This window comes from Chrysemys picta, chromosome 2 (assembly GCF_011386835.1).
Source record: "Chrysemys picta bellii isolate R12L10 chromosome 2, ASM1138683v2, whole genome shotgun sequence".
Taxonomy (NCBI): domain Eukaryota; kingdom Metazoa; phylum Chordata; order Testudines; family Emydidae; genus Chrysemys; species Chrysemys picta.
The window spans coordinates 138,028,929-138,101,017 of record NC_088792.1 but is presented as its reverse complement, the minus strand read 5'-3'; the positions used below and the strand labels follow the sequence as shown (position 1 = coordinate 138,101,017).

The window sequence follows — 72,089 nt, the reverse complement described above, 5'->3', positions numbered from 1 at the left end:
CCTGCTAAATAAACAGCTTTTGCAGCATGCCCACAAGGTCCAGTCTATTCTGGACCAAGGGGTTGTAATTGCTGAACTGAGCCGCTTAAAATACTTTACCATTGTGTAGTAGTGGTGCATTCTTCTCTGGATGTGCGCGTAACGCCCAGTGTGAGTGTGCACTAGGGAAGAGACGGTATGTCAAAGTTTAGTATTCCCTCCTGCTCCTATTCTTTATTTTAAAGTCCATTTATATTTTACCGTCTTATTTAGATTTATGATAGCAAATTCTGCATTTATACCCATCATAAAAATTAAGCTTATTGTTACTCTTAACCTAACCCTAAATCCAAGCCAACAAAAATAGAACAAAAAGCTTTTGAAAAGAGGAACCCTAGTCTCATATTAACCAAATACATAAAAAATTTAGTCCAATCTGAAATGTAAGGAGGTTTTGGTGATCAAGAGAAATTATATAAAGAAAAAAATGTGATTCTTGGTCAAATTTGTGTCATGTAACCTTTATTAGTTTCCAAACCTTCAGGGTCCTCTTTAGGTCAAGTGTGATGCAAGGACACTAACTATCTTGTACAATAATTATCTTGACCTCCCTTCCTTTTCTGTCTGTGGAAAATAAATGATCACCAATAGCTAACCATGGAAAAGACTACTTTCCCATGGTATGAGCACCTGACTTTGTGGTAGCTAGCTATGGGGCTTGGAAAGGGAAAGTAAATGCCTTTTGATAATGCAAGCACTAGAATGAATAGCAACTTCAGTTCAAAGATAATAAACCACTTAGAACACATATGCCTACAACATAACACAGAGTGTATATATGGTGGGTTCAGCCAACATTTTCTCTCTTTTCACTAGTTGGTAAGTAGGTACCATTTTGAGCAGTTGTTCCCTACATTTATATTGGGGAAAAACCACTCGAACTAGTAATATCTTTCCTACTAGAAATAAGGTAAAATAAAAAAAACTTTTAGGTGAACAGAGTCAGGACAACTCTTACTAAAATCCAGCAAGCTAAAATAGCTTGTAGAGCCCACCATGCTACCTGGACCAAGTATTATCAAAAGCCACTGGGGAAAGAAGGTTTGAAAGTAGAGTAAAAAGTTTAAACATTCAGAAAAGAAAAAGAAAAAAAATATATAGGGGAAGAGGGAATTTTGAAAAAGTGGGGAGCGGATTAAAAAATTGAATTAATGTGAAGCTAAATTGTTGAAAAAGTAGATAAAGTTTAAAAAAAAGTGAAGGGCAGGGTGTGGGGAGGCCAAGGAGTGTGAATCTAGAATCTTTGATCATGAAATTAACCTAGCAGATGGAAGGTTGTATACCAAGTCGCTTTCTTTTCCAATGCAATACTGCCTAGAGGTGCTTTGTCCAAATATGGGTTATTCATAGGACAGTGCCGAGAACCTTGCACTGCACATACTGTTCCTGTTCTGTTAATAATAAAACAAATTTTAGAACACAGAGCTGTCAATCCAGCACCTTCCACGAACTCTGAATTCACTCATATCTTTTGTTAAGATGACCATATACAAACATTCCCACTGAGTTAGAAAACTATTTACTGAAGCATCATGAAGTAGTTAAAATTTCCCCCTCTGCTACGCTGGGCACACCACACACACCCACACCTACCCTAGATATTTTCTGTCTCAGCTACAATGTGTGTCATGACACTGTGGTAGCCCCAGCTGCAAGCAGTAATGAAAATGATGGATACATTATACTGCTGGTATCTGTTACCCTTGGAAATTACAGTGCATCAACTTGCCTCACTTCATTATTTCTAAAATGTTTAACATAGTTTCTTCACCGTTGTGAGTTGATTGGGAACCATAGACTATCAGGGTTGGGACGGACCTCAGGAGATCATCTAGTCCAACCCCCTGCTCAAAGCAGGACCAATCCCCAGACAGATTCTTGCCCCAGATGGCCCCCTCAAGGATTGAGCTCACAACCCTGGGTTTAGTAGACCAATGCTCAAACCACTGAGCTATCCCTCCCCGCAATGGGTGCATTTTCTCAGACTTTGAGAGGAGAAGAGAATCATCTGCTGCTATCTGTTTTATTAAGCAAGTGTTTGGTTAGCACTTCACCAGAAAATACTGTTTTTTTCCCAAAGCCATGGCACATTCTAATATTTCTGTGGTCTAGAATTCAGTAATACCTTTGCTCCTTTACCATGCAAAGCCAGGTCTATCTCTCAAAACATGAGGTGGTTAAGAACTAGTGTTTGTGAATCAAACATTTTTGCTATGCAGGGAAGACCACTTCAGCGTTCCTCTTGGCATTGCTTAGTGTGTGTTTTTGGGATAGAGCGTGCAAAATGGACTTTTTCTAATCAGAAACATACTGCAGCAACTGTGGTTCTAAGTGCTTGATATTTTTAAGCAGTCTACTTAGTGACAAAGCAATCACCTCTCAGTTACTCATCTGCCATGGGGCTCAATGGAGATCAGATGTGCAAATCATTTCATGTTCCAGAAAGCTATATGCAGCAGGGCCTGAAAGGGAAGAGAATTCACTCCGCTGGTAAGCAGGGTTCTCAGTGGATTAAGACCTATTCTTTCTCTTAAAGGATGAATAGGTATCTAAATCCCAAGGAATCAATAAAATATTTATATAGTTTTAGTGCAGCAGAGCAGACGTGGGCCAATTCTGGGATTTTTACTGTTTGCCTTCTGCAGAAACTTGCATGAACTCTGAAACATTCCTCTTTTACAAGCTCTTTTGTTACATATGGATGTTTGTTAAATTTGTGATGGTATCGTCTGGCAAATATCTGTAATTAAAATCTCTTCTTTTTGATATATGAAGAGAGCCATCCCATTGCCTCTTATTCTGAACAAAACAACTTGCACCTCCAAGAAATCTGAGCCAATAGATACAGCTTTCATGTTGGAGCAAGAGTCAGAAATGGGAAGCAGAGTATAGTTTTGCATACTGAGGAACGATGAAAATGTAAGAAAGCTGAGGTGAAGTCCAAGACTATAAGAAGGTTCCAAAAAGAACTAGGTAAGTTCATGGAGGATAGGTCCATCAATGGCTATTAGCCAGGATGAGCAGGGATGGTGTCCCTAGCCTCTGTTTGCCAGGAGCTGGGAATGAGCATCAGGGAATGGATCATTTAATGATTACCCCTGTTCTGTTCATTCCCTCTGGGGCACCTGGCACTGGCCACTGTTTGAAGACAGGATACTGGGCTAGATGGACCTTTGGTCTGACCCAGTATGGCCATTCTTATGTGGTAAGAGACCCACTTTATCTCTCACTATTCCACATGGAAATATTAGAGTGCAGGGTCATCTAACTGCAGGGGGTGATGGGTTTTTGTATTTTAAATATTCTGCATTAGTAAGTTATTTTTATTTCATGCCTCTTTTTTTGTCAGAGAAATTCACATATGACGAAACCCCCCAAATGTATTCATTTCATGAAGAAGGATTGCCAGAGCTCAGATGATTCACTGTGAGCAATTTTGATAATTCAGATTCACATTCACATCATCCCCTCTGCTTTCAGGCTTGAAGGGGATAAATATGTTATTTTGGTAGGCTCATTATTGACTCCAGAAATCTGCCAAAGAAGCCAACAGGAAGTTGTCCGCAGTTCATGCCTTCAATTCTTTGGAAATCCCTCCACATGAGCATTGCATCTTGTGGGCATAACAATTTATGGGTGTGTATATGGCTGGGATGGAAAGTAGCCAGGGTAAAACTGCTCTTTTCTGAGCATATTGTGCTGCCCTTTCAAAGGTTTCCTCCAACACATACGGTTTGTACCATCTGATGAGAAACAGATCTCCTGTAAGTCTGATGCCTCTCACACTGTTTTCCCCATTAGTAGAAGTCAATGCCTGTCCGGATGTTTTTCTAAGATATTCTCTAGTTTAAACAGGAATTAATTCAGGGAAATTCTATGGCCTGCATTATGCAGGAGGTCACACTAGATGATCACAGAGGTCCCTTCTGGCCTTAGAATCCATGAATCTAGGTTATTAGATGAGGGACTTGAGAAGTTATGTTTCAGTGGGGTTGGCTGTTGAATTATTCCTCATTAGTTATTATTTGTGTTAAGGCTCACGATCCCTACTACAGTGAGGTTACAGTTTAAGGGACAATCTCAGTGCAACTGCACACCTGCATGGACCACATTGACTTTAATGATGTACAGTGACGGGCAGAACTGGGGCCCAGCTTAGGAGTTTACATCAATCATAGAACCATAGAAGATTAGGATTGGAAGAGACCTCAGGAGGTCATCTAGGCCAAACCCTGCTGAAAGCAGGACCAATCCCAACTAAATCATCCCAGCCAAAGCTTTGTCAAGCCGGGCCTTAAAAACCTCTATGGATGGAGATTCCACCCCATCCCTACATAACCCATTCCAGGGCTTCACCACCCTCCTAGTGAAATAGTTTTTCCTAATATCCAACCTAGACTTCCCCCATTGCAATTTAAGACCATTGCTCCTTGTTCTGTCATCTGCCACCACTGAGAACAGTCTAGCTCCATCCTTTTTGGAACCCCCCTTCATGTAGGTGAAGGCTGCTATCAAATCCCTCCTCACTCTTCTTTTCTGCAGACTAAATAAGCCCAGTTCCCTCAGCCTCTCCTCATAAGTCATGTGCCACAGCCCCCTAATCATTGTCGTTGCCCTCTGCTAGACTCTCTCCAATTTGTCCACAACCTTTCTGTAGTGGTGGGGGGCCAAAACTGGATGCAATACTCCAGATGTGGCCTTACCAGTGCTGAATAAAGGGGAATAATCACTTCCCTCGATTTGCTGGCAATGCTCCTACTAATGCAACCCAATATGCCATTAGCCTTCTTGGCAACAAGTGCACACTGTTGACTCATATCCAGCTTCTCACCCACTGTAATCTCCAGGTCCTTTTCTGCAGAACTGCCACTTAGTCAGTCGGTCCCCAGCGTGTAGTGGTGCATGGAATTCTTCTGTCCTAAGTGCAGGACTCTGCACTTTTCCTTGTTGAACCGCATCAGAACCCATTTCTTTTGGCCCAATCCTCCAATTTGTCTACGTCACTCTGGACCCTATCCCTACCCTCCAGTGTATCTACTTCTCCCCATTCATTAGTGCCATCCATGAACTTGCTGAGGGTGCAATCCATCCCATCATCCAGATCATTAATGAAGTTATTGAACAAAACCGACCCCAGGACCGACCCCTGGAGCACTCCGCTTGATACCGGCTGCCAACTAGTCATCCAGCCATTGATCACTACCCATTGAGCCCGACAATTTAGCCAACTTTTTATCCACTTTATAGTCCATTCATCCAATCCATTATTTTTTAACTTGCTGGCAAGAATATTGTGGGAGACCGTAACAAAAGCTTTGCTAAAGTCAAGGTATATCATGTCCACCACCTTCCCCATATCCACAGAGCCAGTTATCTCATCATAGAAGGCAATCAGGTTGGTCAGGCATGACTTGCCCCAGTCAGTAGTGGGCCCCTGAAGGAGAGGAGAGCAGTGTTTTGCTCTTCCTAGCTTCCCCAGTGGAGCAGAGCTGTTGGGTTGAGAGGAGAAGCATGCTTATGAGTTCTCTCTCTCTCTCTCACTGGAAGTGCAGAGCTGGCAGGGGAAATAGGAAGCTGCAGAGGGAGAAGTACATCAGCAGCTCCTACCACTCCCTAAGCCCCTGGGGGAACTCATCTTCTTCCTCCTCACCTTTGAGCAGTTTGGTTATCTGGGCTCAGTAGTCACTTCTTTAACCCAGCTATGGCAAGCAAGAGGCTGCTGGACATACATGCCTAACCTCAGGGTTTTTAATTTCCCATTGCTGGTAAGTACATGACTGCAGCTCTTGTAGATGAGGAGGAGAAAGATATGTTTCTCTTCCACCAGCTCTGTAGGGAGCTGGTATGGGCCTGTTGCTGGAGGGCCTGGATAACAAAGGGGTGAAGCATTGCTATGACTACAAGAATGGTTTCTCCATATGTTCAACTACTTCCAGATCAATGCGGGATTGAAATGGCTCTGCTGCTATCGAGGGCAATAACCCATTGCCACAGTGAGTGGGGTAGAGACTGAGCATCTAAGACAGACCAAAAGTTTTTCTACCTGTAGTTTTGAGCAGTACAGAAGAAGAAGCAGGCTACACTGTAATGGGTGGGTGGTTATGCATGCATACACACTAGGATTACTCTCTAATGATGGTTAATGGAGAAGATATAGATCTGTTACTGCTGTCAATTAAAAGGATCTTTTCCTTCACTCAAATAGTAGAGCGCTTATGTTTTTGGAGTAGAAGTACCAGGCAACTAGTCTTGGCTTCATGTGTATCTGTGAAAGGAAAGAAATGTATGGTAATTGTGTCGGGAGCTCATAGATTTGGATTACTTACACTACTTTATAGGAGCAGCATGGAGCTAGATTTTTTTTTCTTACTATTTGCATCCTCTCTGCTTCTGTGGTTTAAGAGAAAGGAGGGAATTTATATATATTCACTGACTTCTGACAAAGCACTGCCAGGTATAATATCCTGGGGAGCCAATAAGCCAGAGCTGAACAGGTTTCCCATGAATCCAGTCTTCCAACAGACACCACGCTATTAACTCTATTCAACAGATCTGGGAAGAGCCGCTTATTCACGTGTGAGAGAAGGTACCAGATCCCCCAGGATTTTTAATTTTCTGGAGACGGCCATCTTGAATCTTCAAAGAAAGTGAGGCAGCTGCTGTAGAGAGACACTGAGTATGTATTCTGTTCTTGAGGATTCCTTTACGAGGATGATTCCTTTACCTGGCGCTAAGTGTGCCAAGTTACAGTACCATGGGAATGAGCATCTCAAATATTTGCAGTAGTATTTAATGAAAATAATGCCTGTAGAACGTGCCCTCTTAGCCATTCTGATTGCACAGCCTCTGGGTTATAATATCATCTCAAATTCAAACTAAGCAGAGTAGGGCTCAGTCAGTACTTAGATAGGGGACTTGAGGTAAAACCCAGGTTTTGCTAGCACCCACCCTTGCCCATTTTTCAAGGCCATAGATGAGAACTGCCTAGAGGCTCCAACATCCTCCCAACCCCTGAACTCCCCCAAGATCCAATTCATTCAAATCAAATTAAGCAAATGCATGACATATGGCACAAATAAGTTCAAGAAGATGCAGCTATGACTAAAAAGGCCTTACATTTTACAGGACTCTTCTCAGCTTTTGGGAGTGGGGTTGGTAGGTGGTAACCTTCCTTCCAAGGTCAGCATTGTCCAGTGGCCAGACATGGAGATTCCACCTTCCCAATGAGATATAAAACCTCATTGTAGAGGCCTGGACCTCTTGTGGCTATTAAGAGGTCCCATAACACTTTTTGTATGGCTAAGGTGTTAAACCTGATGTCCTGGATAAATTCTGGTTTGGTATTTACATTTTGCACTTCCTGCTCTAAAAGGTGGTTTACACTTTTTGCTGTGGGCTGTGATCCAAGCACCCCTGAAGTCAATAGAAGGCTCTAAAAATCACTCTAGATCCAACACCATGCAGGAGCTGTGAGGATGAAAAATAGTGACTTTGTTATGTAAAATTATCCTTCCTCTGATGTCTGTTTTAGTTGTTATAGGGCCTATTCCTTCCATTGTCTGGTATCACCATTAACAGGAATTTTATCTAAGGTACATATCTGGCCCCCATTTCTGTAGTCTGAGCACCTAACAATCTTGAAATGTGTTTATCCTCACAACAGCCCTGTGAGGTAGGGAAGTGCTATTATCCCCTTTTTACAGAGATGGAACTGAGGCAGTCAACATACAGAACCCCCTAGCAGCTTATTGAAAAGATACTGCTCATGGCCTGAAATCCTACCATGCTGGCTTGGGCCACCAATTTGCACTTAATTTGAAGATAAGACTTCAGTGGCTTCCATGGAAGCTTTACAAGACCCACTTTGATTTTTTAATGAAAGCACTATCCATTAAAGTGCTCAAGTGATTCCCAAAGAGAGAAAATGGAACGTATGCTCCTAAATCCCACTTACTCACGGGGTAACCATGTATGTGGAAGAAAATCCTATGCAGATGAGTGGCACCAGTGTAAATTGTGACTTCCAACAGCACAGCTTTCAAAACAGGGTTACGCTGCAGCAGTGCATGTCACAGTTTATGCCAGTACAGAGCATCTGCACTAGGCTTTTGCATCAGCATAGATACACCAGTGGCTAAAATCCCAATGTCCACAGCCTTTGTCAAGTTTGCGGAGCCTCACCAGCCATACATGCAGGAAAAGTGGTTCTTGTCGAGATTGGCATTAAAAAGGATCATAAATCTATTCTGACTTGCTGACTGGAATTGTAAGATGCTGCTGCTGCTCCGTCTGCCTTGGCAAAGCAGATTTTAGAGGGGAGAAAGGGAAACAGCAGTAGAATTCAGGAAGACCTCACTGTTTCAGGATCTTTTGTTTTTCAATTAAATGTTTTACAGCAAGCTCCCTGCCAAAGCCTGAAAGATTAGTCAAAGTTGACTTCCATGGCAATGGTCTGTGTGACCTCTCTCTGATCACAGGAAGCAGGACCATCAGTTCAGATTTACCTCAAACTGAAAGTGGATAGGATTATTGCCTGCTATTAATGATGTAAAGAAATTAATTTTTAAGTGAAGTGAGGTGGAAGTTTGGACTGGCTGAATAGAACACCCTTGGCCCCTGCAAATTGACCTTTTATGGGCAATTTCCTCTAATGCAAACTTATTGCTGATGTTTATTGTGTGGTTTGTTTTTTTTACCTCCACAGGTTTCACACACAGAAGGTGAGGTAGCATCTTGTGTTATGGTGCAAAGACCATCAACTTATTCTCTGAGAGGCAAATATGACTTGTCAGTCAAGCTGTGTCAATACTTGAGTTAGGCAACAACCAGGGAAATTTTTGGTCTTGGGAAAGTATGAGGCTCTGACAGCTCCTTCTGCTCCTATGCAAGTTATGGGTCAAATGGCCTTTGAAGTGAAAGAGTAGCATCTCTTAAACTTCTAAATATTCTATACTCTGGCGAACGTCATACTTTTGCCTTCTTCATCCATATGATGACTGGACTCAAAGGCCCTAATTCTGCAATTGGCCCTGTGTGCAGGACTAGATTAATGCAGGGGCTTTAGGGGCTGCAGCCCAGGGCTCCAGGCTAAAGGGGGCCCCAGCGTAGCAGTGCTCAGGCAGGCTGCCTGCACGCCGTGGCCCCACACTGCTCCCAGAAGCAGCTGGCTGCTGGCACGTCTCTGTGGCCCCTGGCAGATGCAGTGCTGGTGGGCATGGGCAGCACATGGAGACACACTGTTCCCCTCCTCCTAGGGATGCGCAGAGATGTGCCAACAGCCGGCTGCTTCCGGGAGCGGCGTGGGGCCATGGCATGCAGCCTGCCTAAGCCCTGCTGCGCCGCTGGCTGGGAGCCACCTGTGGTAAGCACCTTCCGGTCACAGCCTGCACCTCGCACCCCCCCGACACCCCAAGCCCTGCCCCAGGTCAGAATCCCATCCTGCACCAAACTCCCTCCCAGAGCCCACGCCCCTCAACCTCTCCTGCACTCCAACAGTCTGCCCCAGCCCGGAGACCCCTCCTGCACCCAAACTCCCTCCCAGAAAGAAACTAATACAACAGCTGTTCTAAGGTAAGAAGTAGGCTAGTTTGAATTAACTTATATTCTACATGTTTTAAGACTGAAATGTAACCACAGAATGGCTTTATGTTAATTAAAAGGCAAGTTTAGTATAGCATTAATAGCCTCAATGCTATAATTGTGATCATTTTGTTTTAAATTAGGAAAAAGACTTGTATACAGTGGCCCCACAAAATCTAATAGCCCCGGGCCCACAGGAGAGTTAATCCAGCCCTGCCTGTGTGAGTGGACCCCCTAAACCCACACAGAGCTGTTGTGATAATTGGGCCTACAAATTTACTCAAAGTGTGAGCTCAACAGTAAAAAGTATGTGAAAGTTCATAAAATGTCACAATAACCCATAACAAACATTGAAGGAAAAAAGTTATGAAAGGGAGACAGACTGAATTAGTCTGAACAGAAAGGCCTACTAATAGAATCATAGGACTGGAAGGGACGTCAAGAGGTCAGCTAGTCCAGTCCCCTGCACTCATTGCAGGACTAATTATTATCTAGACCATCCCTGACAGGTGTTTGTCCAACCTGCTCTTAAAAATCTCCAGTGATGGAGATTTCACAACCTCCCCAGGTAATTTATTCTCTCCCCGCCATCATTGAGTAATGGGCCTACCCAGTCTTTGGTCTTCCTTTTCCTTCTAATGTATTTGTAGAATGTTTTCTTTTTACCCTTTATGTCTCTAGCTAGTTTGATCTTGTTTTGTGTCTTGGCCTTTCTAATTTTGTCCCTACATACTTGTGTTATTTGTTTATATTCATCCTTTGTAATTTGACCTAGTTTTCACTTTTTGTAGGACTCTTCTTTGATTTTTAGATCACTGAAGATCTCCTGGTTAAGCCAGGATGGTCTCTTCCCATACGTCCTATCTTTCCTACGCAGTGGGATAGTTTGCTCTTGTGCCCTTAATAATGTCTCTTTGAAAAACTGCCAACTGCCTTCAATTGTTTTCCTCCCTTAGACTTGCTTCCCATGGGATCTTACCTACCAACTCCCTGAGTTTGCTAAAGTGCCCTGAGATGAGATGGCCTAACATCCTGCAGGACACCTTTCTATAGTCCCACATCAGTGTCCAGTTCTCAGAGAGCAAACACTTCCTTGAGAATTTACTGTAATCAGAGCCAAAGGCAGAAAGCAAACTCTAGCTACTTTCATGGCTAAATGGGCTCTACACAAAACCTTGCAACAACACAGCACGTCGTCCCAATAGTCAAAACTTTCTCACACTAAGAAAAAGAACTTGGGAAACTATTTGTAGCAGTGCCACCTGGTGACACTTGCCCTAGCAATATACATATGTTGAATAGTTATCTATTTTTATGATTAAATGGTTAACAGAGTTCTGGTTTATAAATCTTAGGTCATCCAATCAGGCAAGAGAAGTGATACCATGTGACGTAGGCAACCAATCACAGAGCAAGAACAGCTAAAAAAAACCCCAAGCAGTTATAGCAATGATTCTATGAATAATCTTAAAATAAAGTTTGTTTGCACAAACTATTTTTTGAACAATTATGAATATCAAACCAATCAGCTTGAACATAATTCATGAATTAAGAAGTGTTTTATCAGAGTAATTTTAAAATAGTTCTATTCACAGCGTACTTCAAGTGATTCTGCAGAGGTAGAATATAACAAAGCTGTGATTGGCTTCAAAGGGCCAGATTCTTCTGCACACTGAGTATCCCTGAAATAGGTAGAACCCAATTCTATTCCCCTTGAAGTCACAGGCAATGGGAGCAGTATTGCACTAATAGACTCCAGTTCAGCACTGCCCTGCATCTTGTTTAGTCATTTACCACAATGCAAAGTGAGTATAAAACACTACCAGTCTGATCATGCGGGAGGTCAGACTGTCATGCGGGAGGTCAGACTAGATGATCATAATGGTCCCTTCTGACCTTAAAGTCTAAGAGTCTATGATCTGGATATACTTTATACCCACTTTGCATAGGTACAAATGGCTATGCAAGAAGCAGGGAACTGGAGAATTCGGCCCATAGACTCCACGCTTCCTTTCTACTTATGTCCCAAAAAAGACTGATTGTCATACCTTCTTCCATTTGCTGATCTTTTTGTGAATATAAACGGGGATACTGCATAGCTAGAAACTGCCTCTATTAGCGATCTCACTCATGATGAGGAAGCCATTAAACTATTTTAGGAGAGGTCATCCAGAATTTTAACAACCAAATAAAATTAAATGTTAAAAAAGCTATTACTTGCAGATGATTCATATTAAAGTAATGCTCTTTTAATATTCTAGTTTTAAAAATATTAACAGTTCTGGATTAAATCATTATACTTCTCTCCAGAGGTCTTCCACTTTCATATCCCTACAAATGCCAAAATAATAAAATAATAATAATAATAAAAAAATAGACCTTATAGTGATGCAGGAGAATAATTTCAAGTGTGGCCTTTTCTTTGTCTGTCTCAGCATTTTCCTCTCTTTTGTCACAAAGATTCCCTCATGGGCCTAAGTCTGCCCCAAACAGTGTTTGGAGGTGCATGAGTCCACCTAATCCTGCAGAAGCTACTACAATCTCTTTGGGGCAAGAGGGGGAGAGGGGAAAAAAAAGTAATGCTCCAAGGATTGCCTCTCTGATATTCCTAACTGACCTTCAAGATGGTTACACTACGGTTATGTAAAAGCTTTATAAAGAGAATGTTGTTTCCACACAGGCTGCTAGTTTAAGGACCAGAAGGTAAGATAATGGCTACAATTAATAATAATCACTCTTCAAATTCATACTTGGGAAATGCAAATTCATTAAAGATCTGAACTGTACCTAAGCTACTCTTTTTTAATGACTGTGTGACTTACTAAGACAAATGACTGATAGGGATTTACCTGGCAGGGCTGGCTCCAGGCACCAGCAAAACAAGCAGGTGCTTGGGACAGCACATTTCTAGGGGCGGCATTCTGGCATCGGCCATCATAGGCACCGACTCCAGGGCATGAGGAAAAAGTGCCCCCGCCGCCCCAGCTTGCCTCCGCCTGCTCCCCTGAGCGCGCCGCCGCCACTCCGCTTCTCCCCCCTCCCTCCCAGGCTTGCCGCACACGAAACAGCTGTTTCGTGCAGCAAGGCTGGGAGGGAGGAGAAGCCAAGCGGCGGGGCGCTCGGGGGAGGCGGCAGAGGTGAGCTGGAGCAGGGAGCAGTTCCTCTACCCCCCGTTACTTCCTGCGCCCCCCCACCCTAGCTCACCTCTGCTTTGCCTGCTCCCCTGATCGCGCCACTGCTCCGTTCCCGGGGGGGAGGGGAGAGGGTGGCAGGCAGAGCGGAGGTGAGCTAGGGCAGGAGGTCGCGGGGGGCCCACAGGAAGCAATGGCGGGGGGGGGAAATGCGGCATGCCCGAGGGAGGAGGCGGGGCTGGGGATTTGGGGAAGGGGTTCAGAAGGGGTGGAGTTGGGGCAGATGGCACGAAAAAAAAGGGGGGGGGGCAAAAACTTTTTTGCGTGGGGCGGCAAAAATCCTAGAGACGGCCCTGTTACCTGGTCTGGTGTAGAGAGCTGGCCACCGCTTCTGTATTTCCATGCTCTTGAGTAGCAGGTGACTGGACATGTGGCAGTCGAACCCTCTGACCAAACAAATGAGATCCTCCCAATCTGGGAGGAAATATATAGATTCATAGATTCTAGGACTGGAAGGGACCTCGAGAGGTCATCGAGTCCTGTCCCCTGCCCGCATGGCAGGACCAAATACCATCTAGACCATCCCTGATAGACATTTATCTAACCTACTCTTAAATATCTCAAGAGATGGAGATTCCACAACCTCCCTAGGCAATTTATTCCAGTGTTTAACCACCCTGACAGTTAGGAACTTTTTCCTAATGTCCAACCTAGACCTCCCTTGCTGCAGTTTAAACCCATTGCTTCTGGTTCTATCCTTAGAGTAAACAAGTTTTCTCCCTCCTCCTTATGACACCCTTTTAAATACCTGAAAACTGCTATCATGTCCCCTCTCAGTCTTCTCTTTTCCAAACTAAACAAACCCAATTCTTTTAGCCTTCCTTCATAGGTCATGTTCTCAAGACCTTTAATCATTCTTTAATCATATGTCCAAAGCCAGGTCCAAATGATATGAAAAGCACAGTACTTCCCTTCTAGCCAGCCTTTGCTGTGTCATTGCCACCCACTTAACTCTTATTTGTCTTGTCCGCTCTCCAGAATGGAACAACCCTTGCTTCCCCCAGATCTCCTTCACATGCTTCTCCTTAGTTCCAGGGTTTGCTTCCCACCATCATGGGAGGGGGCGGGGGAACCATAGGGCAGTCACAGACCTCCCCCTCTCAGGGGCTGTCGACACAGTTGACTAAAGCCACTCCCTGCGCTACGTTGCTTGCCATCCTCCTAGACCTTCTCCCCAGCCCTCACTCAGCATCTGGTCACAGTACTACACTCTCAGACCAGGCTGAAACAGGAGCATTTTATTGAATCAAACAAACAGTCCACACAACCCCCTGCTACAATGCTTGCAAGAAGCCCAAACTTCTTCTGCAGCCACACCCTGCTCAGCAAAGCTGTGGACTGCTGACCTGTTAACAGAGTCCACACCTTAAAGCAACAGAGCAATGGAAGTGCATTCCAACCAGTTCTGTATAACACTCACACTTCACCCCCACAAAAAGTACTATATTGACACTAAAGTGCATTTTATTTCTTTTGTAGTGCTACAGCAGTCTATCTCCCAGGTTCCTTTCCCAGCTTCATCCCTGACCCACCACAAAGATTCCTTGATCCTCACAGTGCTCTGAGCCTACAGCAGCTCTTCTTTTCATAGCTTGACCCATTCCCTCAGCAGGCATTGCATCCAGGCTGCAGTCATGTGACCTTGTAAAGATTACAGGTCCCAAAACACCTGGGTTCAAAGGGACAGAACTTGAAGCAAAGACAGGCTGACATAAAGCCTGCTTATGAAGGGACAAAAGGACTGTCCTGTGGCTATGTCTACAGTCCATGTCACTGGTGGCAGCTTCTCGTGTACAGGTAACTACATGCCACAGGGAAAAGCAGGCTATGTCCACAGTGCAGTGAGTAGCTTGAAAGGCTCTGACAAGGGGAAGGCTGCAAGGAAAGGCTCAGCCTCTCCCTTCCCCCACTATCTCCCGCTGCCAGCAGCTTTCCCCACTGCCAGAGTCTTTTCTTGCAGCAGGGAAAGGCTCCAGCAGTGGGGAGATAGATAAACATAAGCACGGCTTGGTCAAGTAGAGAGCTGTGTAGGAGGTGCTTAATTTGTTCCAGGGCTGAGCCCCAGCACCTCTGGGCTTGGCAGCTCATAGCCCCAGCACCTCTGGGCTCGCTGCGTCAGTTATTAAAGTAAAAAAGCTGCCTGAGTCCCAGCACCTCTTTCATTACAAATTAAATACTGTAGGGTATGTACTTGGGCACATACCTGCAAGGTGTGGGTATGTCTTTACTCTACGTGCCTAATCCTCACAGTTTACACTGCTATTTACACCTGTGCTGTGGGACTACACATGTGTGGACACTACACACCACCAAAAGAAGCGTGCAGTGTAGACATACCCTGTGACACTCTCCCTCTACTTTTTCTACAGTGTCACTTACTGTTGATTGAAGCGTCTGTTCTACAATGAAATTCTGGATTATACTAATAAGAATAGCATTTCTTTTACACAGATTCAAAGTAATGCCAATAAAGACAACAGGAGCCTTTTTAAGTACCTCTTGAAAAATGTGACCTGGATAAATAGTATACTGTTTTGAACTGGATAAAACTTTGTTATAGGTTGAGTTAAAATTAATGTGTGAAAGCACTGTTCATTTAATATAGCTGTAAGACACGGCTAAGGGGCCACACCAAAAAACAAGGCCTAAGAGTCTGCCCAGAAACTAGACCATGTGGGCAGAGCGTTCCACTGAGTATTTGTTCTGGACAGGTGGAGGTGTGGTGTGAAAGACAAGTTGGTGTGCAAACACAGAAACAGAGCGTGGCTGAAAGCAGGAAAGCCAAGCAGCAGCCTGCAAGCAAGGTTTATGACTTTGGAAAAAGCTAGAGAAAACTTTTTGGGTCAGGTATTGACTAAAGGGGCTTGGGATTGTAAACTAAGAAACTATTCTTTGGTTTTGGTTCCTTCTGCATTTGGAGAAGCAAGCCTGTACACAGGCTTATAAACAGGACTGTATCAAATAGACCAACAGACTCCAGCATTAATTTCTACCTCTCACAAATAGAACATCCCCAAGGCAATGAAATTTCATTAGCCACTTGGGTCAAAAAGGGGCAACAGAATTAGAGTATTTGAATCATAGAATCATAGAAGATTAGGGTTGGAAGAGATCTCAGGAGGTCATCTAGTCCAACCCCCTGCTCAAAGCAGGACCAACCCCAACTAAATCATCCCAGCCAGGGCTTTGTCAAGCTGGGCCTTAAAAACCTCTAAGGATGGAGATTCCACCACCTCCCTAGGTAACCCATTCCAGTGCTTCACCACCCTCCTAGTGAAATAGTTTTTCCTAATATCCAATCTAGACCTTCTCCACTGCAACTTGAGACCGTTGCTTCTTGTTCTGTCATCTACCATCACTGAAAACAGCCGAGCTCCATCCTCTTTGGAACCCCCCTTCAGCTAGTTGAAGGCTGCTCTCAAATCCCCCCCTCACTCTTCTCTTCTGCAGACTAAATAAGCCCAGTTCCCTCCGCCTCTCCTCATAGGTCAGCCCCGTAATCATTCGTTGCCCTCCACTGGACTCTCTCCAATTTGTCCACATCCTTTCTGTAGTGGAGGCCCAAAACTGGATGCAATACTCCAGATTTAAAGTGTGATTCTGTTTGAAAAGTGACTGTTCAGAAACTGTATCACAGGAAATAAAAGTTAAGTGGAGTCCTTTTCCTGCATATCACAGTAATAAACCTGCTGTGCTCCAAATTCTTTCCTCACTGATTCTTTACAATCCCATTGCCTTCACTAGGATGCATAACTGTAAATGACTGGTCCAACCACTGGGGTTTAAGAAAACAATCTCACTGATGGTGCACATAAAATAAAATAAAATAATTCCATTCCCTCGCTCAAAGAGCCTGTTTAAACTTGGAAAAAAATTTGAAAATTTTCATTTGACTGATCACATCAATGTAGTGAGGCCCATGCAAATCCCTAACTTAGACAGTGCTGCTGGTGTAAGGTAGGGTTTACCCCAGTGTGATATAACCTGGAAAATTACTAGAGTAAAATACACCAACATAAGCTTTTATCTCCTCAATATATGTTCCATTCTATGCATCTGAAGAAGTGGGCTGTAGCCCACGAAAGCTTATGCTCAAATAAATGTGTTAGTCTCTAAGGTTCCACAAGTACTCCTGTTCTTTTTAAGGACAAACCAGAGTCTAGGGTCTAGTGCATGCAGAGGCTGGAACAGAGACAAGCAGGCAGTTTGCATTGTTGCTAAAACAGCTTCCCATCCTGGCTTCCTGGTTTAAGTACTAGTACCAGCTAATCAGTGGGCTGTAAGGAGCTGCCACTCAGGTCCTGCTGGGGGTACTTCCTGCCAAGCCCAGCCTGACAGGGTCCTCCTATGGGAGCCCAGTCGAAGCCTTCAGTAGCAGTGTGGCGAGGTCAGCAGTACAGAACCTCCCAGATTCCAGCCCTGCAGGTTCTTACAGCTGTCTCTTCCTGAGGCACAGAAATGTTCAATGTAATCCAAGCAAGCATGTGGATTTTAGTATACTTAGAAAAATATCAGCTGCTAAGCTGAATAAGCTCATTTCAGCCTTAATTATAGTGCAGTTACTGCCTCACTATCTATCTTTTGCAGCCTTTCCCCCTAATCCTTCCCTGCATACTCTTACAAAACCTCCCATTTCCCCCAGGATGAGATGAGTCTTCCCTGGATTTGCGCTTGCTACCCCAAATCATCTGCTAAAACTTCTTTTTAGAAGAGATCAACCTCCCTCATAGCATCTAAACCAGCAGCTCTCTACCTAATGCTCTCTGAGGAAAGAAAGGGCTGTTGATTTTTCTGCTCCGGCTGCAGAGTAAAGTAATCATCATTTCCATCTCATCCATTGCTTACTTGACCAGATGTTGCTTCTCAGAGAAGTGATGATGTTTCTTCCTATTTCCAGGACATGAGGTTTCACTTTGGATTGACTTGAAACAAAGAAGGGACTCGTTCCCACTCAAGTGGTTCAGTATGGCAATTAGAGAGTTGCTTCCCTTCCTCCAGCACATGGCTATTGAACACATTTATGGAATGACCCCAAGCCTTGGTATGCTCACTTACACAGACTGCACATTCATTCGGTGATGGTTGTGAATAGACTACGAATCACTTATTTCAGAGCCTGCATCAATGCAAATATTTTTGGCCCAGGGGAAACATTTCCTTTAGAAACACTTCCCTCTCATCTCAACCCCCCAGAGCTGGCACAAGATAATGAGATAGAGTATTTAAGAAGCAGAGTTAGGACACTGCATAGCCTATTGTCTTCACCAGATGTATATACGTATAGCTTCTCTTCATGTGTCTAGGAGTCCTGGCCTGATATTTACAGCTACTCTGCACTTCTGAAATTCAGGCCACATGTGTGACAGACATGGAACAGAGAGATATTTATGTTTGGGTTTGGGTTTTTTTTGAGGGACGATGGAGATACAAACTCTGCTGGTTTGGGTGAATCTGAAATATACTGTAGATTAATTTGAATAAAGTACAAATTCAGTTTCCTCTTTTTCCTTCCAGCCCCTCAAAAATAGCATGCTGATAGATATTTTAGATTAGTAATACTGTGTCCATCAGTTTTTCTGGTTTAGAAAAAGTGAGCCAAATAACCAAAGCCAAAAAACCCATTGTTTCCAACCTTATTGGAACAACCAACCATTGTTATAAACAGTCAGAAAAATAAACTTCTCGCTATCATTTTATGTGGCACAATAGTGGCATCCAGCGGCCACTTAATTTAATCCTCTGTGACTATATTCCATGGGGATAATTATATATAGATATGAGAAACACTTAGTGTACTTTTCTATAAAGGTTTTATTGTATCAAGTTTGAGACAGCTACATTAGACACGGGGTAGAGTGAGTTACACAAATGATTCCAAGTAAGTGCTCAGAAAACCACTAAACCACACCATATATTCTATATGTGCCAAAAGTGCTACAGAGAAGCTATTTTAGCAATGTTTTAGAGAGTTTTAAACATTTTTATGGGAGCTATTTTTTCCCCCTTCACCTAGTAGAACATTTTTTTTTTATTTTTTTTTTTGCTCCAGACATATTGTCACACACAAAACAAACAGACCTTCATGGTATGCTTCTTCTATCTAAAGTAAAGATGGAAACAATGTGGCTATTTTTAACTTCTTGTACTTCCCAAGTTCAACCAGCAGGAAGATCGATGTGTTATAGCTATAGCTATTACACACAAACAACTAAGTTAAAATAATATTAAGATTGCAAAGTCAAGCACTCACATAAAAACCATATTAAATGCCAGAATTAAGGTTGCCTGTGAAATTTTAATTGGGCCTCTTATGGGTATCCATTATGATACAGTCTTTAATGACATAATCACAAACAGAAGCACAGAGATTAAGATCAAAAGTCTATTAATTTGGGTGCCAAAGCCGAGATGCCTAGGACCTAATTTTTCAGAGTACTTAGCATTATATTCCACTTGATATGTTCAAAGCCCAGTTCCCACTGAGTTCAGTTGCAGCTGTGAGTGCTCAGCAGTTCTGAAAAATCAGGCCCAAGAATCTGAAGTCAGGGACCCAGAAAATGAGGAACACACAATTAATGACCACCTCTAAAAAGATTGCTTTAAGTGATTTGCCCAGCATCACAGAAACTCTGGCAGAGATAAGGATAGAATCAACATTAATCAGCCCCTCAAGACATCTCAGGAGATGCACCAAGGATGGGCAGTTTAAACCTGGTGCTCTAGCCAATAACGATGATACTGTAAAGGCTCTGAAGGGATCTTCTCATGCTGCCTAAAAGGAAGGAACAACAAGACTGCAGAGGTTAGCTGTGTGAAAGGAAGTAATAGCTGTAGAGATTGTGAATGAAGACACTATGAAGCTTTGTTACTTCTGGTGGTCGTCAAACAAACACACACTGCTATATGGGACACAGTATTGTTACAGAATGGACTGTTATTTCCATTCCACTCTTGGCCCATCTATAACCGCTTTCCTTATTAAATCTTTCCAACAGAATACCAAAACCAAACAGAAGCAGATCATTGTATGCTTGGCTACTTCACTTAGAATGGTTAAACAGAGGTTCACATGGAAATATTCTTATGACAGTGCTGAGTTCCATGCCAGGCCAAATTGTGAATGCTGGAGGGTTGCTGCACGCGGCCAGCTGGTCACACTTGACATGAGTAGGTCTCCTGCTTTTTGCCCTACGCTTGGAGATATATTTGACATACTATTTTTGGTTTGTTCTTCTGTAGTTGGTTTTTAGTTTGCTTATGCAAGTGTCTATTCTATTGTGGCCTCTGCCTACAGTTAAAACACCACTGGGATTGCTGTAGTTCTGAATGTTAGCATTAAATACCCATTTATGAACGTAATTTAGCCCAACTTTGCCATTCCAGATTTACATGTGGATGCAACATAGGTTCCGCTATTGAAAATGTATCTTTCAATATCCATTGTTCTCCAGAGGGTGGGTATTGTATATTGGTAGGCCATTGTATTGTAAAGGCAGGCCATAGCAGACTCCATTTAGGCAGTCTGTGATGGATTGAACAATTATTCTGGACCAGAAATGGGCCCCAGATCAGCATCCCAGATCTCAAATTCCTGCTCTCAGCTTCTGTAAAAGTTTACCGCTTGGGCCAATCTCTCTCCTGAGTTTTACTATGCATACTCATTGCTTTAATAGCTTCACGACTAAATGAACTAGATGATTTTTAGCACATTTAACCCTTACATTAAATAGATACAACAGCATTCCAGATGATTAAAGGCACTGATTTATCATTATCTTGCAGATAAATAATTTAACTATTCTTAGGAGTCCGTAGGTAAAATATAATTACTCAAAATAGTTATTTGGTCAAGAAACCAGAGTTAACACTAATTCTTACAAAATGTACCATAAGATCTCTAGAATAATCACACATGGTCAGGAACTCAGTTATACATCTTGCCCAATAGACAGCAACTGTCAACATTCAAATACTCTTTAACACCATGCTAGTTCCCCCTAGTGAATGACTAACACCATCTCACAACGGGTACACGCTTTTTTGGAAATCTCCCATCCATGTAGTGAATACACCCATATCTGCTTAGTTTGCAGAGCATGACAGGATTACAAAACTGGTAAAGTTACAGGGATAGCTTCAAAAACAAAAATGACTTTCAGGTTGCCTGTCACAATGATCCACACAAATATCGTTAGAGAAGAGGATTTAACCAAACTTTAACTAGAGAGTGAAAAGCAAATTCAGATCCTTTACCCAGATACCCGTGACATGAGAGGTAGGGCCAGGAGTGACTTCCCAGCTCTTAACAAGTTCCAAAAAGAAGGTTGATCGGGGACTCAATCCCCTGAGTTCCACATAGTCTCATCTGATGGATCTGCTCTTTAGGGGAAAAAAATGCAACTTTTCTCCCAAGGAAATTCTTCACAAATGCGTCATTACGTTGTGGTTGTTGTTTTTTTGGTTTCATCTAGAGCGGCTGCCATGGGGCCTCTCTTTTAAAGCATGTGTCAGTTTAACTTTGTGTGACATGTGAGACCCTTTTTTATTACTGCAAACAAAATATTTGCATAATGGATAGAGCAGTAGCTCTGCTGTTTGAAGTCGTTTGAGTGGTGTTGAGTAACTTGGCTACAAATAAGATTGTGCTATGGCATTAATTAAATATTTGCTTCCAGCCTGGGTGTTTATTGGCATTTGGAAAGTGTTTATAACCTCGTACAATCACCACTAATTATTGCTAATATATGCTCTGGGTATTGTGAAAACAATCACACTTCCTTTACTAAGCAGCCATATAAATGTTTCTTATGTACATGTATGTACAAACACACACACCAATTACTAACGCACATATTCTGGTGCCTGGACAACATAGAACTATTACCAAAGGACACATTCAAACTAAATAAAACACTTAGATTAGGCTAAAATCTCCTATGTTATGCCAAGAAGCAGGAAGAGTTTTAGGACCACCTGCATGCTGATGGCTGTAGGCAGTAGGAGACTATCAGGGCAGGTGCTGCTTACCTTCTTGAGTCAGCACCCAGTGAGAGCTTTACCTGCAGCAGCAGAGTGGTTTTGAGCACACTGTGCCCTCTGCATGTCAACTGTGCCTATCCACCTTCAGATTTCATCATGAGAGAGTGGTCCGTTAAAGTGTTCATTTTCTTGTCTGAGAAGAAGCCTTCAAAGAAATGCATAGCACAGAGGGGTTCTGGCCATCTTGGTTTGTTTAGGGATCTCTGAAACCACAATTATTGGAAGGGGGTGGAAATGAAGGAAGGATGAGAACACCACTACTTCCCCATCCAGGAGTGTTTGTTCCGCCCTGAATCTTTAGTTCTTACTTAGTTCAAAGAACTGTTCTGCTTGCTTTTCAGTTGGTGTAGCACTCCACAATTCCAGCCTTCCTGAGCAAGAAGTAAGCAGTTTTAATTATTTCCCCTATTTTAATGGTTACCTGGGTAACGGAGTGATGGATGGTCATAGTGTAAGGGCTGACATCTTGGCTGTCACTGAGGATTGAGCTAGGGACCTCCAGAGATTAAAAACACGAGTTATCTACAACTTCAGCTAGAGAAGCCCGTCAACTCAAAGCTGTGAACAGACTCATTGGGTAGAAAGGGAGAGACAGCTCACCTTGACTGATGCGTTACAACTGAAGCTTGGCTAACGTTCAGAAGAGAGACTATGGTCTCTATACGATATGGGGAGGAAGAGGGAAAATCAGATTTTCCTAACAAATTACAAAACAAGTAACTTATTTTCTTGTGGTAGATAGAAAGAGAAAAAGGTCTTCACTGTTTCTTAGTCACATCTCTTTCCATGGCTCTTCCGGAAGAAGGATCAATGTGGGACTGCTGCCTCAGTCTGTGTAGAATACGTGTTTCATTAGTAGAGTCCTAGGCATCTAGAGTAATGTGGGAAGGGGGACTTCACTTTCTGTGGCAAGCCTTTAGTGATAGCAATGCTGGAGGAAAACTTAAAAAAATGAGTGTGTGGGCCAGGAGACAAACTCTTTTCCCCACTGGAATAAAGAGGCAGATCATATGGAGCTATTTTAGACTACTTAATTAAATATCAGATATTTTAACTGGTTCTTTGTTAGGAGTTACTGCATTGTGCTCAAAATTCATCAGAACAAAGCATTTTCCATATTAGACTTTCAAAGTGTCATAGGAAGAACATACTCTGAGCTTGTTAGTGGTGTTTGGCTAATAGTGGTGTTTGGCTAATAGTGCTCAATTTAACATTTCCACCTAGAACTTCCACTTGCTACCAAGTGGTTATCTTCTCCTCTCCGAGGCTTTTCCTTCCTGGCTACTACCCATCGGTACTGCAGCGTAGCTATCAGTCTCTTTTGGTTGCCATTCAGCTTTCTAGTCTTGTTACCCGGCTATCTTCCTTAGCGTTCCAGTCCTTCTCTCCACTTCCAGTGCACTCATGGCTGATATACAGCTCTTTCTGCCCTTTGGCCAACTGCTCCTACCATTTGCTCCCAACCTTTTTTCTCTCCTCCAGACGCCTCTTTATATGTGTCAAGCTGTCCTGCAGTGGCTCAAGAGCGCAAGTACCAAACTCAAGACAGACTGGTAAGAAGCAAGGCACAACCCCTCTCTCGGCCCCCTGCTGTCCACAGACAAGGCAGGTGAGGTAAAGGTATACTTTTTCTCGCTGCAAGTTATGATATTAACCTGCTTAGACATGGCTAGAATATCATTACCTATTAAAACATCAGCAGGCCGTAGATTCCTATGCCCACAATATCTCCTTTAAAATCCTCAGACTTGAGGTAGACCTCGGCCAATGGTACAGTTACAGGGAATTTGGCCAAAGCTAATATATTTAAACCAGGAAGAGTGTCTTCCTCTCTTACCAAATTCTCCTTGACCAAATGACTTGGAACATTGTGAGGACTGGAGGGAGACAATTAATACCATTTACCTTAGAATTTGTAATAAATTCCTCACTATACTCCCAAGGTTCAGTCCTAATATTTTCTCTTCTGTGATTTTCTCTTGCTCTATCGCTGCCTCTGGAGTAATGGCAATGGCATTCACTGTGACAGAAGAGGTGTGGCTCATGGGGGTCACCTTATATTTTGTGCAATTTGGCATCACTGCAGGTCTCTGGGACATATAAAACTCTCCTTTAAGGTAGGGTGCTTTAAACACTGATTTAAAAATCCCAAGAGAGGCCAAAGTTGGGGTTAGGTTTATTTCCAATCCCCTCTTAACATGGGGATTTCTCTTCCCCTGGGATGTGATCAACATACTCATCAGCAATTTCTGCAGCCTGTCAAATGAGAAGGTTTTTTGTCATAGTTGACTGCCTTTACCTCATCTGTAATTATCCATAGCAATTGCTCTTTGTCTTCCATAATCACCGTCAGCCCCCACTCCCATTCTCTCATAAAATTACACATTTTATGCTCATATTCAACATGGCTGACATTGTTAGATTTTGAGGTTCCTATACTTCATTGAATAGGTCTCAGGGGTAATTTTCTTATACAACTTGGCATCCTCCTCCTTCACATCATTAAAAACTTGCCTGGTTTTCCTAGTTAATCTGGTTAAGAGGAAAGGCGTCTATTTATCTGCTGAGATATTGTACATCCCACATAGTCGCTCTTATCCACCCTTGAAATCCTCTATACAGTCAGTTTCTTTATAAATAAGGCAGACCTTCTCCCAATCCCTTGTGTGGTGTGTAGGTGTACCCCCTGGCTGGGGAAGCACCTTTTGGCTCCTCTAGAACATTACAGCTCAGATTATGAGCTTCCATCTGCCTCCTGTGTGCCCTCTCCTCAGCTTCTTCATTATCTTTGACTGCTGCTATTTTTCATGGATCTTTGGTGGGCTCTCTTTTTAACTGTCTCGGCTGCTTCAGTGTCCCTCATCCACAATTCTGCCACCAGTCTCTGGTGCTCATGTTTTTCCTGGACTCTCAGGTGCTGCAATCAGGCCAGTTCCACTTCGGTGTCCTCTGCAGTGCCTGGGGCAGGAGAGGCCTTAAGATCCACCATCTCTTCTTGCCCTGGAACCTGGTAAAAAAACAAACAAACAAACAAACAAAAAACCTACACTTATGACCAACATTCTCAGTTCCTGAACTGAGACTTTTTATTGGAGCGGGGACTATCCTAACATAACTATTCAAGTTCTTTTCTCACAAGGCCATCATTTGACTGTGGTTCAATCATTGTGAATAATCTTTAGCCTTTAAAATGCTCAATATCAAACTTGAACTTTTAACAGGGTTAGGGTTATGATTTATACCCTTCATTGACCTCTTGTATGTGAATTCTGACAAGACCACACCAGTGTTGAGCTGTCAAGCAGTGGCTCAAGGCATGAGTACCAACCTCAGGGCAGATTGTTAAGAAGCAGGGCACAAACCCCAGATTGATTACGAGTTCTATACTTAGGTTTCATCAACCAAGTATAAACTCCTCAGGCACTATAACCGTCTTAACATAGAGTCGCAAACAGTCCTCTTGGGTACTCTGATTGGCCTTGCCAACCAAGCAAGGCTACCTGTTAGTTAGATGGTCTCTTACACCAAAGATCGCAGCAATATTTAGGTTCCTCCTAGTCCCAGAGGGCTGCTCAATTGCACTTTAGATCTCACACAAAAGACAACACTTGTAGCTAAGCCTATAATAAACTATCTAAAGATTATAGAGGAAAAGGAAACAAGAGTTATTTGAAAGGTTAAAGCAAGTAAACATATTACACACAAATGGGTTCCAATCTTATGTTTCAAAAAGTAACAGAGTTTTCTATTATAGAAGCTTCTATACATCCTTTTGGGCTAACCTGGCTAAGCACTGGGGATCTTTTGCTTATGCCTAGTAATCCTTGCCCCCCCTCCCCCTCCAGCATCCAAGTAGCATAAAGATACAGTTCCTCCTTGAAAATTTTGGTTTCTAGAACAAAGTTTCCTATTGTTACAGTTTTGACTGATGACATAAAACTTCTAATTCTGACACTTTTGTTGCTCCTTATGCAGTGTTCTATCAAAAAAAAAATGCTTGCCTGCTCTATTACTTCCTTCTCTTCTTTCTGAACCACTGCATGGGCGGCCCATTGAAATGTGGTTGGATGGGTGAAGAAAAAGTATACTGCTAAAGCAGAAGTCTGGTGATTTTAGAATGATAGATATTTTCTTCAGGATGGCATAAAGTTGGGGCAAGCCATAAAATTAAGTTATTTACATTATGACTGCTTTTCTGAAGACATCATTTTGCAAGGTTCTCACTACCTAGCCTCTACTTCAGTCACCTGTTGGGTCATTCTGTGTGATCAAAAGGACTTCAGTTTTATGTCTCACCCAGAAGTTAGTACCCCCAGCAGTACGCCTATCAACATGTTGGGTATTACATTTAATGCTGACTCAGAGGGAAGATCTTCACTTCAACTACCACTACCATCTCCTGCAGCAGGTAGGCTAACATTGAGAGGGGGTGGAGAAAGTATAAAAGGTTTTATCCAAGTATTGTCCCCATCTATCCCTGGTTATTTAATCAGCTATAATAAGGGTTTGTGATCACAGTCTGGGTAAATAGGACCATCCATTTCCACAGTAGTTCCTAGACTAGAAAACACCAGATCAGGGCATTCTGGAATGACTGGAGCAGCTGTTAAGAAACTGGAAACTATTTGCAAGCAAACTGTGGAGAAAGACTGAAGAAATACTCTAATGTAGCAAAGGTGGGGGCAACTGGTGTAGCAGACCAGACTGCTAAGAGATGAGTGGATGGTGAGTGCTAGTATGGGCTAGGAGAACATTAAGGTAATACAGTATGACACACATTGCTTACATAATCCGTTACCTGTTTCTCATGAAGTTATTGAATTGCAGGTTGCTTAGCTTCTACTGATTAAGAAAGAGATTTTAAAGAGATTACAGAAAGTAAAATAATGAGGATTTTGATAGTATTTACAAAATTTAAATGAATGAATTTAATATTCTTTCAGAAGGAGGATGGATGGTCTGGGAGGTAGGGCACTGGACTTAGACTCAGGAGAGTTGGAGTTAATTCCTGGCTCAGCCACAGACTTCCTGTTTGACCGAGCAAGTCACTCAGGGTACATCTACATAGGATTAAAAGACCCATGGCACAGCTGTGGCTAAAAATCACTGTGTAGCTCTTCAGGCTGGAGCCTAAGCTCTGGGGAACCCCCCCCCCCCCCCAACAAGGTCCCAGAGCTTGGGCTCAAGCTTGACCCAAATGTCTACACAGTGATTTTTCAGCCCTGGAGCCCAAGCCAGAGTCACCTGACCCAGGCCAGCCATAGGGCTTTTTATCCTTGTGTACACATATCTTTAGTCTCCCCACTCAATTCCCCATGTGTAAATGAGGATAATACTTTCCTACTTCATGTGACTGTACCCCTGTATTCACCCCTTGCACACTATTATAATAATCTTTGTCCCAGTATGCCTTGTGAGGTATCATTTGAAAACTCATAAATCGCTGGTCAATACTGTCCTGATAAAATGTGCTGCAACATTGAATGTAAAGTTAAAAGATTCCACCGTGGTGTCACTGAGACATAGTCAAAGTCTGGGGAGTGGCCAAACCAGTTCCTCAGAGACAAAGGGCAAGCTGATGCCTTAGCCAGGTGTAGACAAGGTCAAACGAGCCATCACCTGAGAAATGCTGACACTGGGCAAAAAAAATCTACATCTTAAGAAGAATCTTGGGTTCCTGTCTACACAGACTGTCTATTGAGCCTCAGCTGGAGATGCTTATCGAAGAAGGGAAAGAACTATAAGAAGGGAGGGCAGATGCCCCAAATGATCCCTCCCGTCTCTCTGCCCACTGCATCCACAACATCTGAAAAACAAAGGAAGCAGTACTGGACTAGGGGGAGGGTTCCTGACTGAGAGAAGTTCAGCCAGTAGGACTGCTGAAACATGTGGCGAGAGAAGCTTTGCTTTGAATTCACTCTAGTGTAAGTTATGCATTAGTTGAAGTTTATTTTTATTTTTCTTGTAACCAATTCTGACTTTTATGCCTCATTACTTATATTCACTTAAAATCTATCCTTTTGCAGTTAATAAACTTGTTTTATCTAAACCACTGTGTATTTGGATTGAAGTCAAATATCAGAGGGGTAGCCATGTTAGTCTGAATCTGTAAAAAGCAACAGAGGGTCCTGTGGTAGAAGAAGAAGTGAGGTTCTTTCCCATGAAAGCTTATGCTCCCAATACTTCTGTTAGTCTTAAAGGTGCCACAGGACCCTCTGTTGGATTGAAGTGTTTAGGAAACTCCATTTGGGATAACAGGATTTGTGCATATCATTTTCTATTAATAAAATGACAGACTTTATATGAGTTTATATTGTCCAGGAGAGAGCTGGGCAGCACAAGACGTACATTGCTGGGGAAGTCTGGGACTGGGAGTTTTCTGGTGTTGCTCTGTAATGTAATTCAAGAGTGGCTGGCTACAGCACTAATACAACATAACTGGAAGTAACTTACCTGATGGAGGCTGTGTGAGAGCAGACTAGGAGTGATATTTCTCACAGCAAAGCAGTGTAAAAAGCACCCTAGGTTAGAGAGCTAAGGGGACACAGCTGTTCATCAGTCCAGATTGTACCCTGGGTATGTCACACTTCACATGGGAATTGCAAGGCAAAATCCATCCATAATTGTGAGATGCTTGGACGCTGTAGTGATGCAGGCCATAAGAGTACACAAATAGATAGAAAGAACTCCTGGAGGGATAATTGCCAAGTTAGGCAGAATCTGCAGGCTCCCGCTGCAACATAGCCTTTCCCTTTCCAACCCCCAAACGTATCACGTGGCTTAAAGCCCAAACTTGCCACTAAGTAATTTTCTTTACAGTATTAAGGCTTTTCATTTCTATTTGCCTATCTTTTTTGAAAATCTTTCCAGCTATGCATGTAAAAAAAACCCAAACATATTTCCGTTCACCCCCCTCAGAAACATGGGTTATCCAAAGAGCAAAAATGCTCAATAAAAAGCTTTCCTTCTGGCTTCCAGTGAAATCAAATGAGTCATAGCTGGTCAGGGAAAAGAGGGGCAAGTAATGCTACTTTCAACAGCAATTACATTGTGTTTAATGGGATTTTGCATTCTCCCTATCCAAGCATTTTTATTTCCTTTTCAATATTGTTTGTTTCAACCGTGGCAATCTCTCAGTGTATTTCAGTTCCTGGGAACTGTTCTTATCCCTGTTAATATCGCACGTTGCCAAAGAAATCAGTAGGACATTGTAGATAAAAGCACTGAAGGGTTCGAGTTTTCCAGCTCCATTAGTTACAAATGGCAGTGGGGGCAAGGGGTAGTGGTGGATCTTTTACAAATTACAGTGGAAGATACACAAGCAAGGTAATATTGACCATGCAAAGAGGTCTTCTGAAGACACCTTTAGGGCTTTTTTATTTATTTATGAGGTTTTCTGCTTGGTGTTTGTTGTTTTTTTGTCAAAAGTAGTCAGCCTAAGCTTTAGCCTTGTACAACTTCAAGGGAATATTGTCAGTTATAACGTTTGGCAGCCCAGCGGTAGGTTGCTTAGTGAATCTCTTTACCTAACACTCCTGCTCAGATTCCAAAGGATATAACAAAAATGATACCTTCAGTACAAGAATGTTATGATAATTAAACATTCACAAGGTATTGTGAGAATTAATGTTTGAACACCTCAACACAAGCTGAGGCACATAGAGGTTAAGGCCCAGGCTTTCAAACCTGTATTTCTCAATTGACCACAGTAATAGCTGTGGGTTATCAGTACCTCTAAAAGTCAGGCCACCTTTATTTAGTTATGTAGATATGGATTTAGAGGCCTAATTTTAGGCAACTACATTTGAGCATTTTATTCTTCAGTGATTTGCACAAGGTAACACTAGTCATTAGTTGAGCCCAGAGTAGAAGCCTGAATTCCTCACTCCCATTCTCATTTTCCAAAAGGAAGAAAACACTCCCTTTTATTTCTCCAAGCACTAGCAGTGTTCCAGGCCCAGCAGCTTGCTGGGACCTGGGATGGATGCTGTTTATTCCAAGAGCTTATCAATGTCATTGCAAGAGTCAGTCAAAACAGGCCATTTGAGAGAAATGCAAAAGTGTCTTTCTCCTAGAGATTAAGTATCCTGCTTCTGCCATACTCCCAGTTCACACCAGCTGGGGATCCATGTTAGCAGTCCATAAAAGCTATTATTATTATACCCAAAGTATGTTAACACCACATTATGGCTGATGAGAGAAACAGTAGGAAATGCAGAGACAATATTTGGGGACTGAGTTTATGAATATAAATAAACTGGAAATAAAACTCAAAATCCCTAACAAAGTCCATACATAAATCCACACACCACAAGCTTTCTCATCCTTCTTCCAGGCCTTCCTGATTGGGGCCTTTGCAGTCCCTTTCCCCTCCTTGGTAAAGGTCTCTCCCAGGCCTCCCTTCCTAGAGCACCTCCCCTGGTCTCAGGGTCCTCCCAGCAAGAGCCTTTCCTCACTCTCTGCAGACTCTACTGCACTTCCCCCTTCAGTTCAGCCACCTGCTGCCCTTTATAGTCATTCTTGATTCTACCCAGGTGTGCCTCATTCGGTAATCAAGGCTGTGCCACCCCTAACAGTAATAAGCCTTTAAATATAAACTTCCTTTATGTTTGTTTATCTTTTAAAAAGAAAATCAAGAGAAACATACAAAACCCAGATAAATAACAAGTGGGCAAAGCTGTGCAACTAGAAATGAAGGAAGATGCTCAGTAGGAGATAAGAGAAGGGCTGCCGTAGGATGCACATTAAAAGCAAAACAAAGAGAGAGACTCCTTTTCTTTTCTGTGGCATTCTCCTATAGGCGTTCTGATAAAGCTCACCCTTTACTACTTTGTGATCACAAGCTTTAGCACCGAGGTGGGCAAACTACGGCCTTTGAGCTCCTGGCTGGGGAGGCTAGCCCCTGGCCCCTCCCCTGTTGTCCGCCCTGTAGTTCGCCGTGCCGCCAGCGCTCTGGGCAGCGAGGCTGTGAGCTCCTGCAGGGCAGGGCAGGGCAGCGGCGTGGCTGGCTCCATCCAGGCAGCGTGGCTACCAGACATGCTGCTCTGAGCAGCATGGTAAGGGGGGGGGTTGGATAAGGGGTAGGGGGTTCCGGGGGGCAGTCAGGGGACAAGGAGTGGTTGGATGGGGCAAATTTCTGGGGGGAGGGCGTTCAGGGGATGGGGGTGTAGATGGGGTCAAGGCAGTCAGGGGACAGGGAGCAGGGGGGGCTAGATAGGGGGGTGGGGTCCCGGGGGGGAGGTTAGGGGATAAGGAGCAGGGGGGGTTGGATGGGTCAGGGGTTCTGAGGGGGGTGGAAAGTGGGAGGGGGGCAGGGGCCAGACTGTTTGGGGAGGCACAGCCTTCCCTACCCAGCCCTCCATACAGTTTTGGAACCCCGATGTGGCCCTCAGCCCAAAAATTTGCCCACCCCTGCTTTAGCACATGGTGGTATGGCAGGTTAAGGATTGTTTTTTCATACGCTGACTTTATCGTCAGAGCAATAAGATAAAAGGATCAGAAACAAATCAAAATTTCCCCACAAGACACTACAGACAAGACACCTATTAAGCCAACAGGTGAGACAAATACATGAAGTCTTTCTGGTGTCATAAGACCTTGGTCTGTGATCCCATAGGCCAAACAACACTGAGTGGTGTTAGTATTTAGATTGGAGACTGTGGGCGGGTGTGTCAATACAATGGTGCCCCCTTTGGCCTGATGGAGTGCTGTACAAGAGCTCACTCCTTCTGGTTAGGCAGGCAGGCAGTTCCTCTTGCACTAGTCTCTAAGTTAGCCCCATTCTGGCATATGGAGGGTATTAGCCTCAGTCCAACTGGGGTGTGCAGGTTTTCCCCCTTATAGTTGTTGGGGTCAGCTGGTCCCAGTGCTCAAGGGGTTGGAAACACTATCAGCCCTCAAGTCTCCCAGGAGTCAGTAGGGAAGCCCAGCCCCTCCCCCCCACTCCACCGGGTTCCAGCTCAGGGTCCTTAAACTAGGCAGGCAGAATCAAGCCTCAACCATTCCTCCTGCTGTGCCCTGAGCTCCTTCCTACCTCCCTTGGTTTCTGCAGGCTTCTCCAGTCTGTAGGTCCAGTCATCCCTCCCCTGGGCAGCTTCTGAGCTGCTTGCTGGCAGGAATTTCTGTCTCCAGCCTGCTCACTCCTCTGGCAGCCACCCCACCATACCGCTTCCCAGCTCTTTTATTTTCCCAGCTGCTGTGAGGCTGGCAGTTCCTCCCTTAACCTCTTGGGTGCCAGGCCAACCTTGGGTATATACACCCTATGACAGAAACCCAATTGCTTCATGCAGAAAATAGTGTTAGTGATCCACGAGAATGCTTCCCTTAGCATCACTACTGAACTAATGCCACAACTGGGTATGCCGGAGCACTTCACTACTGGAGGTGCCTTCTTAGAGATGGTATGTAAAACACTGTCATTAAATTTTCAGTGATACTTTTCACAAAAGGAGAAATGCTAAGTATCCAGGCCAAAGTGTAATTTGGCCAATTGCATCCCTTCTATCTAAGTCACCCACTGTAAATACAGATGGATAAGAGATTCCTTTCTGTTATAAGCTCTTGAATGGTGTTACTGTGTGTTATTATTGTGTTCCACCCCACAGTTGTGGGATAAGTTGTTCCTTACAATCCATTTGGAAAATGCTCAGGGTTCTGTCTGGATAAGAGATACCATCCTGAATAGATATGTCATTATCAAAATGTTAACAACATTGAGAAGGAACAGTGGCCCAGGAGGAATCTGACTGAGCCTTAGAATTGCATCTGAGATGTTTATGTGGGAATATAAAGCATTAACCATAGGGTTGGGCCTTTTGATGCATTTGTTTTAGTGTATTAATCCTGCCTAGACCAGATGTAGATAGGAACAATGATCATACAGGGTTAATTTCACAAGCTGCCAGGGAGCTAAAATACCACCTTTATTGCCCTCTTTCCTTGATTTCATTCTGTGGTTCAGATTAGGAATTTTTACATTTCAAGGCAAAACCCATCCAGCTTTCATTTTGTCATTTAAGTTTGCAAAGTCTTTTTCTGCCTGATATATTACACAGATGGTTGAATATTCCTAAACCATAAGAATTTTTATTAAATAGTACTGCAGAGGCAGCTACTGTTAGATTAGCCCATACCAACTCACAGTGGAATTTAGTAGCCACCTTGACCTGGGGGAGGGCATATTCCAACTCTGTCTGTTCATCTCTTTCATTTTTGAAGATGTGTTTATAATCAGTCTGAAAGCAGCAGGAAATAGACCAGTTATTCATCCACCAATCTCATCACAGACTTGGAATTTAAAGAAACAACCCGTAGAAAAAACGTGAGTGCAAAAAGGGTGACGCTAGCAGCTTGGCTTACACAATGAAAAACAAACCCAAGATAATTTCCCTGAGTAGGGTCAAACTAGAACCTCTGCAGGACTTAACTACATGGTGCATGCTTATAAGCAGCATGGAATAACAGCACCCTTTGTATAATTAATTCTTGTCCCTGCCCCATTTCATCAACCCCTGTGGTTAAGCAAAATCCACTGCAGAAATGCTTTACACGAGGATCATTCCAGAGCATAAAGAAGAAAGGTAATTGAGTAAGAATAAAAAGTCTGCTTAAAAACAAAAGAGAAAGAGTTATATAGCCACTAGAACACAGCACACAACGTACTGATGAACTGATAATATTACATGGATATATGCATTGTCAGTTAATTGATCAGCATAGCATTTGCTGTACTTTAAATATATATTTTGCTTGCAGATGTCATCAGTTATTAATATTTCTGCATGCTTTACAGAAAGGAGAGTTTAGTAATAACCTCTTCAATGGGTCACTGAGGCCTGGACTGTACTACTTCACGCACAGAGTGAAGGGTAGCATAATTGGATCTGAAGCATGGAGTATGCAAAGCAATTAATTTTGCATAGCAATTAATGGGCTTACGTATGCCTTATACCAAACTCCAAAGTTGCTAAATCAGTTAAACAATCATCAGGATCAAATAAACTGCATGTTGAAGGTGTCCAGAAATTCAAAGCTTAGAAATAGGGAATGAGGTTGTATCTCATTTAAGTGCCATGGAATATTTGATTGGCTGCAGGGTCTCGTCCTGCCATCTAGGGATGCTGACAAAGGATAAATACACCTCTACCCTGATATAACACTGTCCTCGGGAGCCAAAAAATCTTACTGCATTATAGGTGAAACCGCATTATATCGAACTTGCTTTGATCCACCGGAGTGCGCAGCCCCGCCCCCCCGGAGCGCTGCTTTACCGCGTTCTATCAGAATTCATGTTATATCGGGTCACATTATATCAGGGTAGAGGTGTATTTACGTTAGGATTGTCAACTGCTACAAAAAAACTTAGAGAAACCAGGAGCCACATTGGCATGCAGCAGGCTCAAGCAAGAGATCCACTTGATGTGAAAAAGCCTGAACATACCAGCACAAAAAACAAAATAAATGGCAGAAATAGGTGGACACACTATGCACCTTAGGGTGTGGGAGGATAAAGAAAGAAGAAAGCAAGCCAGTCTGGGACTGTACTCTATCTGGGGTGGAAGGGAGATTTCCAGGCTCTTGAAGTAAAGGTTGAATAACTGGATTTAAGGGTGGAGAATCCAGTCCTCTGTGTGTGCGGTAAGGAATCTGTGGCTGTGTTTCTTGTCTCTGGTAAGCAGCAGCACCTGAAGAAAGAGGTCTTGGTAACAGTCTTTCACAGCATAGAAACTTACTCAAGCAAATCACTGTTGTTTAGTATTAATAAACTTATTTACACAATATTTAATTCTTGATTGTTCCTTTGTAATACTTTGATAGTTAATTCATAAAGCCCAGTTTCATGATGCTCAGAACTCATGTTCAAGCTTCCTATGTCCTATCTCCGTATCTTACACAGCACAGCAATACCAGTTCCACTGCAGCAGGGGATTTTCATGTCCATGGGCTGGGGACAGCATTTGTAGAGCCATGCATGGATACAAAATTTGTATCTGCATCCGATCCGTGATCTGCAAACATGGTCCACGGATATCTGTGGATTTTCAGGGCCCTAAGGATTTGCTCCTGTAATAACAGTAGTCTATAGCTTTGTATTGATCCTTGGGCACATTTGAGTGTCCCTGGGCACTTCTTGGCAGTGCTTTCTATTATATGGAGCTTGTTCAGCCAGAGAGGAGACCTAGAGTCAGGGAAAGAAGCTGGAAGTGCATCGGCCAAGTGAAAGTTTGGTGTAGGATTCCTGAAGGGGGAAGGAGAAGCAGCCCCAGCTAGTAAAGCCTTTAGGAAAGAGGTGATTTTTAGAAGGAACTGAAGGGCCTCCAGACAAAGTCTGGAAGATTTTTATTTCAATTGACATTATCTGTTATGTTTTGTTAACAAACCAAATCCCAAGAAGGGAATGTTACTTGAACCAGGTGAGTCTATGTGCATTTATTGGAGAGACCAAGAATGGAGAAACTGAGTTTAGTTAGTCCTGTGGTAGTAATATGGACATCTCATAAGGGTTCTCACTTCTTTTTGTGAGCATCAGCTGGTTTCTCAGGCACTTAAAAAAAACAGATTTAATCAAACAATGGCTTAAAATCTTTTTCTGTCCAAACAATGAGCATGCTAGGACTCCTGCTGCACAGCCTGTCTGATCAGTAACACAATCTCCTCCTAGTCCGACCTTTGGCCTTTTTTTCAGCTATGTGTATCATTCCCTGAGGTTTAGTGTATTTCCAGTTAGACTCATGTAGAGAAGATGCATGAGGCTTGATAGGTATCTATAAGGCTGATCCTAACTCTGAGGAGAAGTAGATCATCTTTAAAGGGCTGATACAAAGCTTGTTAGAATAAATGGAATGACTCCCCTAGACTTCAGTGGGTTTTGGATCAAGCTTTAAGAAAGAATTGTTGCCACAAAATGTGCTTGTTAGTGAATAGTTAAAGAGGGACACTGTGACAGATTGCCCCCCTTAGGATGCCACCTGATGAGCCGAGATACTGCTGAGCCTGTCTGTTATGCCAGCCTGGGCAACCTTTTTTCCTGTCTTGATGAGACAGGTTATAAAGCCTCCTCCAGCACACACACAGGCAGGGCCACACCCAACTGCAGAACGACACAGACACTGAGATCAGCTCCAGGAAGGCTCAACTTAAGGGACTTGCCCCAGCACTCACATGTCCACCTCCCGTGGAGTGCAGACCTAAAGGTATATTATGAAATCCACCTCCTCCCTCAATGTGGAGGAAGATATGCACAGCCTCTTACCCCCCAATTATGAATTGTACACAAGGGGTTATATTATAAACAAGAAATACGTTTATTAACTACAAAAGGTGAATTTTAAGTGAATACAAGCAATAACAGACAGAACAAAGCAGATTACTGAGCAAATAAAACTAAATATGCAAGCTAAGCTCAATATACTTAAGAAACAGGTTACAAAATGTAATTTCTTACCCTAAATGTTATTTTAGGCAGGTTGCAAAGTTTCTGTGGTTTAGAGTTCCAGTTATATTTCTTTTCAGACTGGACCCCTGTCTCAGTCTGGACTCATTCCCTTCAGGTGGCTTTAGCAGTCTTTCTTCTTGGGCAGACAGGCCATGGAGAGGAGGAGTCCTGTTTGCCTTCCTCCACGCCCTTAAATAAGGTTTACATAAGGCGGGAATCCTTTGTTTCCCAAACTTGACCCCCCCCTTTCCTTTCAGTGGAAAGTTACATGAAGACCCAGATAATGTTTAGTATCAGGTGACAAGACCATCTGACCTAGTAGTGTCACAGTTGCGTCCCTGGACGCCTCCCAGGAGTGAGAGAGATTAGTATCTTCATGGTCTTGTTGTTCCTTCCTGATGAGTCATCAAATCTCATGGCCTGTCATCTGGTGGGTGTCTTCCCAATACACACCCAGTTGTAATTGTTATATAGTCCATATTCCTAACTTTAGATACAGAAATGATACATGCATACAAATTAATCACATTCAGTAAATCATAACCTTTCCAATTATACCTTACAAGACCCATCTTGCATAAAGAATATCTCAATTATGTCATATCCATGTTATACGCATATTTCCATAAAGAAAATGGAGTGTAACGTCACAGACACCCACCTATCTAGCTGGAAATGATAACTTTTAGAAACTAAAGGACTCTTTTTATTTAGAAGCCATGAAACTGCTCAATGTTGGAACAGAAGCAGTGTTTCAGAAGGGTTTTTAAATAATTTTTAATGTTAATATTAGGGCTTAAATTCTCAAAGTAGTTCCCTGAGTTCCCCCCACACACACACACACAGACCCTTCTCCCTCCCCCCAACATGCTATGAAAACTCCAGGGGGTTGAAAATATTTACTGGAACTAGACTCCAGACAACTCTGGCTGAATTTAAGCCCCGATATTAGTATTAGGCAGTAAAGTTTCACAGTTCTTGAGGTAAATTCTCTGCTAATGTAACTCCACTGATTTCAGAGAATTTAGTCCCTTTACTTTTAATTTTTGAAATATTAGATCAATTAGTAATTACTTTCATTAGACTTTATTGTACAAATCTTAAAATAAGACTTCTATAGTAACAAATTGTATTTGGAATAAAAAAAATTGTGGTAGACCTTGGCAAGATGTTTATAGTTACTCATCTGGTACACAGCAGTTCAATTTGGCTCTCCCAATTTCAGCTGGGTCTCAAAGAAAGTAAATGGGAAGGGACTACTCAACATTCAGTTTCTTGTTTCTGCCCCCTCTCACATTTCATGCCACATCCTTCCCAGAGTTCCTGGAAGAGATTCAGGTACTATAAGCTCTCCATAATAAAGTAACCGATTTAGAAATTCAGGCATTGCTATTTGAAGGCTGGCAATCAAGGATGAAGTAACAGAACAATAGACTGGCCTGGGAAATCCAGATTATTTTATTAGGGGGGAAATAGTCTTTGTGACCATGAGAAGGAAACCAAAAGAGTACTTTGAAGATCCTTCTGTCCCTCACCATCCCAAAAGTGACTTGTATACATAACAGAGTGAAGCCACTCTTTGACCTAATATTCACACAAGAAGTAGCCGACATGGGTGTTATGGACTTGAATACAACAGTTATTTGCTAGCTAACAAGTCAAATTCTTTGCCAATTTACACCCAACAGAGTGCCAATGAAAGATTTAAGACATTTATGGATGGTACATGTACTAGCACATTGGTGGGCCTCTGGGGTGCTGAGATCACGACAGCCAGAGTGATTAAACACAAACACAGGATCTGTAAGGCAGTAAATATTAATGTCTAGATTCTCCAGTACTGTACAGTTGCTTTGTACTGCACCATCAGTATTCTGGCCCTTCAACTGCCAAATGGGCTAATACCTACCTGGGAGATTTGATTAAATTCATGGTTGTAAAGTGCCATGAGAACCGCAAACTGTAAATGCCATAGACATGCCAAGAATATTTAGTATATAGAGGACCTATTAAAATAGGTCACTCTAAATTATTTTACAACTACAGTATATTATACCAGCAGGATTATCTGGGAAGCAAAGTCTATTGGGCACAACCTGAGCTGGTGTAAATCAGCATAGCTCTAGAGAAGTCAAATAAACAATGCGGATTTACACCAACTAAGACGGTGGCCCTACATTTCTTTCTCTGCTAATACAATCCAGATGTCCTTTTTGCTGCGATACCTGTTACTGCATCACATTCACATAGTACCACTGCAGTACTAAAGTTGAATCCCTCAGAGATGCTTTATGTACTTTTTGGATAACCATTCTCTCCAGAACCCGTTTTTCTGTTCCCAGTTTCACGCTGCTCTCTTCCTTCCTTTACTTCTCTCTCCCAGTCATACACATCAATTTTTGAGCTTCTCATGTTACTTTTCAAAAATAGATCTGGGCCAAAAAAAGAAAAGAAAAGCAATCCCACTACGTCAAAGAGGATATCCATTTCCAGTGTTTTATTGGTGCTCTGCTAGAAGAGGCTATAACTGCGTCAGAAAACTAATTGAACTGAGTCAAAATAAAATTTGTCTCATGCAGGCAGTGGCCCAAGTTCAAAATGGCATTAAGGTGAGCTATTCATTAGAATAATATAATTTGAGAATATTATGCAGTATAATATAACAATCACAATAAAAATCAAATGCAGCATTGGACTATACCTACGACAACTCTTCAGCCAAGGCCTGGGAAGTCCAGACACATTGCTGAAATTAAGCATATGACACCAGGTTGGCAGCTTGAAAAAAAGACGACATTGTGCCGATAATAGTAGCATCCTTTTTCAAAATGAGTGTACATGGAGAATCAGTTTCAAGCTACATCTGGCAGGACTTTAATCCCTCCACTGTATTCAGATGTTAATAAAATTAGTCTATTTTATTCCATTGTATCTATCCAAGGTCTCCAATTTGTTTTGAAAAGTCTTTGTAAGTTTCAAATGCTACTAATGAGCAAACTATTACTGGCAGAGTTCAAATAAGTCCCTTCACGAATCGTAGGGATTTTTTGTAATTTCCATTGCCTTGCAAAATAAAATTGCACATGCAAAGAAATTACACACTAATTTGTTTGTATAAAGCAGAGATACCCAAGAATCTATTGGAGAGTTTTCATGCTATTCCTATAGTTCATTCACTAACTGCTGTACATTTTCCCAGTATTTTTGTAATTTTACACAGTTCAGTGATGTATGGTTAAGTCAGAATTTTCTGTATTTTATCTTCTCTCTCTTTCAGGGCTTCCTAATATATTTATTTTTTAAGACTCCAGTACATATCGTATACCAACAATTAACATACTTCTAATTTGTTCATTATGCATTAACACAATATAAAGCTATAAGACCGCTCACATTCTTCCAATGGAATGAACTTTGACTGGAATACCAGTTGCTACCTCTCTGAGCTTCATATGTTGTGTTTTGGGCAATCAGATCCACATAGCTGTGCATCTGGTGGATCTTCCCCCACTTACCCTCTAAGTCTAATAATCCACCATGATGTGGGGGGGGGGGGGGGCCCACTTCATGGTAGCTTTCCCTATAGTCTTTCCTAATCAGCCCTTTTTAAATGGTGAGGAAGGCCTTGCAGCAGGCATCCGCACCAGGGTGTTTCCACCCTAAATGCTAGGCTAGTGTGATAGGAAGTTCATTCATATTGCTTATTGTGCTTGCCTGAAGGATCATCATTGTAACAAAGTACAGTCTAGAGGTCTACCTGTAGAATAATGTATATCATTTACAAAAAGAACAGGAGTACTTGTGGCACCTTAGAGACTAACAAATTTATTAGCGCATCTAATTATTATTATCTATTATTATGCTCTAATAAATTTGTTAGTCTCTAAGGTGCCACAAGTACTCCTATTCTTTTTGCGGATACAGACTAACACGGCTGCTACTCTGAAATATATCATTTATGTATATTTCGAGCAGGTACTTAAAGCCAATAAGACCTTGTGACAATCCGAAGTCAACAGTTATATTCTTGAACACCATTGCATAATTTTGAAGCCCACTGAGTTATACACTAACTGGATAACAGCTTTTCAAACTCTGGTCATACCACTGGCTGCATGTACACTTGTTAAAACCAATGGTGTGGACACTGAGAGATTCCAGTACATTCAGAATGTGTTAGTGAACTGGCTCCAGTACTCTATGCTGTACAAAGTTGATGGTTTCCGTGAAAAAGATAACACCCTCTAGAGCTTCCATCTCCCGCCCCCACTCCTGCTCAAACATTAAGAACTTCATTGATTGACTCAGATTTTCAGGTACAGTAACTCATCGCCTAACGTTATAGTTAAGTTAATGAAAAATGCTACTTTAAGCGAAATGATGTTAAGCAAATCCAATTTCCCTATCAGAATTAATGTAAATGGGGGGATTATGTTCCAGGGAAATTTTTTTCGCCAGACACACACACACACACACACACACACACACACACACACACACACACACACACACATACATACATATACACACACACATATATACATAGTATAAGTTTTAAACAAACAATTTAATACTGTACACAGCGATGATAATTGTGAAGCTTGGTTGAAGTGGTGGAGTCAGAGGGTGTAAGAGGGCGGGATATTTCCCAGGGAATGCCTTACTGCTAAATGATGAACTAGCAGTCGGCTGAGCTCTCAACGGTTAACACGTTTTAATGTAGCCTCACACTCTACAAGGCAGCACGAATGGAGGGAGGAGACACAGCATGGTAGAGAGAGACAGAGAGTAAAGCTGAGCAAATAATTGGGGTTTTTTAGTTCAGTTTTCATTTTGTTCAATCCAAAATTACTTCTTCGGCCATTTTATCTTGGGATGCATTTTTTACCACTTTGTTAGATTGTTTTAAACTTGATGTAGTTAAATTTGAAAACAAAATGTAAAGTCAAACAAAGTCAAAACATTTCATTTCGAAAATATCGAAAGAAAACATTTTGACCTTTCTAAAAAAAAAATTCAGACAAAACTATTCATCAAAATTGACCTGAATTCACAAATTGTTTTGCTCAACCCCAAACTCCTTTTTTCACAAAATAAATTATTTGTCCAAAAAATTCTGCCCAGCTTCAGTGCAGACATCCTGCTGTTACCTCTCATCCAATGAGCTTGAAATACTCTACAAAGGTGAGTTGTCCCTTTTTTTCATTTGTGTCTAGCTAGGAGGCTGCAACCTTCTCTTTCAGCTATGGACCATGCTAGTGTGATCCATATTCTTGACACCTTGAGATTAGACTACTGCAATGCACTCTATAGTACCTAAGACTGCTTTTGAAAACCATTGAGGAATTTGAGATGGTGCAAAACACAATGACCTACTAAAAAAAAAACCCCAAACCCAGTACATCTCACTACGCACACTTTACACTGGTGCTCTGCCTTTATTTTTCAAGTGACATTTAAGTTGATGGATTTGACTTACTTCAAGGGATTTTCAGAGGGACCAGAAAATGTCTGGTTCCCCCGAAGTACAGTGTGAGATGGATAAACTTCTGGTAGCTGGGGCTCTCTGTAGTATCCATTAGAATTATAAGGCTTCGCTTCCCAGAGTGCATTTGCTACAGCCCTGTCATGGGTTTAGCAGACTTCTTAGTTCCATATACTTTTGTCCTACTTCTTTCCATTTTATACTGACTCACCCTGCACACTGGACTGTTACCAGCCCTCCACACACCACCTCCCTCTCCTTGGCTTCTAGCTGTATTAATTAAAGTTTCATTTTACTCAAGAGAGATCATTCCACATTTAGCCACCATTTTCAATATGATAATTTACAATCTCACTTTACACGGGGAAGTAATCTCTTTTTAAAAAAATCAACATTATAGACCTTAGAGACCACCAAATAATATTTTGCTTTAAAAGTTATTAGAAAACCAGGTGTTCGCACCATCAGCACTTCTTGTAAGTTTGTATTTTACTTCAGGAAACCATTTACTGAATAACTGTTCTATGAAAGTGCACAGTATTGTATGATGACTTTAAAAAAATAGACATCAAGGAATTTAAAAAAATCAAAGAAATCTGCATTTTACAAGAAAATGTGAGTACTGTTATTTCCATTCATTTCTTCCACCCCTCACTCCAGCCCCCTTTACCACATAATTTCAGGCTGAACAACATACACCATTTTTTCAAATCATTCATGTTACCGATTCACTGTATTTTGCAATTGTCATGTTCAACAGTCTCAGTAAAGTACATGTGTGATAAGTAACTGTTATGGGGAGAAAAGGATCATACAAAGCAGATAAGGGACTACTGAGCATGGTTGCCAACTTTCACACAGTAAATAAGCACCCCGACTTTCACAATAAGCCAAGAATCAAGCTAAATCCCATTTCAAAACAAGGCCAAAACAAGCCAATCCCTAAGAACCCCAACACTCTATGTGACTAGATCCCACTGGTGTGCAGTCTGGGAGGACTGTGATGGGCCCGCTGTGCATCCCTGACTCTCTCCCCCCTTACCCCTGCTTGCCAGGAGACAATCAAAAAAGAAAAAAGAAAAAAAAGAAGCAACAAGCTACAACAAGCAGCAAGCTACAAGTCAAAAATGAGCCAAAAAGCAACTCACAAGCCAATTAAGCCAAAAACAAGCCCAATTTCTGCAGTTTTTTCCACAGGTTTGGCATGTCTGCTACTGAGAGAGGCAGTAGCAAGGAAGGGTGAATAAATGCAATAAATCTGTGCTGTTAGGAGAATGGCCTTCATTTCCTGGCTCTGGGTCAGGATTACAGAAGGTTTAACTCTTCCACATGACAAGTGGTTGATATCTACTGACTCCAGTGGCTACAGTTAAATCTTTTTAAAAGAAATATTAAATGCAAATAATAACAGCCACCTGTTCTCATATAGAGTTTTTCATCAGTAGATCCCATAAAACGTATCAACTGAACACATACACACAAACTAATATGGCCAGTTAATAGAATATGCACATGTCAAGGTCTAGGAGGCAGACACTCTTAAACCCTAACACACAAACGTATCATCCTGCCTTTTATTAGACAGCTGTCAGTAACTACCATCTCTGAAGTTCAATGGCTTTCTGTACATATAGCCACTCACTCTTAAAACAGTACAGTTTTGGTCACCAAGGTTGCCTGGAGCCTGTATTTGCTGCTCAGGGTGTTTTTCCACTATCAGTGACCAGGATGGCATTTGTTACCTTTCATCACAGGAACATTCTCAGTAGTACTCTGGATGTCCTAAAGCACATGTGTCAAACTCAAGGCCCGCGGGCCACATCCGGCCCGCCATACAATTATATCCGGCCCGCGAAATCGTTTTATATATCTGTTTTTAATGGCCCTGTGATATGACGCCCCAATAACACACACTACAAATCCCATGATGCAGTGCAATTGCCGCCAACGGCAAGCCGCGGTTCAAGTTCGCGGTCTGTTGATGTATACAACGCTAATCTCAAATCAAAGCTAGACCCCAACAATGGCCAAGAGAAAAATTGATTCTGAAAACCGAGGCTTTCAAAGCCGGTGGGAGAATGAGTATATGTTTACTGAAATTGCAGGTAAACCAGTGTGTCTCCTTTGCGGGAGTAATATCGCTGTAATGAAGGAGTATAACCTAAGACGGCACTACGAGACGAAACATGAGAACAAATTCAAAAACCTGAGCGCAGGACAGAAGCTACAAAAGGTAGAGGAGTTGAAGAAGAATTTGACATCCCAGCAGACGTTTTTCACCAAAGCAAAATCACAAAGTGAAGCTGCTGTGAAAGCAAGTTTCATTGTGGCCGAAGAGATCGCCAAATCAGGACGGCCGTTTACCGAGGGGGAATTCGTAAAGAATTGTATGATGAAAGTGTGCGACGTCCTTTGTCCAGATAAAACGCGAGCGTTTGCAAATGTAAGCCTCAGCAGAAACACTGTTGCTAATCGGGTTTGTGAGATGGCGACTGATTTGAAAACACAGTTGATTGAAAGAGCAAAAGATTTTGTTGCATACTCCCTTGCCGTGGATGAAACTACTGACGCGACTGACACTGCACAGCTGGCGATATTTATCCGTGGTGTGGATTCCAATTTGTGCGTAACAGAGGAAATACTGGACATTAAATCGATGCACGGGACAACGAAAGGAGAAGACATCTTTGGAAATGTATTTCAAAGTGTAACCGACATGAAACTGCCGTGGGAAAAACTCGTTGGACTTACAACAGATGGCGCACCTGCTATGTGTGGTGAAAAAAATGGACTGGTGGGAAGGATGCGCTCAAAGATGCGGGAGGAGAACTGTGCCGGTGAGTTGACAGTGTATCACTGCATCATACACCAGGAATCGCTGAGTGCTAAAGTCCTAAAAATGGATCATGTGATGAACACTGTAACACAAACCGTCAACTTTATCAGAGCCCACGGTTTAAATCACCGCCAATTCCAGTCTTTTCTGCGGGAAATAGATAGCGAGTTTGGCGATATGCCATATCATACGGAGGTCCGGTGGCTAAGTCGGGGAAAAGTTCTCAAAAGACACTTTGAGCTGCGAGAGGAAATCTGCCAGTTCATGGACAGTAAGGGGAAAGACTGCACAGTTCTGCGGGATGAAAAGTGGAAATGTGAGTTGGCGTTCCTGGCTGACATAACGTCGCATCTTAGCGCTTTAAACCTTCAACTCCAGGGACGGGAGCACATAATAACCGATATGCATGATGCAGTGAAGGCATTTCAAGTGAAGCTGCGCTTATGGGAGACACAAATGCACCAATGCAACTTGTCTCACTTTCCCTGTTGCCAAGTAATACGGAACCAAGAAAGTGCCACAGTTTTCCCAAATGCCACCTTTGCTGAAAAACTCAGCGCGCTGCGCACTGAGTTCGCACGGCGCTTCAGTGACTTTGAGGCACAGAAAAGTAACTTCGAGCTGCTTCGCAACCCATTTGCAGTCGATGTGGAAACCGCACCTGTAGAAATGCAGATGGAGCTGATAGAACTGCAATGTAACGGGACACTGAAGGCAAAGTACGACACTGTGGGGCCAGCACAGTTCACTCGCTTCATTCCTGAAGCGATGCCGCAGCTCCGCCAACATGCGGCTCGAATCCTGTCCATGTTTGGCAGCACATATCTGTGCGAGCAGCTGTTCTCTGTGATGAAAATTAACAAAACGTCACACAGGAGTCGCCTCACTGATGAACACCTGCAATCGATCCTGAGAATCTTCACAACACAGAACCTAACCCCAAACATAAACGAACTTGTTGCAAAGAAAAGACTCCAAGTATCAGGCTCTGACTAAATAGGACAAGAAAATGGAATGTTATGATTTGTTATGATTATACTTTTGCTTTAAATTCAATTTTTTATTTATATTTTCAGATTTTTTAATATTCCAGCATGTACAGATTTTGAATGTATTGTATTGACAGGATATTTTTTTTATGAAGAGCAAAATATTTTAAGTTGAAATGTATTTATTTTGGAATGATATCCTGTATTTTGGTTCATATTAATGGTTAAAAAACATAAATATTTAGTCTGTTAAATAAATGGTTATACTGTTCGGCCCGCGAGTTTTGAGTTTTGGCCCCCTGTGCAATTGAGTTTGACACCCCTGTCCTAAAGAAACAGACTGCCAGTGTCCTCATTCATTTTGTTTAGCTGTACACACAGGAATGCTGGTAAGGGACTGGTTTAATTTCCTGGCTCCCCATCCCCTGACATGGGTCAGGGATACAAGAGTTAATATAACCCAGACTAGAGCTGGGTGAAGTTTTTCAAATGTCAAAGCTTCAATGAATTTTCAAATTCTGGTTCAAAAAAGAAAGGAGGGGAAATGGGGAGATGAGAAAATGTTTTTGTAATTTTTTTCTGCCCCCCCCTGCCAAGTCTGCTCCAGCCACATGAGAGGGTTTAATATCCCACTGGTACCACAGCCTCCTGTTGCAGTAAGTGATTACTGTGGCGAAATGCAATCCATGTGCTCTCAAGAGGTTGTGGTGAAGTTTTGGTTTTTTAATGCCTTTTCTTTAAAAGGAAGGAATGTCACGAGGGTATAAAAGTTAAAACATTAGACATGTGGCACCCCCGACAGGATGCAGAAAGAAAACTTACAATGCACCAACCCCCGCATTTCACCTTATTGCTGCAGCTGAGTGGGGTCAGTACAATTTTTTTCCGTCTGCACTGCTGTTGAACACAAGCAGAGTGTCCTCAAAGCTCTTCAGTGAGGAAGCTGTGAATTGCTGAAAGCTGGAGACGTGTGTCAAGTTGAGCCATTTTTTTAACCCTTTCTGCACTGGTGCCAGAAATGACAATTAAAAAAACCCCACAGCCTTCCTGACACAAAGCTTGTTTTCTGTGCCCCAGTTTTCCCTTGTCAAAGCATTCATGGAGTCCTCCTTCCAGTTTCCAAGAGCTAAAGGCCAGCTGAAAATCCAGAGCAATTTACTACCACACTTCAAAGCAACCCAAGCCTAATTAAATCCAGCAGCTGCTCATACGTTTAATATGGGACTTTCCCCCCATTTTTTTTTGTTATTATTTACCAGATAAATGTAATATGTTGATATCTTACTGCTATGCATGCAGTACATGATCAAAAACCTTAACTGAGAATATGTATCAATTCTCTACTCTTACCTAACCACATGAGTTCAAATTATTCCCTCCATCCATAAAGCCTCAGGGAATGAAACAGGTGGATCCCTGAGTGGACACCTTGATGGAGGGAGTACTACCTCTGCAGCATCCTTCCCTACTTCTCCTGTGGGCTCTTCAAAAAGCCCCACAGAGACCCTCCAGATCTGCAGCAGAGGGTATGGCTAGGGAATAAGCCCTTTCCATGAACTGTTACCCAACTGATGCCATGGGGATTTATAGATTTTTAAAATCAGAAGTGATTATTGGATCATCCAGTCTGACCTCCTCTATAACACAGGCCAGAGAATTTCATCCAGTTACTCCTGTACTGAGTCCATTAACTTGTGTTGGATTAAATTCCTCATTGTCAGTAATACTCACATGGCAGCTTCCCCAGGGGACCCCCATCCTGAAAGTTGGAACAAGTTGATGAGCCCTGGAAGAGTGGATACTACAGAGTTGCAATGCCCTGGAATCAGAAACAGGCAGGTAAGAATGGATGCAAAAGGAGCCAATCCTCTTTGTAGATGGTGGGTTTTCCACGTCCAACCTCACTTCCTCTCTGCCCTGGTTCCTTGTCCCAGTCTCTTTGCCCAGTCAGTCCCAGTTCTCCCCCAGCACCCTGGATCACCCACAAACCCCTCATGTCAGGAGCTCCTCATCAGATCAGTCTTCGCTCTCTCCCCACCCCCCATTCCACTGGTTCTTTGTCTCTACCCTCCCTCCCCCATTACTAGTCTCTGTCTCACCTCCACCACAACCCCAACCCTCAGTCCATTTTCCTCTTCCCACCCACTGCCAGCCTCCAGTCCTAGTTTCCCCCATCTCCCCCAGGATTGTTGTCGCAAATCTACTCCCCCACCACCGCCCCCCGTAGGTCTTTTGTCCCTTCTGCCTTCGAATCAGGCAGCTTCTTCCCCCATGTTGCTAGGGCCCAGCAGGGGATCATTGAAATTACTTCCTTGCTCTCAATTCCAGTGCTTGGAACTGGCATGTCTGTCAGCAGCCCAGAGCCAGAACTAGGGCTGCCAATTTAGGTTGGACGTATTCCTGGAGGTTTCGTCACATGACCATCTTGAATTAAAGCTTAATCTTTATTTCCTGGAGACTCCAGGAAAATTCTGGAGGGTTGGCAACCCTACTCACAACTGCAGGGGAATTCCTGCTCAGTCCCAGGCTGAAGCAAGTGCTGTGGGCACAGAAACTTTGGGTCATTTTGCTTCTAAAAATTGAAGGACTCTGAGCACGTACAATCTGCATTTTTTTCAAAGGCATGTAACTCAGCCAGATTTGAGCACAAGCCCCAACACAAAGACCACAGCCTTGCCCAATTCCAATTCCTTGCTGCAAAGCAGGGGAGCACTAGAGCTTTTCAAAGACAAGGTAACCCAAATTTTTTAAGCCTGGGCAAAACACCTTATTTTCCCCCTTGTGTTCAGAAATGGATGACCCCTTTGGGCAGAAATTTTCCAAAATTTTCAGAATGAGGCAGACACCTGGCATGGAAAATTTCAGCCCAAATGATTAAAGTTTGTCTAAATTATAAGCAACTGAAAAAAGGGTCTTATAATGGAAGTGTTGAGCAACTTTAATAATAGGTGCCACTTCCAGCCACACCTATAATCAGTTGTAGTTCTGGGAATCCTGACCACATTTCCTGGAACTTTTAAGTTCTCTGATTTAGATGGAGTGTTATGTTCTCTGGGCAGCAATCTATAATACTCAAAGCATTCAGGGGGAATTAGTAAACATTCTTTGTTGTGCCGTGTTTATGTCTGGTAGAAAATTAAGGACTTTCTAGGTTAAGAGTTCTTGAACCATGTGTACAATGGAGCCCTAGGGTAAATCCTGGCCCTAACAAAGTCAGTGGGAGTTTCCTTGTTTACTTCAATGGAACCAGGATTTCACCCCTAAATCATATAAAACATCCTATTATCTGTACTATCCTGAGTAAACCCATGAGCGATTCCATAGTATGTGGATTAGATCCTCTTAAAATCAAAAACTTTTGAGAAAATAGAATACTGGAAATGACAAAGAAAATCCTCAAGTTGTCAGGAGATGCTTGTTTGTTTTTTGTTTTGTTTTTCTTTTTGTTGTGGGAACACTGAGGCTGAGCTTTTCAAAGCTGCCAAAAGTATTTGAAAGCCTAAATTCCTGGCAATAAAGGTGTCCAAAAGCATTAGAGGGCTGTGAAAACTGGAGTCTATATTTATTCTCTCAACCATTCATTTTGACAGTACTATTACAGAACACAACAATGTTGGTCACAAGCATAGACAGTGTTGTTTGATGTTTCTAGGCAATGTAGTCCATGGGAACTATGATCGAAAAGTTATTCTTGATTACTGCTGGGTAGAATTGAAGTCAGACAAGTTAAAACTGGAAATAAGGCATACATATTTTAAGTGAGTGTAATTAACTAGTAGAGAAGATTGCTAAAGCATGTGATAGATTGTCCATTGCTTAAAATCTTTAAATCAGGATTGGATAGACTTTCTAAAAGTTTGTGCTTTCAGCTAAAGTAAGGTCACTGGGCTTGATCCAGGAATTACAGTGTGAGATGCAGGAATTGCAGTGTGAGATGCCATGTCCACTCCTATGTGGAAGGTCAGACTTATCATAATGATCACCTCTCACACTGAATGAATGTTCCCAGACAATCTCTGGAAGTATTTTGTAGATTTTAAATAATAAGCTCAGTTGGCTTGGCTTGTTTTCTTCTTGTGTGTTTACTTTCCACAAATCTTCTAGCAACTAAGATTACAATCAATGTACACATAAAGAGCTGATTTTAGAGGGCAAAACTACAGAAAGTGAATTTGTAATGCCTGAACACAAGTATTTGTGCTGGAAACCTGATTCTAACTGTTATGATATTCCAGTAAGGGAACACATACCATCATGTGGCAATCAAAATTAACAAAATACAGATTAAATCTTTAACTATGAAATGCCCAATAAACTGCTTGCAAACAATATATAGATGAACATAAATTATTCTGTAAATAGTTATAAATTCAAGCAGTTTATAAAGCATTCACAAAAAGACTTGTGAACAAACAGAATCATCTTCAAAGTCCAGGAATGGTCCAAATACTTGCATGAAATGTATAATGGAACTAGTCTTCTGAACCATTTTATGGCATTTAATGGAAAATTATACCCATTCCAGAATGCTGCAATATGCTTGAAAAAGTCTTTTAAAAGGTTAACCGTCTCCACTGACTTCTATAGGTTTCTAAAGTAATTTCTAGAGACCCCCTTATTGGCTTTATTCCTATTTTGTTCTGCCCTACCATAGATAATTTTTCCATAAGGAATTAATAAGGATTTCTGTTCAAGGCATGTTCAGTAAACATTATCAACAGAGCCTTTGTGGAAACCTATGAGACTGCTCTAAATAGGTTAGAGTACCTGCACCTGAGCAACCCCGACTGCAAACAGGGGTGCAGATGTAAAGCCCAAGTTGCTACTGTTTGAAGCAACTTTGCAGCCAGCATAAGGTCAGCTTTTTTAATCCAACCCATTTTTATCATTTTCAGCCAATGGCAATTTGTGGGAACAACCTGGAGCTGTGACCCCTTTGCTTCTTAAAAAGCCATGAGGGGTTTCAGTAATGGGAGCTTCTGTATAGTGGTGAGAATAGGAGACTGTAACCCAAGGACTTCTTGATGCCAACTGGCAGGCAGTACAGGGGTGCATAAGTGTTAAAGGGATCCCCTGGTGTAGAATTCACCTTCTAGTTCACCAAAGAAGTGTCATGTAAGGTTTCCACTGAAAGCCTGCATCACACCAGTCATCATAATCTTAGTGAAGTGTATCTGTGGATAACATGTAAGGAGATATGTATATACTGTACGGTTACCATATTTCAACAATCAAAAAAGAGGACGGGAGGAGCCCCGCCCTAGCCCCGCCCCTGCCCCTTCCACTCCCTCCCACTTCTCGCCCCCCTCAGAACCCACAACGCTCCCCCCCACTCCTTGTCCTCTGACTGCCCCCTCCTGAGACCCTCCCCCCATCCTAACTGGCCCCCTAGGACCCTACCTGTCCCCTGACTGCCCCAACCCTTATCCACACCCCCACCCCCAGACAGACACCAGGGACTCCCACGCCCCATCCAACCACTCCTGACCCATCTAAACCCCTCTGCTCCCTGTCCCCTGACTACCCCCTCCTGGGACCCCTGCTCCTAACTGCCCTCCAGAACCCCACCCCCTACCCAAGACTCCCTGTTCCTTGTCCCCTAACTGCCCCCTACCTGTACCCTGACTGCCCAAAACCTTACACCCCCAACCCCCAGACAGCCCCCCCCCTGAACTCCCGACCCATCCAACCCTGCTCCCTGTCTCTTGACTGCCCCCTCTGGAACCTCCCTGCCCCTTCTCCGACCCCCTGCCCCCCTTACCGTGCCGCTCAGACCAGCGTGCTGCGGAGCGGCGCGCTCGGCAGCATGGGAGGGGGGAGTAGAGGGAGGAGCTCCAGACTGCCGGAGGCCCTAGGCGAACGGCCAGCTGGTGATCTGCGAATGCAGGGGTGGGAGAGAGGAGGAGAGTGGTCTCAAGTTGCAGGGGAGAGGAGAGGGAAGCGGAGGAGGGGCTCTGGCTGCCAGAGCCCCGTGTGAGTGACACCATCCGGCCGGCTGCCCTGTCAACGCGCGCACTCTGTATGGGGGGGGGAAATCCGGACATTTACAAATTCCCCCCGGATGCTATTTTTAACTCAAAAAAGCCGGACATGTCCGGCAGAATCCGGACGAATGGTAATCCTAATATACTGTATATTGGAAATGATATTCTCAAGGCCTAGCAGCTAAAGGCAGGTAGTGTGCCTTGAGACAGATTTCACCAGACACTTATCTCCATAGTTGATCATTGTGTACTAATCAGTACAGAGAAGAAAGATTCTTATAGTTACAGGAAGAGAGGAAGAAAAGAAGACCACAATTCAGACACAACATGGGGTGTCTGTCAAATTCATGTACATTAGAATAATATGCCAATAAAGGGCAAGAGATCTATTTAATAATGTCTGCAAAATGTGTGGGTGAAAAACTTCTAATCCATAGATTTTGAGAAGTTAACCTAATTACTTATTAATTCACTCCGCCATTAGAACTCTGAGTGCATTAGTGGAAAATTGAGAGCATTTCTCCCCAAAGCTCTTTCCTGTAGGCCTTTTGGAGCCATGTGTTATAGGCCCAGTTCAAATAAATGGAGATCTGGATCTCATCTGAATGAAGATTCAAATCTCTCTCTCTGTCACACACAAAGATGTTGTGAATAAATATTATGACAGACTGGACACATGATGTGGTCTCGGTTGCAGCACGGACTATGCTCAAAGATTACCTCTTTGCCCAAGCAGCCAGAGTGCTGGCTAGTTGCCACCTCTCCTCTTCTGAACTCAAAGAAAAAACACATTTTAAAAAAGCATACTTGGAGGAGAGATTACAGCATTATGAACAAAGTCCAGCACTATCCAGGGCCGTTTAAGTAGTCAGTAAGCAAACAGTCACAGTGTTGTTTAAGAAAGCTAAACCATGAACATAATTTTTTAGTTCTCAGTTTTTGACACAGACAACAGATATTCCCAGGTAACACGTTGCTTCTGAGAATCCTCTGCCTCCACTCCTAAACCATAGCCTGTCCATCCCTTTGGTAAGATTTACTCCTTTACTTGACTGACCTCTTAGGCCTGGCAAGCTCAGCTCTGAAACATGCTCCTCTTACTATGGGGTTGTGCCCAAGCACAGGTTCCACTTTGGGATGGGGGAGGAGAGGGAAAGAGCAGTGAAAGTTCCCAAAATTCCCTACAGTGCTAAAGGAAGTTCAGCTCTTACATCATCTGTCTAACCTATGGTCTGTAGGTCAGTGCATGAAGAAAGAAGTAGGTAAAAGCTTACAGAAGCTGGTCTAATAAAATATATTACCTCACTCACCTTGTCTCTCTGGTGACCCCTTTCTAAAGTTTGTTCTTCTAGAAATATTCCTTTTACTCTGTACTTCCTGTGCTTCCATTATGGTCCAATCTGTAAAAGAGAGAACCTGCTTTTGAAATAGCCTTCACCACCTTAAAGATTTCTTTAGAAATTAAGTTTAGCAAATCCCGTTCATTAGGTTTTAGTTTATTCCTCAAGAGAAATAACTTCAGAAATGTACCATTTGATTTTAAAAAAGCCTGCCAAACAAAAACAGAAGGTGCTCAGGTGTTTGTTCAGCCAATTTTGGAGTTCTTTGGGTCTGGTGACTGTCTGGGCCCATCTCTAAGCACTCAGTCTCCTGGGTAATCTTCACTTCAGAATTAATTCAAATTGCCTACACTTGAGTTACTCTTCTCAAGTGAGAGCAACCACATTGAGGAATAACATTCGAGCTGCAATGTCCACACTGGCACTGCGCTCACTTCTGTGTGGGGCTAAGACTCCTAGGGGCATATCCCCTGCTCCTTAGCACTGAGGTAAGCTGAGCTGCTCTGTGAACCCTTTCCCAGCAAACTGTGGAAGAACTTTTTGGGCATTTGCGGGGCATAATTGTGAGAAGGCATTGGAAGACTAGCAGCACTCAAGCTAGCCTGTGTCCATGTGGCAGAATGGTTGTGTAAGCAGTTGAGTGAGTTGTGCTCATTTGAGTTTCCACCTCTCCCTTCCCAATGGCCAGCCAACTCAAGTTAAAAGCACCATCCCATCACTATCTAGCGTAATTTTGACTTGCAGATTGGCAACCCATCAGTCATATGGAGAGAATGGATATATATTACCTATATATAGGCATATAATGCCTCTCTCAACTGACTGAAAATGAGAGGGAAGGGGGGATCATTCCATTCCAGGTTCTATGTCAACTTAACCCTCGGGCCATAGCACTATGCCAACATATACCTCTGAATCATTTATTGACCCATCCCCTTGACCCAGGCACTTTGGCACTTCCTGGCACCCCTGAAATACCGGGTGTAGCAGAGATGTTCCCCACACTCCTGTCATCCATAGATGCCTTGTTGATGAAAAAGCACACTTGGAGGATTGAAGATATTATTAAAACTGGGATAAAGAGCTTAATGTTAAGGATGTCAACAATGGTTTCTGCACATGCATGTTACCTCTGTGCTGGGTGTTACAGAAGATGATTTTAAGTGTATAACTTTGGGGGTTTTCTTTTCTTTTTGTATTGTAATGTTTTGTATTGAGAAGTAAAAATTAATAAAAACTCTTAACAAAAAAAGCACCACCAATACCTCACTCAAGTTAAGGGCTTCTGTTTGTGGATGGGACTTCAGTTAGGGGCTACGCTGGAGGTATGACTCTAGTTAACTTTATGGTGAGAACAAGCACTCTGTTTCATGATCACAGGCTGCTGGTTTCTCTTGGTTTCCTCAGATCTCTTTTCTCTGTCACTAGTTTACATTTTAAAGACAATCTGGGGCAGAATGTTCACCCTCCTCTGTTGCTGGTCAAGATCAGGTCCAAAGCACAAGTACCTAAGCCAAATGAATTTCTTTGTTTAGTCAAAAGTAGATGGCAAGGCATGCTCCAGTAGTTCCTCCGTTTATTATTTTTCCAACTAGCATCAGGGAGATGGGATTAGGGTGTAAGCCCTAACACTCCTCATGTCGGCCCTGGCCACCTATCTCACTTTTCTTTCCTTCTCTTTAACCAGCTGTGCTCCAATCTTCCCTCCACCTTCTGGTCCCAACATTCATTCATTCCTACTTGAAAACTGACCTCACTCAGTGAAAGTGTAGAGCTTCTGTTTTGACCCCTCTGGCTTGAGAAACTGTCACTACTCAAAGTGGCCTATGTGATCGAGCACTGGACTGGGAGTTATGAGACCTTATGTCTATTACTGGTTCTGCCACTGGTCTGCTGGGTGACCTCCAGCAAGTCATTTCACATCTGTACCCCAGTTTTCCCATCTGTAAAGTGGTGGTAATGATACTTCTTTATAAAGCAGTTTCCTGTCTATGAATGAAAAGCCCTAGAAGAGCCAGGTATCTTTACTATTTAATAAAAGTAAAGGGGTAATTATTAATTCTAAAGATTTGGTGTAGTACTTTCATGCACATTAGACAGCAGTAAATGGCAGTCTATGAAAAAACACAAAACAAGGATACAACTGATTATGCAGGTAAGGAATTTGAAAAACGGATGTTTTGTGCTTAGGTTTGAGTTGTACTGATGACCAGTGGCACAAATAGCTACATATTTCTTGACAATAACAGTTGCCATGTCAGGGTTATGAAGAGGAAAATTATGTACCTGCTTCATATTCATGCATTGGTTGGATGCCCTAGTACAAGTAGAGCTTTCTGGTCAGTTCGTACAGCATAGAGAGTGCAGAAAGTACTGCATCAACAGAGTTGTGTGCCTGCAATATACTTGCAGAGCTTACACTCAAATTGTTTTGTGTGCATAATATTCAAAGAGTTGCTTACCAAGTTTGTGATACAAAGTATACACAATCTCTTCTAAAGTAAATGCATGGAAAAAGTTGTAAATCTTTTGCTGGAAAGATAGATCAATTTTTTCCCTCGTGGTTGTAAGATCATCTTGTGAGTTCTGAAATACATACATTTACAACCTATGCCTTTATTCCAAAAGAGAAGGGTCCCTCTTAAGTTGTGTAAAGCTGGTCTCCACAGTTAGTCATGTGGCTAAAAGGGGGTGGTTGAAACCTTTAAACAAAGGAGGACCTAGGAAGGTTTTTAGCTGGACTGATAAAAATCCCACTAATTAAATTTGAGCCAGCACAGACAGGGGACCGGCACTGGGGAAGTTTTTCAAACTGTTAGAAGAGAAAATGTTAATTACACTCCCAGCCATAAGATGAGATCATTTGTTTAAAGTGAAACATTTAATGCTGTGGTTCTTTGAAAGTTATACAGCTTTGTTCACATGTGTGAGATGATATGGTTTTCAAGTAGAGCCATGTAAGAACTCTCCTGTATTAAAGAACAATAACTCTACTGCCTAAAAACAAGGTGAAAGTTAAAATCATGTTGTAATAGGGTGTATGCTTGACCCATGTATTTCAAGCATGAAAGTGTTACCTTTATACAGCTGATCTCTGGTAACTATCTGATCAAGACGCTAGTGGAAGCTCCCCACCACATCTTTCTTGCAAGGTACAGTAAGCTGATCTCCCCAAAGTGACCAAAGTAGGTGGTCTGACCTCTCTATTGATGTCCTCGACAATAGCACACTGAACAGAGTTTAGCTCAATGAGATGACTATTAGAGAATATTGAATTATTAACCCTAGACTCTAAATATGAGGAAAACCTTCCCACCTAGAGATGATGATATTTTCGTTCTTTAGTACTATAGACCAAAGCCTGAGGTCCTTACTGAATTCTCACTCCTCCTTACCCAGTCAAACTCCCACTGCAGTCAGATTTGAAATCAAATTTTTCACTGTACTGGAATCTCTCTTTTAGGGAGGTGTGAGGATGGATAAACACCCAGAAAGGATGGCAGGGTTTGACTCTGTTTGCAGAGTGTTGGGGTGCTCTCTCTCTCACTGGCTGTGGGCTTTGTTGCATGGCCTACAGTTTGCTGTGCTATTTTGAAGTTAGCAGTGCTTTCCCAGGCACTGGATATGATTTGTCTGGGTGTTTGACATGCTGTTAAATGGTATAAGTTTTGTGCTCCATTATGTTGCCGGCACAGGAGCCCGAGGACAGCAACAGTGGGGTTCGTTGCCCGGTGTGCTTCGCGCCAATAAACATACCAGGGTGGAGAAACAATCAAAGTTTATTTGAGATCTCAAAGTGGTGCAAGGAGACAGGCAAGTCTCAAATCAAGCACACCAGCAAAAACAGTTTCTCTCTTCTTTATACGTTTTACAACTAAGCCCCCCCTCTCTCCCCCTCTCTACCACCCCTCCTCTACTCCCCCTCCCCTCTCTACTGAAGGCATGTTTATACATTTAAGCAACTAAATCATTCTAGGGCTATAAATCTAGCTTGTTAGTAACACTCCTCTAAACAGTTATTTGGTCCTGTTTACCCTTAGTTTATTACCCCTTCCCCAGCTAGAAACATGCAAACCTCATCATTATCGTTTGGTACCTGCTTTGAGCAAGGTCGTAATTGCTAACTGTCTGTTTACACATTCCAATTCCTGTCCTTGGTTGTTGAGGTCGATTAGAGTTAAACATGGAAGGACAGAGTTTAAACATGGAAGAACTCTGGCTCAGGCAGGCTTAGTAACCCCAACAATTATACTCTTGTTATAATATGTGTCTGATTGATCTCAGAGAACCCAGGATTGAGAGTCACCTTGTTAACCCCCTACCTCCAGTGAGAGAGACTTGGTTGTGCTTAACTGGGTGTCAGTTCCCTGACTCCACCAGACTATTGGCCACCCAAACAATCTCCTCTGGGCTACACCAGCCCTTGTTTTGCCTTGCAGGTTAACAATAGGTGCACCCCAGTCCCAAACCTATTTTTAAAGTTTTTCCCAGTAGGATCCAGCCCCTTCTCCACTGAACACTCACCTAATATCAGATTTGCTGTACCAAAGGGAACAGTGTACACACCCAGCTCTCAAACAGCAGAATCTAATATGTTTAGGCCTAGAGGTCCTGCAGTCAGTCCCAACAGATGAACCAGCCAGTGACATCATTATATGAATGAACTGGGTCTTGACTCTCTTGCAGCAAGAGATGCCAGGTAGAACAGCTGGTTTAGCATAAGAAGTTAGCACATATTGTAAGGGACCATTCAAGGTAGAGTGGCCAGTTGTCAATTATTGCTGTGATGCTGGGAGTTCCTTTCCCAGACCTGGAGAAGAGCTCTGAGTGGCTCAAAGCTTGTCTCTCTCATTGGGATAGGGGGTGGCGGTTCCCCTGGGTGGGGAGACCCAGAGAGAGAGTGGGGTACTGCCAGGGTGGGCAGCACCTAAGCCAAGGGCACCGGGGTCCGGGAGGGACATCTGGCCTGCAGAGAGTGCTCCGGAGGCTGGTGAGCTAATTCCTGAGATGACCAGCAGGAGGTGCCACAGGGGTGAATCCATGCTTGATTACAGAAATGAAGACTACCTTATTAAAATCTAAATGGTCAGAAAAATGTAGGCAGGCAGAATTCAAATACCCATGCTGTACTATGCCAGACGCAGCAACCACCACTTCTCTTGCAAGTCATTCCATAAAAATTTTTGAGGTCAAGATTCCTACCCTGATTTTTACATCTGATGCCAAAGACTTAACTAGCAAAGAACTATACCATGAAGAGGGTTTTGGATTTAAATAAATCAGTTTTTTACCTTTTGCCAGCTACAATAATCCTTATATAATCCATAGTCACTATTTAGTATTAGGAATACAGGAATTAGTATACAGGACTAGATGGACCATGGTTTAAGCCAGTACAGCAATTCCTATCTCCACTAGTTCATAGTTCACTTATGCCCGGAAGCCTGACAATTTATACCCCTATTAAGGGGACTTTTTAATCCCCGCTCATTAATTATATAAGTTTCTAATGCTTTAAAAATCCTATAAAGCTATTGGCCTCAATTATATTTTGAACAAATGAATTCCACACGTTAAATTACTATCCAGAAAGGATCCCACCAATAAATGCCTGAAGTTTCTCTGTAATGATGATATATATAATTGCTTAGGAGCTATAGCCCAGTTTTCTATTTTCTCTAATAGTTAGGGCTAGGTGAATTTCCCCTTCAGAATATTGGAAGTGCACACTCTAAATTAATCATAAAAATCAACAACAATTCAGCATGTTGCCTAGGAAATCCATTATACAGTCTGAGTGACTGTACAGTGAGTCATTCATTTATTCCCAGTAGTTCATTGCTTGATCAAATTCCATTCCATATAACACTGATAAAACAAGAAAAATGTCAGTTGCTTTGAATAGAACAATTAGCCCACATTCAATCAGCTGTAGTGACTCTGCTGGGAGCAAAATGTGGTCCAAATAGACTGTTAATGGAAGCCTCCTAATAGATTAGGTTTGCAGTTAAAATTTTATCAGTGTTTTAAGTGTTGCATGGCTTGTTTGCACATTTTTAACTGATTTAAGTAATATGCACATTCTTATGTACTTTAAAAAGCCTCCATTTGCACATGCACAAGGAGACTTGTTTACACAAATTGGGTAATTTGAGTCTAACTTTCATGCACAATTCTTCAATTTGCTTACAGCTGCAACATGTGCATATGCATAATTTGTGGGTGAAACCACTGCACATGGTTGCAAAACTGAAAAGAATGAAAAATAGTTTTTCCACAAAGTTCTGGGAATACACATAAATTAAAATTCCATTTTTGCCATGATTTAATAAAGTCATCTGATACATTTTCAGTCAGATTTTCCAGGAATTAGTGTAATTCTCCTACATTTTTAGATTTTTGCCTGCACTCTTCCTACAAACCCCGTTAAAACTCACTGATTATGATGCCAAGCAACCAGCTGCAGCAGTAACAATACTGATGCTAACACATCATATTTAAAAAGCAGCCACCCTATAAAGATGAACTCCCCACTAGCGAAAGGGCCCATACAAGGCTCCATTCACCACATAGTCGCCACCTATGCGAACTTGCTCTGGAATTCACTATGATTCATAATATATATAAAAACAAATTCTGCAAAAATAGTGGATAGGAAAAAGTTACAAATGCTCTCAATCCTCAGGCTGTAGAGCTAAAAAATCTCCTCTGTGTTTAGGTATTGCAGCTAGCCAGGTTTATTATGGTTCATTTCCACTTTCTTTTAAAGCATCAGCTATTGTCCATTGCTTGAGACATTACATTGGACAGGGTAGATCTTAAAAACTGTTCTAGTACAGCAAATTCTAAATAACTCATGTAGCATTTGATTGCCAAGTGCAGACAGATGCTATAATTTTTTTTGAATTTGTGAACTGCATGGCAATGATTATGAGAGTATAAGTTGATGGCTATTTAAATTGTCCTGCCAAACAATGAACAAAGACAGTAAGAGTCATAATATCTGTTTGTTATTAATGTATGTAAGTGACGCGCAAGTTGGCTTTCTGAGAGAAGAGAAATGCATGGTTTGATTTAGTCCCATCTAACAGATTCTAATTTGGAGAGTGTATTTGTAGGAGTATTTTTCTCCTCCAATTGTTATTTAAACACATGCGCATGCACACCTCCACCCTTTTATATCAATAACTAACAGCTCAGACTTAATACAACATTTTTTTTTAATAAATGGAAAAAATATTCACTAATAGCTGGAAATATGGAAGAATTTATGGGAAAAACCAAATCAAATCTCTGAATCATATGAACCAAACCAATTGAGAACTAGAAGTGCTGACAAAGCTCACAGAAGAAAAAAAAAACAAATAAATCATATGAAGAGCATTAAGAAAAGATGGGGAAAGCAGCATGCTACTGAAGAAGAAATTGAATACACATAAGTGAATAAGATTCCCCCCCCAAAAGTCCATACAGTATAAAACCAGTGTTTGTTACTCCATTGACCATTTTATACACTACCTATTGGCTAACCTCTAGTACTGAGAAAATACACCATGAACAATACACAGACTAGATAAAACTTAAAAAAAGACACCTTAATGGCTGACTAAAAACTGTATCTCTATGAAACCTGTTCCTGGAAAAGTTCTAGTAACACCCACACGAGACTAGTAATGCATCATGGATCCTTTCATTTCTATGTTCCTATTTCAAATCTTAGCCAGGTCACTAGTGACTACAGGTCATTACCTTCAGGTCTCCAAGATGGGATATTACGAATTAATGACCTCAGTCCACTACTTAGAAGACAAGTGGTGGTTTTGTGGTACGGACACAAGTGGCATTAATTACACTGGTCTACAATTTTTGAGAAGTTATCTGCTTCAGAGAGAAAATGTGCTATTTATTATGTATTTTGATGTGCTGAATTCAAATATGACAATTAAAACAACTGGCTACTGTTTCTAAGATATTTAAGTTTTTACATTTTATGTCTATGTATATTGTGTAGATAGTAGAGTTTTAATCATAAATTGTAAACCTAAGTGTTTTCATGTGTTTATGGTTGCTTTACATGATAATATTTCACCTGTGCTGTTTATGTAACACTTTAAAAATCAGCAAAAGGGTTATATAAATAAAATTTATTATGAAACAAGGCAAAAAACTATTATGTACATAGTTTAGTCCTATTCAGTGTCTACTCGGCGCTTCTTGGCTTGTCTCTTGTATTCATTAAATGGAGCATCTCTTGTCACTGTCCAGCAATAGTCTGCAAGCATTGATGGGCTCCATTTGCCCTGAAAGCGTTTCTCCATTGTTGCAATGTCCTGGTGAAATCGCTCGCTGTGCTCGTCGCTCACTGCTCCGCAGTTCGGTGGAAAAAAATCTAGATGAGAGTGCAAAAAATGTATCTTTAGTGACATGTTGCAACCGAGGCTTTTGTATGCTTTGAGGAGGTTTTCCACCAACAACCTGTAGTTGTCTGCCTTGTTGTTTCCGAGAAAATTTATTGCCACTAACTGGAAGGCTTTCCATGCCGTCTTTTCCTTGCCACACAGTGCATGGTCAAATGCATCATCTCGAAGAAGTTCACGAATCTGAGGACCAGCAAAGACACCTTCCTTTATCTTAGCTTCACTTAACCTTGGAAATTTTCCACGGAGGTACTTGAAAGCTGCTTGTGTTTTGTCAATGGCCTTGACAAAGTTCTTCATCAGACCCAGCTTGATGTGTAAGGGTGGTAACAAAATTTTCCTTGATTCAACAAGTGGTGGATGCTGAACACTTTTCCTCCCAGGCTCCAATGACTGTCGGAGTGGCCAGTCTTTCTTGATGTAGTGGGAATCTCTTGCACGACTATCCCATTTGCAGAGAAAACAGCAGTACTTTGTGTATCCAGTCTGCAGACCAAGCAAGAGAGCAACAATCTTCAAATTGCCACAAAGCTGCCACTGATGTTGGTCATAGTTTATGCACCTCAAAAGTTGTTTCATGTTGTCATAGGTTTCCTTCGTATGGACTGTATGACCAACTGGAATTGATGGCAAAACATTGCCATTATGCAGTAAAACAGCTTTAAGACTCGTCTTCGATGAATCAATGAACAGTCTCCACTCATCTGGATCGTGAATGATGTTGAGAGCTGCCATCACACCATCGATGTTGTTGCAGGCTACAAGATCACCTTCCATGAAGAAGAATGGGACAAGATCCTTTTGATGGTCACGGAACATGGAAACCCTAACATCACCTGCCAGGAGATTCCACTGCTGTAGTCTGGAGCCCAACAGCTCTGCCTTATTCTTGGGTAGTTCCAAATCCCTGACAAGGTCATTCAGTTCACCTTGTGTTATGAGGTGTGGTTCAGAGGAGAAGGATGGGAGAAAATGTGGGTCCTGTGACATTGATGGTTCAGGACCAGAAGTTTCATCTTCTCCCTCTTCCTCGTCTGACTCAAGTGAGAATGATTCTGGTGCATCAGGAACCGGCAGTCCTTCTCCGTGGGGTACTGGGCGTATAGCTGATGGAATGTTTGGATAATGCACAGTCCACTTTTTCTTCTTTGACACACCTTTCCCAACTGGAGTCACCATGCAGAAGTAACAATTGTTGGCTCTCTCCAAATCATTGGCACTGCAAAAGGCATAGATTTCCTTTTCCTGTTCAACCACTGGCGAAGATTTGTTGCACAAGTGTTGCAGCATATGTGTGGGGCCCATCTCTTGTCCTGATCTCCAATTTAGCAGCCAAAATAAAGGTGATAGGCTTTCTTAACCATAGTGGTTATACTGCGCTTTTGTGATGCAAAAGTCACTTCACCACAAACATAGCAGAAGTTATCTGCACTGCTCACACAAGTACGAGGTATCTCTGCTCACTTTGGCTAAACAGAAATGTGTCCCTTTGCAAAATCAAACACTGACAAATAAGAGAGCACGACACTGTATGATTTCTAGAGCTGATATAGGGCAATTTGTTCAGCAGAGTGATGCAAGCTTCGTTATGATTGCATCATCCATGACTTCTAGGAATAACATGATGCAATTCATATCATGTATGACGCAATACCAGCTTCAGATTGCATCATTCATTGTTTTGCCTAAAAAGCAAGTACTGTCCAAACCCAGTCCTAGATTTATTCATAGATCCAGTCAAAGATGTATTTTAGTCATTTCTGGTTGAAATTGAGATCCCTTCCCTTTATAACTCACTTATCCTCCGCCATTCCCAAGTCAAGGGTCGTATATACTGACCCAATAGCATATCTTGAAAACTAGAGCCAATCAACAATTTTAAGCATCATTTTCGTTCTCAGTGACCCAGAATTAGTAAAGTTTGACTACATTTATTTCAGAAGCATTTTGGCTGTAGAGCAGTGTTAGTACTCTTATTGGCAGGGAATTTATGAGAATAGCATCTGAATTGCTTTCAGAACCTTCCACAGGGCAATATCGTAAGTTACTAATACTCTACAAAAGACATTATGACAGGAATGAAAGCTCTTGCTAGGGCGTGAACCTAAAACCTTCGAACAAGTTGTTATATTATCTTGTCACCACAGAGGTCTGAAGTTTTAGATATAGGTTGTAAAGCATGAAGGGGAAAGAGACTGAAAAAAAATCTCAGCAGCTTTTAACAAAAATAGTAAATTAAAGTTCTGTAGAAACTAAAAACAAATTAGAGATTCCCACTGCAAATTCATAAACTAATTTTATTTAATAGCAACAAATAACATAAGACCAGATTGTGCCCTCCTCTTGCATGAGCAGAGGGTGGGAATCCAGTACATCCTGGCACCAGGAGTACAGAAAGTAGAGCTGGCTGAGGTATGTAGCATGTCTCCCATGAAATCTCCTCCATGGAGACTCTTCAGAGCGTAGTATCTACCCTATATACTCGTTCATTAGCCCGTTCGTTTAGAAGCCAACCCCCCAAGATGTTTACATAAAAATGGCAAAAACTGCATGACCCTTTCATAAGCTGACCCTATATTTCAGGGATTGGCAAACTTTGGCTCCCAGCCCATCAGGGTAAGCTGCTAGTAGGCTGGGACGTTTTGTTTATCTGGAGCATTCGCAGGCACGGAGCCCCTCAGCTCCCAGTAGCTGTGTTTTGCCATGCCCAGCCAACAGGAGCTGCAGGAAGTGGCGGCCAGCATGTCCCTCGGCCTGTGACACTTCCCGCAGTTCCCATTGGCTGGGAATAACAAACCGCAGCCACTGGGAGCTGAGGGGCTTTGTGCCTGCAGACACTCCAGGTAAACAAAACATCCTCACCCACCAGTGGCTTACCCTGACAGGCCGGGAGCCAAAGTTTGCCAACCCCTGATATATTTTAAAAGTTGGCGTCACAAGAAACACTCAAAAGTTTTGCTAGAATTATTTTAATGTAATCTAACAAAAACTTGTTGTTATAATAATAACTGAACAAATATGTATTCACCTTCAAAATTAGTCAATGTTTTAAATAGCCATTTACTGATTTTAAAGTCCCATATTGTTCTAAGGTACTTATTTAAAAAGTCTTAAAATCCCTGAAAGTCCAAATCACCAAACAATTCATTAAACTCGGCATCAGTCAAAGCTGCACCTGCATTGTGATCGCAGATGTTGGCAGTGTCGTCTTCATTCTCAGATTCCTTCTCATCATCGGCCTCTGTTGTGTCATCAAATATGGCATCATCTTCTGACCCGTCGAGTGCATTGCTGATACAGCATTTCCTAGGGAATGTACTCCCATGCATCTTTGAAACACTGGGTGACCAGATTGATTTCAGGCTTCATAAGATTCCTGCCTTTTGTCAACTTCAACCATGCCTGAGCACATCCATTCAGACCACATTTTGCCTATGCTGTCTTTAAAGGGTTTGTTCAGGCAGACATCAAGCGGTTGTAGAACAGAAGTTAAGCCTCCAGGTATTACAGCCAAAGTAGTTTTCATTATTTTGGCCACATTTTTCACCTCATCTGTCTTGTATGCTCTGAACATATCCCAAATGAGCATACCAGGTTTCTTGAAAAGTGCTCCTGGTCTCTTATTCCACACTTTTTCCAGCCATTCAATAGACTCATAGACTTTAAGGTCAGAAGGGACCATTATGATCATCTAGTCTGACCTCCCGCATGATGCAGGCCACAAAAGCTGTCCCAACCCCTTTCCCTTGACTCTGCTGTTGAAGTCCCCAAATCCTGTGGTTTAAAGACTTCAAGTAGCAGAGAATCCTCCAACTAGTGACCCCTGCCCCATGCTGCGGAGGAAGGCGAAAAACCTCCAGGGCCTCTGCCAATCTACCCTGGAGGAAAATTCCTTCCTGACCCCAAATATGGCGATCAGTAGAACCCCGAGCATGTAGGCAAGATTCTCCAGCCAGACCCTCATTGGCCATTGATACTATCTACCAGCGATGGCACGCTGTTTATTTGACTAAAATCACGTTATCCCATTAAACCATTCCCTCCATAAACTTATCTAGCTTAATCTTAAAGCCAGATAGGTCCTTCGCCCCCACTGTTTCCCTCGGAAGGCTGTTCCAATATTTCACCCCTCTGACGGTTAGAAACCTTCATCTAATTTCAAGCCTAAACTTCCCCATGGCCAGTTTATATCCATTCGTTCTCGTGTCCACATTAGTACTGAGTTGAAATAATCCCTCTCCCTCCCTGGTATTTATCCCTCTGATATATTTAAAGAGAGCAATCATATCCCCCCTCAGCCTTCTTTTGGTTAGGCTAAACAAACCTAGCTCCTCGAGTCTCCTTTCATACGACAGGTTTTCCATTCCTCTGATCATCCTAGTGGCCCTTCGCTGTACCCGTTCCAGTTTGAGTTCATCCTTTTTAAACATGGGAGACCAGAACTGCACACAGTACTCCAAATGAGGTCTCACCAGTGCCTTGTAGAATGGAAGCAGCACCTCCTTATCCCTACTAGATATACCTCACCTAATGCATCCCAGGACCGCATTGGCTTTTTTTACTGCCACGTCACATTGTCGACTCATAGTCATCCTGCGGTCTACCAGGACTCCGAGGTCTTTCTCCTCCTCCATTACTTCCAACTGATGCGTCCCCAGCTTGTAACTAAAATTCTTGTTAGTCATCCCTAAATGCATCACTTACACTTTTCACTATTAAATTTCATCCTATTTCTGTTACTCCAATTTACAAGGTCATTCAAGTCTCCCTGCAGAATATCCCGATCCTCCTCCGAATTGGCAATACCTCCCAGCTTTGTGTCATCTGCAAACTTTATCAGCCCACTCCTACAATTGGTTCCGAGGTCAGTAATAAATAGATTAAATAAAATCGGACCCCAAACCGAACCTTGAGGAACTCCACTGGTGACCTCCCTCCAACTTGACAGTTCACCTTTCAGTATGACCCGCTGCAGTCTCCCCATTAACCAGTTCCTTATCCACCTCTGGATTTTCATATCGATCCCCATCTTTTCCAATTTAACCAATAATTCCTCGTGCGGTACCATATCAAACGCTTTACTGAAATCGAGGTATATTAGGTCCACCGCATTTCCCTTATCTAATAAGTCTGTTACTTTCTCAAAGAAGGAGATCAGATTGGTTTGGCACGATCTGCCTTTGGTAAAACCATGTTGTAATTTGTCGCAATTGCCATTGACCTCAAGGTCCTTAACTACTTTCTCCTTCAAAATTTTCTCCAGGACCTTGCACACTACAGATGTTAAACTGACAGGCCTGTAGTTACCCGGGTCACTTTTTTTCCCTTTCTTGAAAATAGGAACAATATTAGCTATTCTCCAGTCCAACGGTACCACCCCCGAGTTTAAAGATTCATTAAAAATTATCGCTAAGGGGCCTGCAATTTCTCGCGCCAGTTCCTTCAATATTCTTGGATGAAGATCATCTGGTCCGCCCGACTTAGTCCCGTTAAGGTGTTCAAGTTTGGTTTCTATCTCAGATACAGTAATCCCCCCTCCTGTATTCCCCTCTGTCACGCTGCCAATATTCCTAAGCCCTTCATTGGCCTCATTGAAGACCGATGCAAAATATTTGTTTAGATATTGTGCAATGCCTAGATTATCCTTGATCTCCACTCCAGCTACAGTCTTCAGCGGTCCCACTTCTTCTTTCTTTGTTTTCTTCCTATTTATATGGCTATAAAACCTCTTACTATTGGTTTTAATTCCCCTCGCAAGGTCCAACTCTACACGGCTTTTGGCCTTTTGTCCTTTCTCACTCCATCTCTACATGCTCTGACCTCAATAAGGTAAGTTTCCTTACTGATCCCTCCCCTCTTCCACTTTCATCCTTCCATCCCTTTTCGTGTGCACGTACGATGACACCAGCAGGAAATTTCATGTTTTCAGGCAAGGTTTTTCTTTTAAAAATAACAGGAGGGAGCTTTGATCAATTGGCCAAACATGGTAAAACCACCGTAAAATGGATTTTTTTTTTATGGCCAGTGGTTTTCATTAAAACTGTTTTTTCACCAACACCAGTTATCGTTCTGTTGTTTGGGAGATTGAATGTCATCGGTGTTTCGTCCATATTTCCTATTTGTGACAGCTCAAATGCATAGTCCTTTCGATGTTTTATAATAAACATTTGGAAAGATTTGATTTTTTTCTTCCAGATCTTTGTTCGCTGACGAAGACAGAGACCATGATGGTTCATGAAGCGAGTACACCAACCCACTGATGCAACAAACACTGATAACTTTACTGACTTGTATTTGTTGTCTTTCGACCTTTGCAGAGCATGCAGACGAATTCCAGTTCTAGTGACGACGTACCCATTTTGTCAACATTCAACAATCCAATCATTGAGATCTTTCTCCCGCTCAGGAAATTAAATGCATCTCATTGGACATTTTTTCTTGCTTCTTGGCATGTCTTTTAGTGTTTTATTTTTTTGCCATTCTCTTACTTGCTTCTCATTGATACAGAATTCACGAGCAGCAGTGCAATTATTGTTTGCTTCTGATTATTCAACAACTTTAAGTTTGAAGCTGCATGATAAGCAGACTTTTCTTTTGATTTCACCGTTGTTCATTTTAAATACTAGTATGAAAATCTTAGAAAATAATAATTTAATTATAGATTTTGTAAGACTTTATATAGGAATGTCACCTGCTTTATCACTGTCAAATTATTATTGTTCTTTGTTTATTTCAAAGCAGCCCTGTAGATTGGCATTTCTGTGGTGCTAACTGGCTATTTAAATTTTATTTCATCGATTCTGCGTGTTATATTTTCAGATTGGCTCGAGACTTATGAGGTCCATTGGTAGAAATGCATGAAGAGATCAAATTACACAGTAGCAGGCTGACACCAGTGCCATAGTACTATTGTTCATTGTATTTTTCTGATTGGCTTGTAAGGGGTAGTATTTTGTGAAATGCATGGCTCAAATGTCATGCAGTTCTGCAGCACTGCTTTTAGCATTCATTTCAAGCCAATCTAGTCCACTAAACAAAGCCTTTGCAACTTTAAATGGCTGCAGTATTGACATCAATACATTATTTTACTATCAATATAAGTATGCACTATAAAAATAATTGTAATATAGTCCTCTAGTAGAACAATACTAGGAAAAGCAAACAGCTAGTACTAGGAAAATTGAACTTTAGGGAAGCACATGTTTAAGTGCTTTGTTTATACAGACATGAACTGAGAAAAATTATATAATCGATATCCATATGTTTTATTTATATTAATACTACTTTTATCTCAATTATAACATAACAAATATACAATTTAAGTAAAAATAAAATTTTAGCAAATTTTTAAAGGAGCAACTCCAGAATTGACGTTCCATCATCAACGATCTACAACAGGGGTCTGCAAACTTTGGCTCCCAGTGTAAGCCACTGGTGGGCCGCTACGTTTTGTTTACCTGGAGTGTCTGCAGGCACAGAGCCCCTCAGCTCCCAGTGTCCACGGTTTGCCGTTCCCAGCCAATGGGAGCTGCAGGAAGCGGCACGGGCCAAGGGATGTGCTGGCCACCACTTCCCAGTAAACAAAATGTCCCGGCCCGCCAGCAGCTTACCCTGATGGGCCGGGAGCCAAAGTTTGCCAATCCCTGATCTACAATGAAAATATATTAGATCAGGGGTAGGCAACCTATGGCATGTGCGCCGAAGGCGGCACGTGAGCTGATTTTTCAGTGGCACTCACACTGCCCGGGTCCTGGCCACCGGTCCGGGGGGTCTCTGCATTTTAATTTAATTTTAAATTAAGCTTCTTAAACATTTTAAAAACCTTATTTACTTTACATACAACAATAGTTTAGTTATATATTATAGACTTATAGAAAGAGACCTTTTAAAAACATTTAGATGTATTACTGGCATGCGAAACCTTAAATTAGAGTGAATAAACAAAGACTCGGCACACCACTTCTGAAAGGTTGCCGACCCCTGTATTAGATAGTCAATTCAATAGAGCTTAAAATCATCAAATTTTGGTGTAGACCTGTTGATAACCGACCCCCGCTCTTTGATGCTTCACTATTTTTACCAAAAAAATTTGGCTTATGAACGAGTATATACGGTACTTGCTTGGAAAGGGGTGGCACAGTTCACATATAACTCAGTATAGTCTCCTCTAACCTGGTGATTCTTTAATGGATAAGTGAATGCTGCCTCAATCAGCACCAACTTTTCTACCTTCTGGTGTCCAGCAGGTCAGAGAAGCCTCTGCATGGACCTTGGAGAGTCCACTTGTTGGGTAGGGGGTTCTTCTACAAGATCCCCACTGCACCCTCTCAAAGAAAGAATGTGTAAGAAATGCTATAGGCAGAACCTTGAAAAGGTAAGGTACTTAAGTAACTAAATATGGATTTGGATTCCCAACTTCACAACTCCACGTCTGACAATTGTGTACTATATAAATAACTAGGTCCCCACATGCTCAGAGTGCCAACAGCAGGATGCTGGCTCCCGCTATATAAGTGCACTAAGTAGGGAGATCTCCCGGCTCCCTGTTCTGCCTTTCACAAATGTAACCCAAAATCACTATCGAAAAACCAAGGTGAACAAGAGACACAAGCGCACAATGAAAAGTACAATCTGGCCATGGTGTCTAAAATCCTGATGTGTTCCTTTGAGAAATGTCAGCCTCTCAAAAGTATTTATTTAAAAGCAAGATAACTCTTCAATATGCTGCCTTCCTGTGCAGTCTTTAAATATAAAGCTTATCCTTTGCATAGCAGCAGTAGTCTTGAATTGGTTGCCCCAGAAAAAAAAAAACGACCACGTTTTGTTAACAAGATTTGGAGGTATGCATCTACAGTATAAAACATAAGAAACTAGGAATTGTGGCCAGAAATCCTTGGCAGCAAAACTGCTGAGACTATTAATTATAACTTTTGTTTTTATTGGAGGAAGTTACTAAAAGTAAAAATATACGGTGCGCTTTGATATTGGGGGACTGTGAGGAATGAAGCCAACTTCAATTCAGCTGAGTCTAAAATTGTGCTTCGGAAGAAAAAGAAAAACCCCTTCATCTTCGATGATGTGAGCATGATTAATTTCAGGAGAAGATTGCTCATTGAAAAAATGAACTAGTTCTACGGTGTTAGTCTATCTATGCCTAAAAGAACCTAAGCAGAAAGGTTAATATTGGTTTAAATCAGTTCTCCTTTCATGTTATAGTTCATTGCAAGGTTAAATCACTTCTAAATTTTAGGGAAAAAAAGTTATCAAGCATATGAGCACCAAACTCTCCACTTCAACTCCCTCAGACTGCATACCCTTCTCCCGAGAAATAATTTTTTTTCAGAAAGCAATAGCTGCCATCTGCATACAGTGCATATCCTAAATATTTTCTCTAATGGATCAAACCTCCTACGTTAATGAACTATCCCTATCAAGTTACGAGAGAGAGAAATAATGTAATTCTCTGTCCTGCATTGTCACAATCTGAAGTTGTCTTCTTCTACAAGTGGACATGAACTACTGTGAAAAATGGGCTGCTGGATCTATGTGAAATCACCACAAGGAGGAAGAAAAAGGGGATTTTCATTAGTTGAGTGTTTTAAGAAGTAAAAAGAAAAACCATAGGAACAAAAAAAACCATATTAATAACCACCCTAATAGCCCTCTGCTACCATCTCACGAAACAATTTTGTTTTATATAGCATAGTTTTTGCATCTCTCTTTTTTCTCCCACATTTACCTTTTTAGGCAATTTCTTAATCTTGGCCATCATTAAAGCTTGTTTAAAAAATGACATTATTAAGATTTTGTCCTTTTTCCTGACTAATTGTCAAAATTTTAACTTTTGTAATATTTCTTCATCAGCAATATAGCTAGCAGAAAATATGGCATCAATTTTTGCAAAAATATTCCTGACTCTTTTAAATCAAAATTTTGAATTTTAGAGTTTTGCTGAGGTTGCAAATTTAATTTTTTTTAAACCAGCTCTCTCCATCATCACTGTGTTGAGGGTCTATATGCAATATTAAGAATAGAATCAATATGAACACACCTTTTTGAAAACTTATCAAATGGAATTTTTTTATTTGTTTTCTTTAGAAACTTTTCATATTCATAGATTAGGCATTAGGTACTTAGGGAACTAGCTAAAGTAACCTTGAACTGGTAGCAATTATCTTCAAGAACTCATGGAGGGACCAGTGAGGTCCCAAAGAACTAAAAAATGGAAAACACAGAATATATCTTTAAAAAAGGGAACAAAGAGGATCTAGTGCATTCTAGATCAGTCACCCTAACTTGGATACCTGGAAAGATAATGGAACAAATTATTAAACAATCAGTTTGTAAGCACCTAGAGGAAAATAGCATTATAAGGAATAGCCAAGAACAAGTCATGCCAAACCAACCTAATTTCCTTCTTTGAAAAGGTTACTGGCCTAATGGATAGGGGGAAGTAGTAGAAGTAATATATCTTTACTTTAGCAATGATACCAGTCAGCTCTGTGTTCTTGGGGAACCAGGGCACAGTATCCAGCCTGTCTGACTCATGAAAGACACCCCGCCCCCAGTCTCTGCTTGAACCAAAACCGATCAGAGAAAAGACTTGCGAGAGCAATGAAGGACAATTGGAGACACACCTAGACCCTCCTGACAAGGGTGACAAGAACAAAGGCAACTCCCCTAGCCTCCTCTGCATCAAAGATGGGACAGGGAGGCATCTCCATTAGCATACAGAATGGAGAATAGAGAACTGCAC

At 42.1% G+C, this 72,089-nt stretch overlaps 1 protein-coding gene across 1 annotated transcript; it reads left to right on the top strand.

Annotated features, from left to right (window-relative positions):
• The first annotated feature begins 43,689 nt into the window (after nucleotides 1-43,689).
• LOC135981502 (general transcription factor II-I repeat domain-containing protein 2A-like) lies at nucleotides 43,690-45,744 on the top strand. The gene has a single exon (XM_065584245.1). It carries the CDS (start codon nucleotides 43,791-43,793, stop codon nucleotides 45,597-45,599), a length of 1,809 nt encoding a protein of 602 aa, XP_065440317.1. The 5' UTR covers nucleotides 43,690-43,790; the 3' UTR covers nucleotides 45,600-45,744.
• Nucleotides 45,745-72,089: the final 26,345 nt, after the last annotated feature.

Bases quoted from the DNA above. Each gene is read 5' to 3' on its own strand.
- LOC135981502 (XM_065584245.1), top strand. From the start codon at position 43,791: ATGGCCAAGAGAAAAATTGATTCTGAAAACCGAGGCTTTCAAAGCCGG.